At 36.8% G+C, this 70,728-nt stretch overlaps 6 protein-coding genes, 1 long non-coding RNA gene and 1 other non-coding gene across 13 annotated transcripts; 4 read left to right on the top strand and 4 right to left on the bottom strand.

Moving 5' to 3' along the window:
• The first annotated feature begins 16,076 nt into the window (after positions 1-16,076).
• On the top strand, positions 16,077-28,860 carry LOC122036521 (transcriptional corepressor LEUNIG-like). Its single transcript, XM_042595872.1, has 17 exons — positions 16,077-16,333; positions 18,668-18,787; positions 18,899-18,996; positions 19,526-19,597; positions 23,088-23,197; positions 23,275-23,561; positions 23,650-23,725; positions 23,812-23,953; positions 24,805-24,854; positions 25,160-25,492; positions 25,585-25,702; positions 25,776-25,882; positions 26,828-26,977; positions 27,529-27,687; positions 27,764-27,880; positions 27,954-28,148; positions 28,404-28,860. Exons 1-17 carry the CDS (start codon positions 16,077-16,079, stop codon positions 28,545-28,547), a joined length of 2,535 nt encoding a protein of 844 aa, XP_042451806.1. The 3' UTR covers positions 28,548-28,860.
• A 341-nt stretch (positions 28,861-29,201) lies between these two features.
• Positions 29,202-29,924, bottom strand: LOC122036511 (40S ribosomal protein S17-like). Its single transcript, XM_042595857.1, has one exon. The coding sequence runs from the start codon at positions 29,826-29,828 to the stop codon at positions 29,403-29,405; it is 426 nt and encodes a 141-aa protein (XP_042451791.1). The 5' UTR covers positions 29,829-29,924; the 3' UTR covers positions 29,202-29,402.
• An 83-nt stretch (positions 29,925-30,007) lies between these two features.
• Positions 30,008-33,414, top strand: LOC122036508 (protein TRANSPARENT TESTA GLABRA 1-like). Of its 2 annotated transcripts, XR_006127401.1 has the most exons (3): positions 30,008-31,183; positions 32,274-32,320; positions 33,153-33,414. XR_006127401.1 is itself a non-coding variant. In XM_042595855.1 (2 exons), exon 1 carries the CDS (start codon positions 30,023-30,025, stop codon positions 31,169-31,171), a length of 1,149 nt encoding a protein of 382 aa, XP_042451789.1. In that variant the 5' UTR covers positions 30,008-30,022; the 3' UTR covers positions 31,172-31,183; positions 33,153-33,414. The 2 variants fall into 2 exon arrangements, 1 of the variants encoding a protein (XP_042451789.1); XM_042595855.1 differs by lacking the exon at positions 32,274-32,320.
• Positions 33,415-33,559: 145 nt separating this feature from the next.
• LOC122036510 (uncharacterized protein SYNPCC7002_A1590-like) lies at positions 33,560-38,884 on the top strand. Its single transcript, XM_042595856.1, has 6 exons — positions 33,560-34,222; positions 34,325-34,515; positions 34,593-34,638; positions 36,217-36,299; positions 36,387-36,503; positions 38,415-38,884. The coding sequence occupies exons 1-6, from the start codon at positions 33,844-33,846 to the stop codon at positions 38,484-38,486; spliced, it is 888 nt and encodes a 295-aa protein (XP_042451790.1). The 5' UTR covers positions 33,560-33,843; the 3' UTR covers positions 38,487-38,884.
• Positions 38,885-39,906: 1,022 nt separating this feature from the next.
• On the bottom strand, positions 39,907-44,465 carry LOC122036505 (AT-rich interactive domain-containing protein 2-like). The gene is made up of 2 exons (XM_042595843.1): positions 43,699-44,465; positions 39,907-41,410 (listed from the first exon to the last, which is right to left on the bottom strand). The coding sequence occupies exons 1-2, from the start codon at positions 44,398-44,400 to the stop codon at positions 40,532-40,534; spliced, it is 1,581 nt and encodes a 526-aa protein (XP_042451777.1). The 5' UTR covers positions 44,401-44,465; the 3' UTR covers positions 39,907-40,531.
• Positions 44,466-45,846: 1,381 nt separating this feature from the next.
• On the bottom strand, positions 45,847-50,719 carry LOC122036485 (ras-related protein RABF1-like). 3 transcript variants are annotated; one of them, XM_042595814.1, is made up of 8 exons: positions 50,566-50,719; positions 49,393-49,469; positions 47,638-47,721; positions 47,085-47,179; positions 46,838-46,943; positions 46,653-46,742; positions 46,481-46,567; positions 45,847-46,128 (listed from the first exon to the last, which is right to left on the bottom strand). In XM_042595814.1, exons 1-8 carry the CDS (start codon positions 50,588-50,590, stop codon positions 46,096-46,098), a joined length of 597 nt encoding a protein of 198 aa, XP_042451748.1. In that variant the 5' UTR covers positions 50,591-50,719; the 3' UTR covers positions 45,847-46,095. The 3 variants fall into 3 exon arrangements, with proteins under 3 accessions (XP_042451748.1, XP_042451749.1, XP_042451750.1); XM_042595815.1 differs by having other exon boundaries at positions 50,332-50,681; XM_042595816.1 differs by lacking the exon at positions 50,566-50,719 and adding an exon at positions 49,721-50,248.
• Positions 50,720-50,857: 138 nt separating this feature from the next.
• Positions 50,858-53,886, top strand: LOC122036486. Of its 3 annotated transcripts, none has more exons than XR_006127398.1 (5): positions 50,858-51,043; positions 51,718-51,821; positions 51,885-53,108; positions 53,182-53,441; positions 53,528-53,886. It is a non-coding gene; the product is annotated as an uncharacterized LOC122036486 (long non-coding RNA). The 3 variants fall into 3 exon arrangements; XR_006127397.1 differs by having other exon boundaries at positions 51,872-53,108; XR_006127396.1 differs by having other exon boundaries at positions 51,718-53,108.
• Positions 53,887-54,195: 309 nt separating this feature from the next.
• Positions 54,196-54,276, bottom strand: TRNAL-AAG. The gene has a single exon. It is a non-coding gene; the product is annotated as a tRNA-Leu (tRNA).
• Between the last annotated feature and the right edge of the window lie 16,452 nt (positions 54,277-70,728).

Raw genomic sequence — 70,728 nt, 5'->3', positions numbered from 1 at the left:
GTAGAATCTTCTTCTTGCTCCGATCTTGAACAAGAGGAACTCTCCTCCTCTTCTTCCTTGGATGTTGAGTAGCCCTCAACTCCCAATTTGCTCCCTCCATGATGTGAGCTACTTGGCTCACTAGGCTCCTCTTCATGGCTTGAAGTGGAGCTCTCCTCATGGTACTTGGCCAAGTTATCCCATAATTCCTTGGCATTGTTGTAACCTATCTTACACAAGATGTTAGTAGGCAATGAAAATTCAATTATTCTCGTTACCTCTTCGTTGATTTCGGATTTGTGAATTTGTTCTCTTGTCCACTCCTCCTTCTCAAGTGGTTTTCCTTCCTTATCCACCGGAGGAGTAAAACCTTCTTGTACACAAAACCAATTCATTATGTTAGTCATAAGAAAGTACTTCATCCTTACCTTCCAATACGCGAAGTCGCCGCATTCGTAGAAGGGTGGAATGGTGACATCTTCTCCATAGAGATCCATTCTCTAGCTTTGCTCCCACGGGTGTTGATCCGATGAAGAGCGGCCTCGCTCTGATACCACTTGTTAGGATCCTTCGTACGGCTAGAGAGGGGGGGTGTGAATAGCCGACCCCAATCTTTCTCGTTTCTTCCTACGATTAGGTTAGCGCAGCGGAAAATAAAACAAAGAAACGAAAGCGGAAAGATCAAACCTCAAACTCGTCGATGTAACGAGGTTCGGAGATGAAACTCCTACTCCTCGGCGTGTCCGTAAGGTGGATGAAGCCTATCAATCCGTCGGTGGATGAGTCCCCGGAAAATCGGCTAAATCAAACTCCTTCTGGGTGGAGAAACCTCGCCACAATGTCTTGCAACAGCAAGATAAACAGAAGTACAAGAATACAACAAGAAAACTAAGTACAATACAAGAATGTAATAACCCTAGCTTGCCTTCTTGTCGACTGGATGAAGCAACAGCTCCAAGCGCCTACAACAGCAGGTGACCCAGCCGAAAGCTCACGCGAAGCTTTGGACGAGCTCAACAAAGCTCAAGCACAGCAGCACTTAGCAATCGGAAGGAGGAAGAAGAAGAAGAAGGAGTAGGCTCGCAGCAGCAGCCCTCCTTTTATAACCTGCGAAGAAAGCGAAGAAAACACAGAAGAAATCTAGCCGTTGTGTCGCAACGGCTAGTGCCTGGATCGGTCTGTGGACCGATCAGGCTCCATGTGGATCGGTCCACAGACCGATCCATTCCCTAACCGTCGCTGTTCGCTCGATCGGTCCATGGACCGATCAGAAGCTCCGCACCTTCAGCATCGATCAGGAACCTCCGATCGGTCCGTAGACCGATCGACTTTCTTCTCCCGAACTTTCGCGCTCGATCGTTGTCTCGATCGGCCGCGCATCGATCAGAATTAATCTGATCGGTCACCGACCGATCAAGAATCGAACAGAGCTTGATCCGATCGGTCACCGACCGATCGTAGCAACAGATCACCGGATCGGTCCGGTGACCGATCCGAGCTTGGTTTTTGCCCAAACCAAGTCCCAAGACTTCAAACCAATATCCGGTCAACCTTGACCTATTGGTACTTCATCCCTAGCATCCGGTCACCCTCGACTGCTAGAACTCCTCGCCAAGTGTCCGGTCAATCCTTTGACCTACTTGGACTTTCCAACACCGTAAGTCCGATCATCCCCGATCCATCTGGATTTTCCTTGCCTCGGCTTCACTCACCAGACTTTCACCGCTTCACTCACCAGATTTACACCGCCTAACATCCCGCTAGGACTTTCTCACCGCTCGCTTCACTCACCGGACTTTCCATCCGCCTAACATCCCGCTAGGACTTTCCACCGCCTCGCTTCACTCACCAGACTTTCCAACCGCCTAACATCCCGCTTAGGACTTTCCCAGCCAAGTCTCCATACTTGACTTTTCCGCCAAGTCTCCATACTTGACTTTTCGCGTGCTCCCTGCTTGACTTTTCCGTGCCAAGTCTCCATACTTGGATTTTCCCAAGTCTCCATACTTGGACTTTTCCCGAATCAGGTCAACCCGGTCAACCTTGACCTACGGTTGCACCAATAATCTCCCAAACATCTATTCTTGTCCCACATCAAGAATAGAACTCTCTCACGAGTGTCAAACATCAACATGCAACACAACTAGGTCAACCTTGACCTAAGGTTGCACCGACAATCTTCCCAAGTCAAACATCAAAATACAACTCGAGTCACGTCAACTCGAGTCGGGTCAACCAGGTCAACCTTGACCTAAGGTTGCACCAACAGCTTTTGGTATAAACATTTATCTAGAAATAAGAATCACATTGGTCAAATGTTTACATTTATGATAAATGTAGTTGTTCAATTAATTTATATTGTAGATAACATGGTGTGTGGTGTCACACACAGAGGATCATGTTATCAGTACCTTATAAATTATAAACAGTAGCTCACGACCATAATGGAAAGGAACAAACCATTGGAAGGTCGTAGTGTAATTAGGTATTAGTTTATCTTAACTATATAATTACACTAGTACACTTAGAGTGTATTGAGTAGGACCATTAGAGGTCGTTTCTTTTATACTGACTTTATAAAGAAACAAAGACCTCAGTTATTATGGAAGTGTGTGCTCTTAATCCTAATATAATAACAAGCACATATATTTGATATTTATTTCTTTAATTTATCAATGGGTGAGATTTAGTTCGATAAATCAATAAGCCCGATAAGTTGGGAAATGATATCACTTATAGTGTGTGTTGTTGATTATAGAAGGAAACTGTGTCCTAGTGATCTAGGTTGAGAATGTCCCCAAGAGGAGCTCATAAGGATTGTCATGTTAAACCCTGCAGGTGGACTTAGTCCGACATGACGATGAAGTTGAGTGGTACTACTCTTGGAGCTAGATATTAATTAAGTGAGTTGTCAGTAACTTACTTAATTAGTGGACATTTGTTATCTTAAACACAGGGAGACTAACACACTCATGATAAGAAGGAGCCCAAAATGTAATTTGGGATTGGTGCGGTAGTTCAATAATAGTTTTCTAGTGGAATGAATTATTATTGATAAAATTAAGTTGTGTGTTCGGGGCGAGCACGGGATGCTTAATTTTATCGGGAGACCAAAACAAATTTCTCCTCTCGGTCCCTATCGTAGCCTCTTAATTATAGAGTACTATACCCACCTATACCCACCTTCTTACCCATCCTATAGGGGCCGGCCAAGCTAGCTTGGAGACCAAGCTAGGTTCGGCCATGGGTATGTTCATGGGTGAATTCATGTGACCGTCCCTATTAAAATAAAAAGGAATTTTAATTTTAAAATTTTTCTTATGTGGATAATATAATTTAAAAGAGAGTTTAAAAATTTAAATTCTTCCTTTTATAAGATTCTACAAAAGATTAAGAGAAGAATTAAAATCTCTTTCCTTATTTGTAGATTAAAAGGTTGATTTTAATTTTGATAAAAACTTTCCTTTTAATTATATTCATGATTTAAAAGAAAGTTTGAAAATTAAAAATTCTCTTTTATTAGTTTCTACAAAAGATTAAGAAAAGATTTAATATCTTTCCTTATTTGTAGATTGAAAGGAGATTTTAATTTTTAGAGATAACTTTCCTTTTTGGAAATTATCCACATGTTTAAAAGAAAGATTTTAATTTATAAAATTTCTTTTTATTAACCAATCATGAAGGGATTAAAATTATTGGAGAAATTTTTATAAATTTCTAGAAACAAATTAGGAAGTTTTAATTTTTGTTTTAATTAAAACTCTCCTTGTTTTGGGGAGAAGAGTGGCCGACCATTATAATTTGAAAAGAGAAAATTATTTTAATTAAATAAATTTTCCTTTTCAATGGCAAAAGAATTAAGAAAGTTTTTATTAAATTTTCCTTATTTGCCAAGACCAAGGATTATAAAAGAGGGGGTAGAGGAGGCTTCAAAGTGAACGACTCTATTCTATTTTTCCTCTCTTTTCTCTTTGGGTGTGGCCGGCCCTTTCTTTCCTCTCCTCTCCTTTGTGTGGCCGAAACCTTCTCATGGTGGAGATAGCTTTGGTGGCCGGATCTAAGAAGGAGAAGAAGGAGAGAAAAGAAGCCTCTTTTCTAGCATCCCTTGGAGCATGGTGGTGGTGGCCGGACCTCTTCATCCTAGGAGAAGTTTTGATGGCCGAAACTTGTAAGGAAGAAGAAGGTGCTTGGTGGTTCTCATCTCGGAAGATCGTTGCCCACACAACGTCCGAGGTTAGAAGAGGAATACGATAGAAGATCAAGAGGTCTTTCTAAAAGGTATAACTAGTAATTTTTGTTTCCGCATCATACTAGTTATTTTTGGAAATAATATTAAATACAAGAGGCATACGATTCTAGAGTTTCGAATTTGTTTTCGATATAGTGTTCTTTTATTTTTCTTTCCATTGTGATTTGATTGTTCTTTTCGGTTAACCTAAAGTTATTTTAGGAAATTAAATATTAGCTTTCCATAAAAGGTTTTGTCTAGTCGGTGGTGGTTGCTCCCATATCCAAGAAGGTCATGTGCCTCGCCACGTCAGTACTGGGAACCAATTATGGAAATTAATATTTAATGGAATTAATAACTTAAGGTGATTTGGGTCGAACGTGTTAAGTTCCGCAGGAGACCCAAGTCAAAACCTAAAAGAACGAATAGATTAAGTTTTGGATCAAACGTGTTAAGTTCCGCAGGCGATCCAAAATTTAATTTAAAAGAACACATGGTAGCTAGGAAAAGGTTCAAACCTTTGTACGGAATTTTTGTACAGTGGAACCTCTAGGTTTTCCGAGTAGCAACCAACAGAAGGAACAAATACGACAGGAACAGGAAATGGTAGTGAGTGAAAATGTAAAAGGATAAAAATGTAAAAGAACTACGTGGGCTTTGATTCCCCTAAAGGGATACGTAGGCAACTTAAATAAGTGCAAGCCCATTCTCCAATAAATTTTAATTTTAAATTTTTAATGTTTAATGTTTAATTTTTAATTTTTTTAACATAATAATCTTGAACTGTGACGAACCGTGAATCGAACCGTGAACCGGCGGTTCCTAACCGTGAACCGTAATCGTCTTGGGCTGTTAAGGTTAAGGGTCGACCTGCCTGGAACTGTCGAACCGGCGGTTTCGAACCGTCAAACCGTGGTCAGGTCTACCCGGGACTGGTTACGGGCGCCCGGACTAAGAAAGTCAACATAGTTGACTTTTTTTCGTCCGAGTTTTCCGCTCCGGTTCACTCACCTCGGTCCGGGTTTTCCGTTTTGGCTTCGCTTGCTTGGGTGATTTCGGTCATCCAAAATAGGACTTACCCGAACCCAACTTCCGACCTTCTCGACCAACCTTCCGCTCCGGCTTTTTGTTCCTCGAAAATGTCGCGCACCTCCTTCTTGTCCGCCCGTGTACTCTTTCGCAGCACCTTGTCCCTTAGACACAGCGAGCCCGTCGACTCTCTGTCATCCTTCTCTCTAGCCGCGTCTTTTGCTCAACTTCCTGTGCTCCTAAGTTCCTGCACACTTAGACACAAAGTTAAACCCAACAAGACCTAACCTAACTTGTTTGATCACATCTAAACTACCTTGGAGTTCCAATAATAACGATCAATTTTACTTTTATGTGATCAGATACTTCCTTGTACTTCCTTGATCCAATCAATGAAGTCTTCTACTTGTAATGTGCTAAAAAAATTAGGAAGATCAACTCGAAAACCAAAGTCCCCATATGGTTCCTCTCAACCATGGTGTTCCTAATACGTAGTTCGATGGTGATATGGATTTTTAAAAGTAGACTTAGACTTACAATCAGAGATCTCGCGATCTTCAAAATCTCGTGTTGACAAATGTTGGGTTAATTCTTCAACTTACTTCTGCAAATCCTCATTCATCATTACATTTTGGATGTTACGATCATGGTGCTAGGCTTCTTCATTTGGAACCTACCTATTACGACCACGATCACGTCCATGATGACCCTCCATTAGATCTTAATGAGCTCTGATACCAACCGACGCTGAGCAAAATATATATATTATTCTAGGACGTGAAGTTGTAGAGGGATTAATAAGAAATAAGAGAGAAGTAATACAAAAAAAGGAATAGACCAAATTAGACTTAAATCTATTATGAAATCAAGGCGCAAAGAAAAAGAAATGTAGCTGTAATGTGACTTTAAGTAAAACAAATTGATTCGATATTAAAATAACTTGTCCTAAACATAAGTTTATATAGCTCTCAAAACCCTCGAAATAATCTAAATGGAAAAAATAACCAACTAGACTTATTCCTTAAGATTTATAATAAATTAACTAACAAGATTTATTCTCTAAGTTTAGAATAAATTAACTAACAAGACTTAGTTCCCTAAAATTTAGGAAAAAATTAAATATAATTAAGAAAAAATAAACTAAACTTAATTAACAAATAACTAATTAAAAAAGTCCTAAAAGATACAAATATGAATACTTTGAATTCCTACTTACATCGGTAAACTTAACAAGTCTATTGCATGCTCTACGATAAATTGTGATGCAACTATATGTTTTGTGGATCAGTGCTTGGGCCAACAAGCTCAGTATTTTTAATGTTTCAAGCAGCCAATGAATTTAATTTGCTGTCATTTGTCTACAACCTAAGTGTTCTTCTATGCATCCCAAATATCTTCTAGTACATTGGATGACCTTGTTCCCTTCCTTCTCTACTTGTATAACAAGTCTTTGTATAATTTTACATAATAATTAGTTTATATTTCTTTAAATTGTGCCTCATGTCCTGACTCCCAAATATATTTTTCTATAATAATATTTAGAAAATTAGTATAAAAGGATATTATATTATACAATATCAATAATATTTAAATTACTTACAAAAAATTCTTAATAATAAAATTATTTAAGATCTTGGTCTGTAAGCCTCCATGTAGAATTAGAAGTGCATTGACGCTCTTTAAATTTTTTGCTTATATAAGTATCTACACTATGACTATCGGGAGTAAAACTCTATGAAAAAACTTTTATTTTTCAAAATAATAACTAAAAGATTAGATAAATTGATATTACTAATAACATCAATACTTACCAATCCCCAATGATTCTCAAAATAATCTGATTATCGTGTACTACTACAATATCTAACATGATTATATATGTAAAATAACATTATAGCACATACACATGCCAAATAGTAATCAAATTAGAACAAATAGTGTCTTACATGGTAGAGTTAGTGAGATTTATATTCAAAAAATAAGCATATCCTAAAATTTAATTATCATTACAATTTGAATCATTAACATTAATAGTTTGCAAGTCTTCATTGCTAAACCCAATTAGTACATCAAGCTCCTCACTGCTAGACATCTCTCTATCAATTGTTTCCTTATAAATGACATTTATATCTACAAGTAGTTGGGATATAGATTAAATTTGTGAATCAGCTGAATTCACTTCCTCATTTAGAAAAGCATCATGGTTTTATCGTTATGGAGTTTAACATTTCTATGGTTGAGCAATATTTTATTCGACAAACTGCTAACCATTCACTAGATCTTATTCTCTTCGTTAGATATTCAATATAGAAAACTTGTCCAGCTAATACCACAAAAATGAAGGAATCAAACTTGTTGAATCTTTTGTTTACAAAAGCTTTAACTAAATTATAGTTTGAATGTATTCTAGTACCTATTCTTGGAGTTAGATTATATCATAAATATTTGAATAACACATCCGTTTTTATGGGTAAAAAAGGATATTCAAGCTCAATAATTTCGTCAAGTCTACCATAGTAGTCAAATTCAGTATTAGTGTTATTAATAGATCCTTTTACGTAAACATCTGAATTATAGATCAGTGTGTGTGAACCACATTGTGTTACGCAAAATTTGAAGTCATATTAACATAGTAACCATAGTAGTCTCTTATATTATAAAGAGGTTCTAATATAAGATATATTATTCTTTTATCTTGCACATTTGATATTTTACGATCCTTCACCTAGAAAAGTAGTTATGATTTAAATTATAAATTATATAATACACTTGAAAAAAGTAATTTAATCTCTAACTTACATAGATTTCAAATCAAAATATAAATTTTGTCTCTAACTTTTTCTCTACCTCATTTGTATATATTGATGAATTCTGTAGTTGTAGTTGTAGTTCGTATAAGTTATCAAGGAAGGTAATTTTAAGATATTTGGTTTAACAAGCTAACATAATCGGAATATAGAAGTTAACTTATTTTATGTAGAGTTTAACCTCATCACAGTTCAGAAGTATGTATGTTCTTGCTACATGGTATTTTTTAGATTTAACCATCTACTAACATATTCACCCATTGGTTTACCATAAAACTTAAAAATAGAAAATATCTTTGGGTCTATTAGTTGAGTATCATTAGAATTTCAAGGATAATGTGATGCCTGATTTTCACATTATCAGTAAAATAATATGAGCAGAAATAAGATATCAAACATTATTCTTTAATCTCCTAAAATATCGTTTAAATGGATATATTCATCTGTACTGCACATAGGGATGATAATTTCCTCTAAATTTGATAAAGGATATGATATCTATCCCGAATAGAGGAAGGTATGGAATATCCAATATCCAACACACACACACACACACACACACACACACACATATATATATATAATATGTTTTTGTTGAATGATGATAATTGGATGGGAAAAAAATTATTAGTATAGAAGATACCCAAACCTTTAATAGGTATGGGTATAGGGATGGATATTTGACACCCGATGGGTATGAGGATGAAAGATATGGAATTTGACCTTAACTCGACCCATTGCCATTCCTAACTACACATGACCAACTAGTCATGTCTCATAAGGTAAATGAACTGATAGACACTCCATTGAATCAAAAAAATTAGATGAGAATATGCGCTCAAGTTTACATAGTATAAGAGGAATATCTATTTCTAGTTGAAGCATATATGTCGTCATAATAACCCTTAATGTGAAATATTTGAAAAGCATACTCAATTCTATAAGTGTTTGCTAAACATTATTAGGAAGTAAGTCATGGAAAACTAAGGAAATAAGTCTTTGCATGAACACATGACTTCATTTTAAATTTATTCATATCCACACATTAAGACATATTCGAGTTATACCTATTAGGGAATTTGATTTCTTTTAACTAGCTATATAAAGCTTCCTTATCTTTTTTTGTCCAATGTATAACCAGCCTTTGAAAATTTATTGACTATTTCATTCTGATGTAACTCAGTTCTACTAACTAATTCTTTAAATTTCTTATTGGTGCAATATCCCTCAGGTCAAGGTTGACTTGGTTGACCAAGCTTGAGTCTTGGTTTGGGTTTCGATGTTTGACAATTTAAGACTTCGATGATATGGACAAGCGCAGGTGTAGTTGTTCATTTGGGGAGATTGTTTGGTACAATTTCCCTCTGATCAGGGTCTGATCAGGTTGATTGAAGAAGAGTCAAGTAGGTCAAGGTTGACCAGATACTTGACTGGGAAGTCCTAACTGGGATGTTAGGCAGAAGGAAAATCCTGGTGAGTGAAGCCAGATGAAAGACCTAGTAAGTGAAGCTAGGTAGAAGGAAAATCCTGGTGAGTGAAGCCAGGTGAAAGACCTAGTGAGTGAAGCTAGGCAGAAGGAAAATCCTGGTGAGTGAAGCCAGGTGAAAGACCTAGTGAGTGAAGCTAGGCAGAAGGAAAATCCTGGTGAGTGAAACCAGGTGAAAGACCTAGTGAGTGAAGCTAGGCAGAAGGAAAATCCTAGTGAGTGAAGCTAGGTGAAAGTCCTGGTGAGTGAAGCCAGGCAGAGGAAAATCCTGGTGAGTGAAGCCAGGTGAAAATCCTAGTGAGTGAAGCTAGGTGAAAGACCTGGTGAGTGAAGCCAGGCAGAAGAGAAGTCCTAGTGAGTGAAGCTAGGCAGAAGGGAAGTCCTGGTGAGTGAAGCCAGGCACGGGGAAATCCAGATGGGTCAAGATTGACCAGACATCTGGTGAAAGTCCAAGTAGGTCAAAGGGATTGACCGGATACTTGGCACAAGGAAGAAAAGTTTAAGTAGGTCAAAGAGATTGACCGAATACTTGGCGAGAAGGGAAAAGTCCAAGTAGGTCAAGGGAGTGACCGGATACTTGGCATGATGAGGAAAAGTCCAAGTAGGTCAAGGGAGTGACCGGATACTTGGCACGATGAGGAAAAGTCTAAGTGGGTCAAAGGGATTGACCGGATACTTGGTAAGGGAGTCCTAGCAGGTCAAGGGTGACCGGATGCTAGGCATGATGAACCAACAAGTTATTGATTGATCGGATGTTGGTTTGGGGGCCTTGGGACTTGGTTTTGGGCAAAAACCAATGTCTGGATCGATCAGCCGATCGATTGGCTGATGCCCAATCGATCAGCCGATCGATTGGGAAGGTCCCCGCGACAAGCCTTGAGTGGGCAAGTCACAGAGCGCACAGAACGCCTCTGGATCGATCAGTGGATCGATCCAGAGACCCCAATTGATCAGTGGATCGATTGGAGTGGCACGTTTTTATACGATAAAGGCTGGATCGATCAGCCGATCGATCCAGACTATTCCAGAGAGCATAGAGGCGCTCTAGATCGATCAGCCGATCGATCCAAAGCCTCCCCGATCGATTGAGAGCAATCCAATCGATCGGGATCCAACCGTTGGCATCGTATTTAGCTGCAGGCGCTCGATTCCTTCGGGAGAGAACTTGCAGACTTCACGATACAGCTCCGATCTTCATAGGAGACTCCACATCTTCTCCACAGAGCTCTCCATGCCAGATCTTGAAGATTCTTGGAAGTTTTGTCCAAGTCAAGAGGCGAAGAAGAGAAGTTAGGGTTAGGGTTTTTACTGCACTTCTTGTAAGCTTTTGCTTGTTCTTTACTGCCCTTGTCTTTCTTCTTGTATTGAGAGTCTTGTAGGGCTTCTCCGCCTTTGGTAGTTACCGTAAAGGAGTGTTTATTAGTGGAGGTGTGTGTGAGTGTGTGAATCCTTGGACTAGTCACCTCCTTTGGAGGTGGATACCAAGTAAATCTACTTGTTAGCGTTGTGTGTGTTGTTTCTTGTATATTTCCGCTGCACATCTTTGAAGAAACAAGCAACGCCGACCACGAGCATGAGACAAGCTATTCACCCCCCTCTAGCTACATTTCAGTCCCAACATTTCTCACATGATTTTGCTGTATTTTTAGTTTTTCCAAGAAAATTTTTGATAGTATTGAAGATATTATTAAAAAAAAAATTTCCTCAACATGCATCACATCTAAATTATGTCGAATGTTAGATACTTCCAATATGAAAACTCCTAAAATATGCTTCTTTTTTTCAACCACACTTGCACACTCTAACAATGTATTTATTTAAAATCCATAGTTGTCTATTTCCTCAAGTATTTCCTCTCCTGACTTAATTACGAGTGGAAGTTTTTAGACCACTTTATTCTTTATGAACTCTTTCTTATTTCACCTAAAAGAGTGTTTTTTTGGTAAAAATTTATGATGATTATTAAACTAAGATATCTTTCCACCGCAAGAAAATGAAAAATATATCAAAATTTATCATGCAACGTGGACATGCTAATTTATAAGCTGTGCTCCATCTTGACAATATTGAATATGTTTAAAATTACAAATCTTCTATAATAAAGTCACATGCAAGGTAAAATTAGTTTTACTTACAATATCATAAATACCTGACCTTACATTCCATAATTCATTCAGCTCAATAATCAGATGTTGCAAAAAATATTTATCTTTTCTTTCAGATTCTTTGGACATAGAATAAGTACAATAAAGAACATTACATGTATTCATCTTTCATGCACATCTATGACGGTAAGTTATATGGTGTTAATATGTTTGGCAAAATGAATATCATTGTCCAAATTGACCAAATGACTGAAATCCATTTGCTGAAAGTCTCAATATTATATTACATAGTTCCATTGGAAAGGAAGAAAATATTATATTAAGATATTTCTATACAGGGGAATCAGAAGAACGACACATTATATTTCTTTTGTGTACATGCTCATGATGCCACCTCATGTGGCTTGCTGTTGTGGCAGATGCATACAAATGTTGAAGTCTAGTAATTAATGGAAAGTAATACATAACTTTCTATGTTAAATTCTTCTTCTTCTTCCCTGATATGTGACTACGCTACTTATAACGAGGGTGATTACATACTCTCCATTCAATAAATTCTTCATTCCAAAAGATCATGTAATTATTTATACAAAATCAATTTTTTCCACAAGTAAATCTAAAAATTTTACTAATTTCTTTATACGGTAGAAGATATCAGTCATTATGTTATCAGTAGCGAGCAACTCTAACATCAATTGACAAATATTATTGTAACATCATTATGAGAAATGATATTCTACCTTAATGTTCAATAGTCATGCAATAGTTGATAGTTGAAAATGACCTATTTGTGGCCCTAGGTGGAAAATTTTTTTTTAGACCTTTGACATTGTTTAAAAAACAATTTCCTCATTCTTTTTCATTTGGACTTGGGGTCAAAACAATGGTTTAAATTTTTTAACAAATTAAAATATTAATTTTTAAAAATAAAATTTAATTTTCTCACTTTTTGAGATGTAAAATTATTAATTAAAATTTTATATTCAAGTTTTAATAACCTAATTCAGGGAAGTATAAGTTTTATGATATTAAACAGTATATTATTATTAGATATAATAATACACCTAAGGAGATAATAATTATATAATTCACTTAGTTGAAAATAAGTGTATTCAAAATTGTTTAGAAATGAAGAAAGACAGAAGTATGTCTAATTATTTAAATGAAAGAAAGATAGAACAACCCTTACAAAAAAGAACAAATTTGAGGAAATAAGAACAATGAAATAAAACGACAATAGGAAAAAAAATCATACTCCGTGTTCAATTCATCATCATTCGTGAAGTATAAAAAAAAATAAATAAATAAAAAATATAGGTACAAAATTACAAAACTCAATACAATCCTTAGAAAATAAAGATCACAACGAGACAAAATTAGTCATTATCATTTATCAAGAACTAAATGAGAGCCTTTTTAGGCACAAAGCAAAAGAAAAATAAACCATATTTTTCATCACGTAAAGCAGAGCAATTGTAAATGATAGAATGAAGACAAAGGGGAAATTGAACAATTTATGACTATAAATACATCTAAATAAAGGCTAAAATTAATATCTATTAAGGAAGCGAAGTGATAGAGGTATCTAACTAGTCATTGCTCAAAAATAATAAATTTCTCCATTTCGATCCGAACAATACGGACAAATGCATCAACATTTGAATTTAATCAAGCAAGGAGCATAGTAGCACCAACCAAATCAATGTGATAGCGTTATGTGCGATTTCTCTTTCCCAATCTCAACGAGAGAGAGAAACACAGAGAGGGGGAGTTGGAAAAGGGGAACTAAAAAAAACTAACATTTTTTTATTTTGTATTATATGAATAAGATATTTCTAATTCATATTCTTATTAATTAAAGGAGAAAGCTTCACCAATGAAAGAGAAACGCAATGAGGGAAGACTAGGATTGAGAGATATTAAAGAGAAATATGTTAGATCTTATAAAAAAACATACATAATTAAAAATAAATTTAAAATGTAAAAAAAAAAAGTCCCTTTATGAGATTGTGTAAATCTTTTATCACACGATTCTCTTAAAAAAATATATAAAAATATATTTAATATATTAAAAATAATGGGCTCCAATAAAAATTGGGGCCCTAAGAATAGACCATAATGTATTATGCCTAAAGTCGGCCCTGATATCATAAATCATTGATTGCATTGCATTATCATTAGATGATGCTTCTCTTGAGCAATATGACAAGATGACAAAATAACAAAAGGTCCAATTGCCTCAAAAAAATAAGACTCTCCCTTAAAGAATTAGTTGTAGTAATTTGAAACAAACCATTTATACCTAGATGTACTTTCACGATATCCTTATTGCGGAAACTTGTATTTCTATATTTACAATGATTACACATATAACGCAACTAATCACCATTTATACAATTTGGATGGCGCTTAATAAAGTTCACAAACTCTTCAACTTTATCAAAATATTCCTTAGTGCTAAATTTATTTTCTAACCTATTGTACATTCAAACTTTATTCATATACATTGTAATCTAATGATAAATAAATTTGTAACATTATTAAAGTGTAAACATAAGTATACATATAGTTTAAACATAAGCTTAATTAAAATATTAAAACCTAATACTATCAATAAATAAACATTCATCATATACCTAAAGCCTGTGCACAAAGAAGTTTTTCTCCAAAAAGTGTAAGAACACGCCAAATAAGAAGTCTGTACAAAAAATATTATAAAGTCAACAATTAAATATATAGAGGAGTACACAAACAATATTTTTGATAATATTTACCATAAAAAAATAGATGTATGTATACAATGCATCATGCATGCACTCGACTGCTTGATCAGGGTTAGATGACTAGCTCCCATGGTTGCACGATTGCTCGGCTATGACTGAGGTCGTGGTTAAATTCATGACCTATGATCCTGTTCGAAAGTCGATGAGATGAAAAACTGGGGATGTGGAGGTCCCATTGACCGCCCGTAGACTCCGCTCCGCCCTGCAAAACAGATGACGTCAGTGCTGAACCAGGGAAGGGGTCCTTGACGTTGGCTCTTTGACGCTCATGTCAGTCACCGACGATGATGTAGAAGGCGGAGCAACAAGAATGAACATTGTAGCGTAAATAGTGTATATCACATACCTCCACTAATGCTTGAAGCAAGGCCGGAGCTGAGCTTGTAGCCGACCAAGGTTGAGAGGCCGAGGCCGAGTCTGAAGGCCACTCGGCCACGACTGCATGGGCACCTTTCCAGGGCTAAGGTCATAGTTGGACTCGCGACCTAGATGTGAGGCCGGGACTGAGCTTGTAGCCGACCAAGGCTAAGAGGTCGAGGCTTAGGGTGCAGCCGATCAACCTTGTGAGCACAGTGTGAGGTTATGACAGCCTCATGAGCACAACATGACCTAGGTGAGACCTTGAGGTCGCGACCAAAGATGGTAGGGGAGATGAGAGGGGGGAGGTTACCTAAGTGTCGGAGAGTTGATTGCATGTGTGTCGGAGAGGAGGACGCCGAAGATTGATTAGGAGAGAGCGTAAGATAAGAAAAAAAATCCGAGAAACCCTAATATGATTTAGAATTAGTGAGGATATATATTTTCATCATTAATTTAACAATAGATATTTAATTTGACCGTTAAAATAATGACAGATTTAGTGATGGATATTTAATCTGTCACTATTTTTAACGATGCAATTAAATTTCATCGCTAAAATAATGATAGAAATAAATAAATAAATATATATATATATATATATATATATATATATATATTGTTATTTTAGTAAAATGTGGAACCGTCACATCAGCGGTCCCCCTAGAGCCGGTCCCACAGATATGGAGGGAGGTAAATGCAGGTACACAGCTGAAAGCGCATAGCCGGGACACTAACCCCAGGCAATGACACCCCGAGGATCGAACCCTGGACCTTTCGGCCACGAAACCATGGGCCCCCAGCTGTGCTACGCCCTGGGGACATATGTTGTTATTTTAGTGACCGGATTAAGGGGGGTGTATTCAATGTTGGACTTTTAATTACTTTGAATGACTTTTGTGAATTTTAAAAGTCTAGGTGTATTCAATCTAGACTTTTATAAACTTTATAGAAATCTAGTGGTATCCAAATTAGATTTTTATAGAATTTTAAAAAGTCACGTGGTATTCAAGCTTGACTTTTTAAAACTCTATGAAAATCTTTTGGTATCCAAAGTTTTAATATATTTTCATGGATTCTTTTAGAAATTCTTGAATATAAATTTTAACCAATAAGAGCTCTCCAAAACACTTGGTACAATTTTAAAAATAAAATAAAAAATCTTCTCCTCATCCTTGAGATTTCTATAGACTTCAAATCACTTTATTTTTTACAAATAAGTCTTTTTTTCTTCCCTATCCTCGATTTTGATTATTTCTTTGATCTTAAAGGTCCTCTGAAATACTGTTTTCCGACGTTATAATGGCAAAAGAATGGATTGGAATGACTGGAACGGAACAAATGCCGTTTGCAACCTTTTCTCCGGCGACGGGTTGCAAGCGAAAATTTTTTCTCCAGTTGCTCGTGATGGGAAACAATGAGTCTCATTTGGTGAAGTCTGCGGTGCGCCGGAAAGGAGGAAAACAAATAGAAAAATTGTTTGAGGTGGTCGATGATGCTTCCGTCGACTATTTGCAAGCAGGCCAAAGTCGAAGTCGATTTGGACAGCGGCGTTGTGCGTAGAGGGAAGAGAAACTTGAGACAGTATGTTTTAATATAAAATATATATTAATAAATCAAATTAATTCTCAACTTAATTAATAGATAATTTAATAAAGTCTAATAAAATTCGACCTAAAAATATTCTATAAAATTTATTAAATTTTAAAAATTCCTAAATACATTTTATATATTTATATTTATTTATTTTAATAATATTATTACTAATCAAATTAATAATAATATTATTAATTTTATTAATAATCAAATTTATCAATTTAACATTTTATTAAAAGAAAGACCAAATTAAATGGTTAACCAACATTTCAGGTTAATTGGATCAAAATTATAAATAAAAATATTGAAAATTATCATAATATATTGGATTTAAAATTTTATTAGTAAAGTTTTTTTAAGTGAGACGTTATCGTCTCTTTGTTTTTAGCCAAAACAAGATAAAAGTATAAAATGTTGAAAAGAATTTTTATGGACAAGTTTGCTATTTATTATTTTATTAAAAAAATAAATTTAATTAGGTATTTTAGGTTTTGTTTGAAAATAGATATTGTACGAGACCATGACCGTCTACGCTTTTTCAAGATTGAATACACCTCTTAAATCATAAGTTTCTATGAAATTTATAAATATTTGTAAAAATCTTAAAAAAAAAGTTTATAGAATTCCATAAAATTCTTTTCACATATTCTATAAAAATCAATAAAAATTTATCAACCCTATCTATAACATCTATCATTAACAAAAAAATCAATGAAAATCATTCAATTTTTTAGATTGAATATTTATCATTAAATTAGTTATAGTTCTATAATATATATCTGTCATTATTTTAACGATTGATATAATATTAAATTTTTTATTCCATTCCTAAGTAACGATGAAATTTAAATTTTATTGTTAAATTAATGACGAAATATATATTCAGATGGTTCTGACATTGAGATGGGATATTTTAGAAGTTGAGTTGGTGAGAGGTATTCTATAAATTAAGTATGTCCTTTCATAAAAACTAAAATATGATGTGCTCTTTGAGAAATTCAAAAAAACTGGGCGGGCCTTTAATAAAATATCCTATTTTATAAATTCGGAAGAATTGTTAATATGAAGGGAAGTTATAATCATCATGTAGCTTCTTGAATTCAATGTTTTTAAATGCAACTTTAATAATAAAATTATGTTGCCAACATTTAAAAAAACACAGGGAATAAACCCACCGAGCAATCTTATGAAAATAGGAAGGTAAAAGGAGCATGGAATGTGACATTGAGTATTTTTTTATAGTTTACATTCAAACCAAGTAAAAAATAATTAGATTAATTATTTCAAAATAAAAATAAAAATAAGAAGAAAAAAAACTCCTATGGTAACAAAGCTGTAAAATTTTTGGAACTAATTAATTTTCAAACTATAAATAGTTAAATATTAATGAAAAAAATTCCTACTTATTCTTAAAATGACAATTCTATTAGTCGCTCGGGATGTAATTGTTAAGTAAGCTACGTTACAACACAATCCATATGTCAAGTGAGTATATGTCAAGTGAGTAAGAGTGTGAGTGTATTCCGTGCGATAACACTCTTCGAGTATCCTAACGTTGTTGTTTAGATACGACAAGCACCGCACGTGTTAGCCGTAACATAATTGAATAAGCTACGTACGACAAAACACAATTACGATCGTAAACTTATGTCTTAGCATATTCGATCGACCAAGAACAAAGTACTAGTTCGGGTTGGATCTACATTGAAACTAGACCTTGGAAGTTTTGATAAACTTACAATTAACTCTTTCCAAATTGTTGTAATAAACTTATAGCACGTTATTATTTTACACGTGTTTTTTTAAATAAAAAGCTTTTTTTACAGCTATTTTTTAATGTTAATTTTGGCAGCTTCCAGTCCGGGCCAGTTATCCTAAGCAGGCACCAGACAGAACATTCCCTTCCGTTGCCATTTGTAATAGATCAGGGCCGTAGATCGCCGTGTGAACGCGAGAGATTGACCAAAGTCAAAGACCCGGAGCACAAGTTGAACTGCTTCAGATGAGGAGGCACGACTCCGGGTCAAATTTCCCGAGGCACAAAAACCAGCGCCCACAGCGAGGGGTTTTATACCTCCCACCCTTCGTTCTACTCGCCACTATAAATACACTCCCTCACTCTTCTTCGTATCGGCGAATCCTTTCTTCTCCGGCGATCTCGATCTCTCCTTCCTTAGGGGGCGCCGGAATCGTGATCTCGGAGGCACAGAGTACGAGGGGGTTTGAGGTTTGATTCAACCCATTCGGTATGCTATTTTCATTCCCGACTCTGATTTGTTTCCCATCTCGAATCGCAGCAGTGGATGCGGTTGCGAGTTTCTGGACGTAGGGGAAACCGTGACTGAGTTTGTGGTGTTGATTTTTTTCTCGTGTTGCGGCGCCATTATGTGGAAGGGGAACTGGGAAGCGGATAAGGCGTGAGTTGGGGGAGTTTATTATCGAGTTCACTTTGTTTTTTTTTTTTGTGAGATTTTATGCTCCGTTGCTTATTCGTAAGTTTCTGTTTTGGTGATGTTTTTTCTTGTCAGGCTTGATACTTATATCTATGATTACCTAGTGAGACGCAACTTACTGACCACGGCCGAAATTTTCAAGGAAGAAGGAAATGTTGTGACGGAAGCTTTGGGTGAGTAAATTCTATTTTCTCTTTTCCACTTTCTTAGACAGTTCTTTAGCATCGAGTACATCTAAGCTTTATCAAGTTTTGTTCTGTGAATATGTACTAGCAGTTTTAGTTCATGGTGTTCGTTTGTATTTGGCAACTAGCTCTATTATGTCATTCATGGAAAACACTGTGGATTCTCATAAAAATGAGAGTTAGCAATAGCTTTTGTTTTGAAAGGGCAATGCTTTATACATGGAGCTAGTGTTTTTCTCCCATTTGCTAGTATTCGTGATCAATGATTAGTCAGCTAGGTGCGGCTTTGACAAAAGTTTCTATAAAATTTAGAGGAATAATAGTTGTTTATCAAAACTGAGTAGGTTTAGAGAGTTATTCTACCAATTGGTACATTGGGTGTGTCACTCGATTCTGCGCTGAAATGCCCAAATTTGGGTTGTATTACTACCTATTATACTCATAGTACATTTCGTTTTCTCTTGACCATGCTCAGTTACTGCCTTCATACACTTCTCCTTTTGGCTTTCTTATACAGGTATTCAGAATAGCATAGAAGAAGAAACAAACAGGAGAGAAACTAAGGAGGAGAAAAAAGAACAAAACCTAGGTGATTTTCTTATTCTAGATTCACCATTCCTTGCCCAACTATATACTTATATCCATTGAATATGCACCCCACAAATAGATAATCTCCTATTTAATCCCTCCTAGTTTACTATAATGATTGAGAAAAGCAAGTAAAAAAAATATGTATATTTAAGGTAGATATGGTTAAGTTTGACAAAAGGAATTTTGTTTTACATCATATGTTCTTAAGAGACACCATTATCTATATGTTGAACTCTTTACATATGCCCAATTTTAAACTATCCATGTGAGACTAATACCATATTAACATAAAACTCTTAAAAACTCTCTTAAGCTGGAGCACAAGTACTATCTATATCCATCTTGTTAGATGAACTAGTAAAATTCTCATAAGTAAAACATTGACTAGACTCAACAATAAAACAAAATATAGTACTCACATTCAAGTGAGACGAAGCATGTAGACAATTCTTCTTGACCACAAATTATACACAATCAATGATGCCTTTGACTTGATGTTAGCACATTGACAAAGAGATGATATAGAGAGAAAGGATAAAATTAAACAAAAAATGAAGCGAGATCTCGAGAATTTATCTCTTGAGTGGGCTTCTCTATGAGGGCAACTTATACAAGAACACATAATAGACCAATAAAAAAGGAAAGAACTTGAGGGTCTCAGAGGGAAGATAAATAGCACAACTAAGACCTTTTGTTTGACTTGTGAAATAAAAGGAAATATTTTCTCATTTGAGAAGGATAATACAACTCAACCTTTTTTGGATATAATTAATTAAGAACAGTATAGGAGAGTGTTGATGGAAATGGAGCAAAACAACACATGCTAAATAACTTACGAAAGAGATATGCCTAGGGAATTCCCTCACAACACTACTTACAAGTGCTAGAGCTAGGGCAGTATTGGAGGACTTCATAGATCAAGAGGTGAGAAGACGACACGGCAGACTTGGCTAAAGGTAGATGACAAAGATGTAGAGATCCAAAAATAACCTATGTTCAAAAAGTAGAAATGACTTAGCGATAGCATGCAACTTCCCTCGACTCCTCTAATTGAAATATGGGCTCTAGGGAAAATATAAGGGAAGGGTCTCCATATGAGCAATGATAAAAGGTTGACGAAGAGTTTAACATTGTATTTCTCGAACGAAAAAATTACAAGATTGTGCATCATGAAGTCACCATGGAACTATGGAAGGAGTGTGAGAAGTGGAGGATTTCATGAAAGATGGAATTAGAGCTAAGAAAAGGTGGTTGCATGAAGGAAAATGTGGAGGATTGCATGCTGGTGAGAGCTAGAAGTGAAGGAGAAAAAGGATCAAAAGATGAGGGGAGCCACTAGCGACGCAACCTCTCCCTTAGATACTTTTTTTAAGAAAACCTCAATACTAAGAGGTTAACTTTAACACAAATAATGATTTCTGTAGAAATGAAGGACCATATGTTTACAAGAGACAAACTTACCTATATATAAACTTTAGATATAACCTACTTCTAAAATATCCATGTGGGACTAAACCCCACTACGTAATCCTTAGTTACCTAATATCTTAGCATATACTTTTTTATTTTCTTTGTGATTGTTATTAGAACAAAGTGACATTCTATCTTAATAGACTTGTTTTGTGAAAGACAAGATTAGTAATGATATAAATAATCACTTTGTTGCAAACTAAATACATGTAAATCGACTGAGGACACCTTTGTTCATTCATTAGAAATTTAACTACATCAACCAACTAGGAACAACATGAAACATAGCAGGATATTTTTCTCAATCTTATTGTAATTTGATTCTTGCTCCTCCAGGAAATTAAATTGCTTTCAACAATGACCCAACGCCTAGTTATACACCTTCTATCTATCAAACAATACCAAAACTGCTGTTCCTAAACTATACTGACTGCTTTCATTGAGTTTCTCTAATATGTTGAAAGAACCTTCATGTTTTCCTGCTGTTTATTTAGGATTTTCTATCAACTAACTCCATCAACAGAAGATCCTGTTAATTTTAGTAATTGTAAGTTATATCAATTTCCTTACCAACTTAGAAGCAATACTTATCTTCAAATTTAGTTCTTTAATCTCTAGAAAGTTTGAGATTCGGGATCCATGAGGGTTGTGTTGTCCGCAGAATTAGATCCGGCATGGTAGTTTCAATAACCATATTAAGTGGACTCCCACGTAGAAAAGTTCATTCAACCATTGATTCCTTTAACACTGCCTCGAAACCAATAAATTAACAAATTTGACAAAGATCTTTGTCTTGAAAGTGGTTATAGAGATTGACTTTAACGTTGCAATAAAACTGTAAATATCTTCTGGAAACTTATCAAACCTGAGTTTTCACAAGATTCTTGACCTCAAAGATTCCAAACGTGATATTAATGACATTGCATACAGACAATAATAATAGCAAGGAAATACTTGCTCAATTTAGTTTATAATTGTCACCAATAAACTTATGTTTACTTTTGATTTGTAGATGTATGCTAAACTTTCATTTCCTTATATATTGATCCAGACAAATATTTGAGAATCTTAACTTTTATTGTTTAACTTTTTAAACAATTAGCATTTAATGTTTTGTGCCCTGAGAATATGCACATTAACTATGTAGTCAATTTTGGGATAAGTCAAGAATCCCCTACCCTAATTGATTTCATGTTCAATTCCTTTCCTCTTGTATTATGTTGAGAACTTTGTATTATACTTGTATCATCCATATTAGACTATGGATAAGCCATTTCAAGCTATGTATCTTCCTTACCATTAGAGATAGAAACGAGTAGGATGCTTGCGAATAATGCATGTACTTGTGCAAGATATCTAATATTCCATACTGGTTCCATACCCCTCATGGTTATTTATTGCTCTAGCAGAACCCATGCACATAATGTTAAGATGGGTACCTTACTCAACTAAATGTGTCAGGTACCCATGGGTACTATCAAAACATGAGACTAATAATAACATAAATGAAAGATTAGGGATTTTAAGTATGTATATCAGTATTGTGTATATTATAAAATCAATCAAATATTTCAGGTATATACCTGCTACCTGTAGCTTTAAACATAAACTTGCCCCACACCCATCAAAGTATTTATTGATTCAGCTAAATCCATCCTAAGCACATTTAATTGGTAGCCAATTGTGAAGTCATGAGTACCTTTTGGTGCAAAAACATCAAGTATGCTTGAGCCTGCCATCTACCTATCTTGACAAATTATTGGATGTGTCTCTCCCTTATACCTTGAATGGTACAATATTTAAGTCCATGCTGAGATCCATTTCAAAGAACTGAAGCAAATCTTTCCAACAATTTTCAATCTTCATCATGGTGGATGTGGTTTCTCAGCACCAAATTTTATGCTTACCTATCAGTGAACCCCATACAGACTGAATTTTTTTTATCTAGCTTTCAATCATGTATACATAATATGCTTGGCACCCGTATACCATATTATGGAATTTGGATTGGCATGCAGAAAATAATCTTCCAGACAATATCCTATCAGACTGGTGGTCTATATTTTCTGATGTTTTCATCGCTAGAACAAATGAAGATCATTCTCCAGTTGATTCATCACTAAAGGGGGTAATTTCCTTTGATTTGGAATGATTTAAGATTTTATCAGAAATGATGGTTAGAAAAACCTTCTGTTCTACTCATAGATACACGGGACAAAAGCAAAAGATCATCAAGAGCAGTTACAGATGCAGCACTTACAGATCATACCACAAGAACAGACCCAACTGCAGCAACAAGGAGGCATTCATCCTGCTTTGATTGAGATGATAAATGCTACCAATACCAATGAGATTCCAAAAACTAGTTTATTGGATTCCAAAACATATGAAGAGGGGGTGGATCAGCCACAGTTAATGGCAGATACGATATCCACACAGTTTCTTGACGCTAACAGAGACACACTTTTACAATCTGCAGCCATCCATCCAGGGTAATAGCTAGTTTTTCCCCTGAATCTGGAGTTTTTCTAGGATGCTTTAAAGAGGTCATAATAAGTTGTTTCAAATCTAATTGGGCAGGCAGCTTATCCAATACAATCACATTAATGGATCTTCTGATATGCAGCATATTCAAGGACAAAATCAATACACACCTGTATTATTTTAACACCATCTAATTCTTGTTTATGTTACCTTTTATCTGTATTCTTGCACGCTCATGTTAACTGTTATTATCCACAGTTGCATCACAGTAAGGGTGAGGCAAGTTCATCCCAAAGACCTTTGAATGTGGATCCCTCTACACCTCAAAGATCTCTGAATGTGGATCCTTCATTGTTTGGCCGTGGAATTCTGGGGGCAAAATCTCGAACAAATGGAGCTGGTAAGCAAATTATCTGGTGAATTTTGTGCCTTGGAACATGTTCATCATCATCAACCTAAGCTGTGTTTGTCTCAACTATTTGATATCAGTTACATAAATCATATTTCTCTATTGAGGTCTATGTGAAGCTAGCACACTAGTAATATTTAAATAAATTATTTTTTCCCCTTACATTTACCTATGTTTGATTTGGCCTTCCTCTACCGCATACATCTTCCTTTTACATAAATTCCACAGTTTCTTGGTTATTGAATCTATTAATTGTCCTTTGAACATGCTACTAAATACCCCCACGGGCTAACACTTATGGTTCATGTAAGGGTGTTGCTGCCAATAGGCCTGGTCGATTCCCAGCGGGTGCGGAATGCCCCGTTGGTTGTCTCAACTTCTCCTTGCAATAGTTGGGTTGGGTTGGGGGGCATCGTGGAGGGGCCGTTGAGGTGATGGTTTCACCTTTTGCTGCCTATATAGCTTAGGGAAGATTTGGTTCTAAACTCATATTAATTAATCAAGCACAACTTCATATATTGCAATGTTGTTCTCCACAAGATTATGGCCAATTCTTTCTAGACAGAGTACCATCTTGATCTTGAAATCACCTTGAAAATTTTTGGTAATTCTACTAGGATGTTTAACTGTCTATCACAGTAAAGTTCATTGCTCAAAGCACCATTTTTAAAGGCACCTGAATTTTAAGTTCCTTAACAAATTGATTGGATGGTTACCATATTTAGTTTGTCTACTTGTGTTCTGTAACCTTACGTGTCTTTAGCAATAATGTATTTATATATAATGTTAATCATGATGATCTGGTAGAAATTTGATGTTTTGTGCATATTTATATCTTTCAGTAATGAACCAAGGTGTCAGTAGTCTTCCACTTAGAGGGCGGCCACCAAAGGTATTGTTATATTCTTTTGAAATTGTTCTCTTTTATTTTGTCAACTCTGTGTACCAAATTTACCATATAGTCACACGGCCAGGGTTGACACCACTCTGATTGTTTCGATCTACTTACTTTTTTATGAATTTACATTTCCTGAAATATGTCTCTTGATTCTCTAATCAACCACACTTCATAAATGGAATATGTGAATCTAAATCCATGTTTATATCTATTTTCATAAATTGGGTCACTTCTCTTTTTTGTTGTATGTTTATTTCACATTCCAATTGATCGATACATGATTTTTATCCACCTGTCAGAGTGGTAGGCCGAGAAAATCAACCTCTTCTGGAGCTGGATACAACAGTCGTACCGGAACTACTGCAACTCTTTCTGTTACCCCTCCTCTATCAACCCCTATTATCGCAACTGCTTCTGGAGCTTCCATGGCTAATAACTTACAAAACTCAAATGCTACTTTCAAAAGTTCGACGGAAACACTTTCTATTACCCCACCTCCATCAACTCCTAGTCATATATCTGGTTCTGGAGTTTCCATGGATAGTAACTTACAAAACTCAAATGCTATTTCCAAAAGTTTGATGATGCATGGAACAGATAGAACATATGGACTTGCCTATTTCAACCAAATGGTATGTCCACGAAATCTGATTTCAGTTTTGTTATGAAAACTGGAAGATAGTGTATCATCTTATTAAAATATAATTTACTCTTCTGATTGAAGGATGATTGTGAGACTTTTGAAGACATTATTGAATCTTTTTTCTCCAATAGTGAAGATGGAAGGGAGATTTTTGCTACTACCAATATGACTACTGCACATGATACGAAATCTCTGAATGGTATCTGTGTTCTGCATTGGTTTTCAACTAGTTTATCAAATAATTTCATTAACATGTTCTATATCTGTCTTAGGAGTCACTCTCACTGAATCTGGTCATGCACATACCAGTCAAAGCATAGTTTCTTGTCACTTCTCTTCAGATGGAATGTGGCTTGCTAGTGTCGGACACGATAAAAAGGTAGTATATCTTGTATACACGATGATTGTTTCATTTTCTTGAAGCTCATCATCATGGAGTCTACCATCATGTAATTACCCTGAAAGGTAGTTATAGCTTCGGTCAGTTTTTATTAGCACACTTATGCTGGAAGTATACCATCCTAACTTACTGCAGCACACTACACCATGCATGATGGTATACCAGCATGTAGGGTTTTTCTGCTTGGTTCAAGTTAGTGACCTTGGGTGGTGGAAAGAAGAGAAAAAAACCCGATATTTGTCAATATAGTTGCTACAGAATGCCACAAAAAAATGTATAGTTGCTAATTATTTGCCAGTTCATTCAATCGCCAAGAAGCAATCACACGTAGGCTTGAAGTCATCACGGAATAGGAATAGTTATTCTGGAGTTTAACTACCATTGGTCGGTGCAATTCAAAATATAGAAAGTCTAGTTGGTCAAGAACTTGTAATACAAATTAAGGACTTCTTTGTAGAGTTGTTTATTTGTCGTTTTTTGAAAACATTCCAATGAGCTAGTTTTTGCAACTAGATTTAGACATCAAGCAACTTCTCCTGTCTGTAAGATTGTGACAACTTTACTACACATTTCCTGATGATTTTGTCATGCACAATAGTAAGACTACAAAGCTAGAGCACTAAGCACTATTGAACTTTGTGAGATGGAGAGACTATGTACCAGAAGCAAGCACGACGATTTGGACAAAGATTAAGCTTTCCAATGGCTAGTACATGCTGCCACAAAATTTCATTTTCAACAAAACTATCCAATGAGTTCTTCATGTATGGCTAAACTTTCTTTTCAGAGTGTGCTGGTTTACTTATTGGATGCTGTATCCTGCATTAGTATCTATGTCACTTGTAGCAAACTTAATTACCATAGTTTTTTTTTTGTTACTTTTAGTTAAGTTTCAGGTGCTTATAGTCTTATTTTATCTGATAGGTTATCATCTGGAACATGGAGACATTGCAAACTATTAGCAGTTCTGATGAACACTCCAAATTTGCGACGGGTGTCTGTTTTAGCCCCAACTCAACTCTTCTGGCATCATCATCATTTGATAAAACTCTGCGACTATGGAATGCCTCTGAAGTATGGTGTTATTCTTCTTACAACTTACTTTTATATTTTGTAAATTAGGTCTTTTGGTGTTTAGATATAATATTAGTGTTCGTGTGCAGTTAGATTAGAAGTCATGGTCTGTAGTGCTGTATCAGAAAAACAGTATCGGAGCATCATTAGTTTTATTTTGGTTATCTGTCATATGATAACACATCTATATCTTCTAGGAACATTACGGAGGTAAAGTGAATCAATCAAGTCATTTTTTTTAACCAAATGGTATCCTTTGTTCCTTTGCGATCTTGCATTCTCTAGCAAGAAGCTTTTGCCTATAGATGAGTTATACTCCCCCACACACCGAGCTCACATTTTCTCACCTGCGGTTTCCTTATCAAGGTTCATAGCACAATTTGGAGTCATGTTTACTAACAATCTGAGACAATATTAGTTTGTTTCTTTTCAGTGCTGACTATTTTTTTCCTCTTTTACATTTGTAGTCATGTTTACTAACAATCTGAGACAATGTTATGTTGTTTCTTTTCAGTGCTGACTATTTTTTTTTTCCTCTTTTACATTTGTAGTCTTCTGTCAACTGTTTACATACTTTCTCCGGGCACAATGCACCGGTAACATCACTCGACTTTCACCCCCAAAAGTCTGATCTTCTCTGCTCCTGCGGCAACAATCGTGATATTAGGTACTGGAGTGCCAGCCACTTTTTATGCACGAGGAGTTTCATGGTTAGTCGGATTGCATCTCAATCTACTTACTCTTATTCCCCATGGCTGAGTTCAATTTTCTTTGTCGCTGAGCCAGGGTGCTACCGTCGGAGTCAAGTTCCAGCCTAGAAGTGGCCTGTTCCTGGCTGCAGCAGCAGACAATGGCATTACCATTTTCGATGCTGAGACGACTATAAGACTTCACATTTTACAGGTCAGTTTGAGCAGATAAGACATTTTTTCATAACTTTTCTCGTATAGGTTCCTAATCTTTTCTTGAATTGTAGGGTCATAATAAGATAGAGTCGATATGTTGGGCTGCAAATGGCGATACTCTTGCATCTGTAAGTAAGGACATGGTTAAAGTGTGGTGCTTGCGAACAGGGAGCTGCATCCATGAACACAAATCCAAGGGTGAAAGGTTCAGTTCATGCGTCTTCCATCCACAATCACCACAAATTTTGGTTCTGGGAGGCAATAAAGTAAGTACGCACCCCCTTAGTTATTATTAGAGCAAAAGGTAATATCATTTATCCTAAGTGGTCTAGTATTATCGGTCCTATGACAAAATACCTCCATTAGTTATTATGATCTATGTGTGCTTGCTCCAAGAGTTTAAAATTAGAAGAATGATTGCTCAAAAAAACTAATCCCTTTAAAGTTTCCAAATAAGTAAATTTTCTCAAAGCTAGAACTCTAAAGAATGATTGCTGCTTAATCTCTTGCAATTCATGCAGACACTGAAGCTCTGGGATGTGACTGAGAACAAGAGTTTCACTGTCCCTGCACATGAAGACCTTGTTTCCTCCTTAGCACAGTCGGAGTCAACAGGCCTGATCGCATCTTCTAGCTATGACAAATCTATCAAAGTATGGAGATAGTCACGGGCACTCAAACGCATGAAGAAGCCATAGTAAATGAGTCACAACTTTACTTAAAGAGCATAAGGCACTCTCTAACCCTCTCCATTGGATTCACATTCCTGAATAAGAGGAGAGGCAGGGAATGAGAGCAATGCCAGGTTATTTCTGTTCTTATTCCGGTCAATGATTTATCTTCCCAGTTTTACACTGTCAATTCAAGATTTGGCAGTCCAAATAAATCTGTCAAAAATTTGAAACATTCTCATTGTATTTTTTTGGATAAAAATAAAAAAGGCACCCCTCTTTCATTTATTATCCATGCCATCACGAGACTTTTACTCTCTGAAATTATCTTTATTTTGACGTTGTTCTAGCACCTACGAGATTCTTAGATGTTACACAATTATAACAGTTATAATCCTGAAACTAATTATGTAGCAGTTAGTAGCAACAATGAAAACGTAACCAGTTATAGCAAATAAAATGTACAATTCAAGTTTATTGATTTTAATAATAAATGAAAGAGGAGCCCCTTCGCCATTTTGATTTTTGCCACTTTCTAAAGCTACGATTTGAGTTTGAGGTTGTAACGTTGCTACTTCATGTTGATCAGTTAGATGAAGGAAATCGAACGAGCATGCGTCCAAATTTTGCTAATTTATCGATTCAATCTTACGTACGCATGCATAGATAAATTACTTTGATAATTGAAAATTGAAACATCAAGCAGACTGAAACAGTGATCGGAACTGAAGAGTGGAACTGCAATCGATCAAATTCGAGCAGCAAGACCAGAAATTCGAAGCAGATAAAGTAGAATTTGTTTCTGCGAGCATGTAGATGCAGAGAAAAGGAGCAGGATGCAATGCAACCTCATAGTCTGCGGCCATAGCCACCGCCAGGGCGAGACGGGAAGGTAGGCGGCGCGGAGGCCTCGGCCTGCTTCTCGACGCCGGGGAGGTCGGGCATGCCGAGCGACGCGAGCATGTCGAGGGTCTCCTTGTCGACCTCGATGCGGTCGACCTTGATGGCGGACTCGTCGGGCACGAAATCCATGCGGCGCTCGCGCTCCTCCTCCTGGAGCTTCAGGGAGATGCCGCGGACGGGGCCACGCTGGATCCGGCGCATGAGGTGGGTGCTGAACCCGGCGATCTTGTTGCGGAGCCGCTTCGAGGGGATGATGGCGACCTCCTCCAGGATCTTCTTGTTGGTGTGGAAGTCGAGGGTCATCCTCGAGTAATAGCGCTCGATGACTTGTCGGGAGGACTTCTTCACCGTCTTAGTCCGGACGCGACCCATCTCGGCGGCAATGCGTTTTTCTTCTCCGGTGAAATTAGGGTTCTCGGTGGTGGCGGCGCCGTTTCGATTCCTACTGGGTTCATAAATAGGATCGGCACGGGAGGCGGCGTTAGGGGTTTTAACGGCGTTGGGTCCTTGCTCTGTTTTTTCTTTATTTTTCTTTTTACCCCTTATATTTTATAATAATTGTCAAAATGCCCTTGACGTCTTCTCAAAAACTGCCTTCTGCCTTCTGCCTTCTGCCTTTGACCGTTTGGTGCCAAATCAGGGAGGAAGAGGAAGAGGAAGAGGAAGAGGCGGCCGCGACGGCGATGGAAACCTCGACACAAGAATCGCCTGTCAGCGCCAACGTCTTCACGTTCGACTCCCCCCACCCCGTCTACGCCATGGCGTTCTCGCCTTCCTCCGCCTCCCCCCGGCTCGCCCTCGGGTCCTTCGTCGAGGACTATTCCAACCGCGTCGAGGTGGTCGGCTTCGACGAGGACACTCTCGCCTTCCGGCCCGATCCTGCCCTCTCCTTCGACCATCCCTACCCTCCCACCAAGCTCATGTTCCACCCCCTCTCCCTCCCCCTACTCGCCTCGGTTTGCGACTCCCTCCGCCTATGGGGCCTCGGACCCGACTCCACCGAACTCCGATCTGTCCTCGACAATGGCAAGTCCAGTGGTTACTGCGCCCCCCTTACCTCCTTCGACTGGAACGACGTCGAGCCCCGCCGCGTCGGCACCTCCTCCATCGACACCACTTGCACCATCTGGGACGTCGATCGCGGCGCCATCGAGACGCAGCTTATCGCCCACGACAAGGAGGTATACGACATCGCCTGGGGCGAGGCCGGCGTCTTCGCTTCCGTGTCGGCTGACGGATCCGTCCGCATGTTCGACCTCCGCGACAAGGAGCACTCCACGATCGTCTACGAGAGCCCTCGCCCTGACACCCCTCTTCTCCGCCTCGCGTGGAACAAGGTCGACCGCTGCTACATGGCCGTCACCACCATGGACAGCAACCGCGTCGTCGTGCTCGACATCCGCTCCCCGGCAGCCCCCGTTGCCGAGTTGCAGAGGCACCGCGCCAGCGTCAACGCCGTCGCGTGGGCCCCGCACGCCGCGCGGCATATTTGCTCAGCGGCGGACGATGGCGAAGCCCTAATTTGGGAATTGCCGGCTCCCATTACCGTGTCTGGTTCCTCGGCAGCCGCGACGACCGCAGTGGCGTCGGAAGGGATAGATCCTGTCCTAGTCTACTCGGCAGGTGCTGAAATCAACCAACTGCAATGGTCTTCTGCACATCCTGATTGGATCGGTATCGCCTTCTCCAACAAGGTGCAGCTGCTTAGGGTTTGAAATCCTAAAAAGGCAAGCTTACCTACGCATCCTTATATCTTGATTTAAATTGGTTGCATGAAGATCTCCTTTTTCTAGTTCATGAGTAGTTAGCGAAAAGAAGATTTGGTTTGTGGATGAGGTCAAATTCTTCAACAATTACTATTACTTGATCACTTTGCAGTTTTCTCTTTAGCAAAGTGTCTTATGAGGTTAACCATGGAGTGCTACTCGTACTTTGCTTTTGGTTGGAATTGCCTAAGATGCCATTTCCTTTTTGGTCTCTGTCACTTCTAACCATGAGATTTCTCCAGCAGTTCCAGTTGTTGAGATCTAAGTTTCAATATAAATAGCCTAGTTCATAATTCCCCTAAGATTACTGAGTATCCCACCATGACAGTTAGAAGGATGAATTCCTCATAAACTCAATGCATTTTGAGTAGCTTTCAGAATCTTCTTTTGTTGTCTACTTGTAGGTGGGGGTCGGATTCTAGTGAATAAGAGCTCATAAGTAAGAGGCAAATAAGTGCCATTCCCAGGAATTTTTGTTTGTTGAACTTGGATATTCTTGACCTTTTGTTCACAGAGATGCAGCGGGAAGGGAATTGGCAACTGGTTTTAGATGTGGCTGCTAACATGATGCTTGTAGGAAAATATGCAATTTTGCCATAGTAAATTAGGAGGAAAAGGTACTTTGATGGTGTTGGATTCTAGAAAGGATTCCCAAGCAGTAGCTAACAGCAACTGATGATTAACTTTTGATAAATTTTATCGCATTTGATCTCTGGTTCATGTAGCCCTCTTTCTCCTGTTTGTTGCTGTCTTTAGTTTTCTGTATTACGTATCAATTAATTGCAATTGGCTTTTGGATATTCTCTTTAAATTCTAATGTGCTCAGGATAGTTAATAAATCACATTAGTCCTCAAGTATAATTGTGATACCGGAACTAAATAACAATGAAATTATGCAATAGAGTTGACAATACTCTTATATTCGGTTAAAGTCTTGGATAAGCTGGATGGTAGCTTGAGCTCTACTGCATTGCAGCAAGGGATGATTGAGATTCATGATAATTTTGGTCATGTTTAACCTATATTTAAGATTACTGTTATTTTTTTTCAGATATTCCAGAACTCTGTAGATGTTGAAGTCTAGGATGCCTTACACAAGTAAGTTTTCAATACTTAAATCCATACTTGATTCTCACTTATCAAGTTTATATATTGTCCAAATCCAAGATTCTCCACATTTAACAGACACAACATTATGCAAGGCAACGTATCTTGTGTAAGAGAAGATCTAATTCATATCTTTGAAGCTTAACCACAATTTAGCCACCTTTGTCAGCTGAAAAACACTTATGCAAGGCTTGACCTTTTTTAACTTACCTCTACTGAAAGACATAATTCTGATTTACTTGGACATGGGACAATTATTTTGTCGATTAGAAGTTTGGTTCTAATACAAATAGATGAATAGGCGGCTTTCACATTTTTTTAACCGCTAAAGATTTTGGTTGGCTCGGCGTGCATTAAGCAAGATTTATGATATCTGAGCAGCCATCCTATGCAATGCATCCATCAAATCATTAAATTTTTAGAAAAGATGTTGAAAACTTCATGCGAAATAGTCAAGCTTTCCAGATACATGCAAGAAAATAAGACTATTTGCACTTTTCTATGGTTAATGGACCCAATTCAATGCATGATATCTCTACCACATTAAGATAGCCTAGTTTACCCCAGAACATTTAATTCTTCTCTCTGCAAAATATCGTTGTTGCCTAACTGCTATGAATTACTCTTTTGGACACAACTTTATGCTGCCATGGTTTGTTATTAGTACACGTTTTAAGTATCACAAATTTGCTCTTTATCTAGTTGTTCTTCAGAGGTCATTTTAGTTTTCCATTTTGTGCTTCATCATGAGAGACAAATAACATGCGATATTAAGGTTTTTGCATTAAATCTGACCGACTGTTATCTATTCCTTCCTTCTCAGATATGTGGAGATGACTTAGAGATTTCAGGTAGCAGCCAGCAATCAATTTCTGTACCATTAATGCCATGAACAGAGGTCTGCTATACTCTCTTGAATCTAATGATCTAAGATAGTAGTCTTGTGAACCACACTAGTCGAATCTCATTTGAACTAGATAGATAATATTATGCACTCTTTTACTCTAGATTATCGTTTGTTTGTCAATTTGTAACTTATTCCGCCTGTGTATGGGAAATGCAAACTCTGTTCGATTGGCTGGTCATATAACCGATTAAAGTTCTTGATGTGAATCAGATCTTGCTCCTCAGCTATTAATAATTGTTGGAGGATCAAGAAGTCATGCGGTAAGTGTTATGTAGTTGCCTACAAGGTTTAAGAGAAACTAAATCGGGGACTCGAGGTTATGGAGATATTAATGTGGCCCTAATATCATAGAAATTAGAAAGGCAATAGCATAGAAAGAGGATAATAAAATATCATTGAAAAAAAAAATATTTTCTAATTTTTTTGTTATAATTGTTCAAATTTTGTCATCATTAATTCTAAAAGTTAATATTTTTCTAATTTTGATGAATTTTTTTTCATATATTAAAAGAAGAAGTTATAATAGCGTTCTATTCTATTTTTATTTTAAAAATACTTGTATTTCGATGTTGCTGTAGTAAAATGTTAAAATAAAACTTAATTAAAAATGGAGAATCAATATGAATATAATCGCCTTCGTCAACGACGCGGTGCGATTACCGCGGCAATCCCTAATCCGCTGCCTACTGTCGAGTGTCGGCGTCTTATCCAACCCGGGCTGTTCGAACCTGCGACGCGCGCATCGCCACCACCACAAACCATCGCCTTCTCTCAAGCAGCACTCCGAAGGCCGCATCGACCATCCATGGCGCTCCATTACGCGTCCGCTCCGCCGCGACTTGGCTCCGCCACCGTCGCCGCGCCAGCTCACCGCGTCCGCAGCACCGCCTCCGTCCTCGCCTCCGCATCGGCCTCCATCCCCAAAGCCCGCTTCGTCGCCAAGCGCATCGAGTCCGCCACCGTTCAGCAACTCCAGCGCCCTCTGGGTACGTGTAAAATGTCTTTTTTGTTTTCTTTTATGCAAACTCTCGGAGAAAGAGATGAGAGACACCCCTTTTCTCGCTTTGGTTCGGGATTACTGGTGACAGCGGAGTACATGAGCCTGCCGGCGAGCCAGTATTCCGTGCTGGATGCGGAGCGGATTGAGCGCATAGACGATAAAACCTTTCGCTGCTACGTCTACCGCTTGAAATTCTTCTCGTTTGAGGTCTGTCCCGTTCTCGTCGTGCGCGTCGATGAGGAGCCCAACGGATGCTGCATTCGACTGTTGTCCTGCAAGGTATTCGACGATTCTCTCTCGTTTCCTTCTATTTTTTTTCTTCGATCTTGATCGAGCTTTTGAATCTGTTCCGGTAGCTGGAGGGTTCGCCGTTGGTGGAAGCGCAGAACGAGAAATTTTCAGGTACGGACCCATATGTTCCTATGACATTTTATATTTTTAATCTTTTAGTGTTACTAATAAATTTAAGAATTTAGTGGGACAATGCTTGATCTTGCAAGATTATAACATTGCTTTTGGACTAGCTATTTGTTGGATGAGAAATCATCCTTGTCCTTTGTTCTACAATTGTAGCTCATGATTTTTCTCCCCGTGCCACCCTGTTTTTCACATCCATCATTATATTTGCATTACAGTTGCAAGGCAGATAATGCTGTTAACATATCTGAGGTGGTAAATAGCAAATTGAGAGTTACACTACTGAGTATAGAAAATCTTAGAAAAATGAGTGACACTATTGATTATATGTAATCCTTATTCTACACAAAAGGTTAAAGTAAGTGAAATTAAAAACAGAAATGCATGATAATTATGCACTCATAATCTTAGAAAATTAGCTAAATAATTGTCAGTGTCATTTTTAGTGATATATATGTAAGTTCTAATAGATGCATGTTTATATATGCTTGAACGAGCAAGGATCCTTTGGTCCGCTAAAGCGGACCAGGTCCTGGTCCATTGTAGTGATTAGAGGGATTCAATGGTCCCCATCTGTTAAACAGATGGGGACCATTGAATCTCTCCAATCACTGCCCTTGGATCAGGGGTGGACCAGGACAGACGAGACCAGAGGATCTCGTCTGTGCTTGAACATTGAGGATATTATGGATCATGAGAGTACATAGTTGCCTGATCTTTCTACCAGTCAAGATGTATGTTTGATGAATTATCTTGGGTTTAAAATAAATAACCATCTAGGTGTTAATCAAGATTCTGGATGAAATTTTTTGCTGTGCCCATTTGAAGGGAGATATTTTAGCTTCAATCAATTGATGTGGGTTATATAAATAATGTTGGTGGAGTTCTAAAATTTAGCAATATGCAGTACTCATCATCAACTTTGTATGAATTAGAGTTATAACTTATAAGTGTTCAGAAAGTGTGTCTTTTCAAATGAGAAGCTGACTTTATGTTTGCTTCAGAGAAAATAGAACTGAAGAATTTTAATGAATTAGCATTGAAATGATTTGCTGTTCAATTAACTATTACCTGGATCGCATTTGTTAATGGGAAGAATGAATTAAAAGGAAAAGGTAGAAATTTAAAAAGGAAGCTAAATAAGTTTAGTTGATAACATTTATCATAGTTTTAATGCCAAGGCTTGGAAAGTTAATAGGTTACCACTTGCTCAAAGGTTAATGTACCCTACTCTTTTTTGGAAACTTGTGGATGCCGAATGTTATAATTTAAATGGTAGGTAATTCAAGCATATAGATCATATATCGCACTTGCGATGTTGAGTGCAATTACAGTGGACAGATAATTTGCAACCTGTGTATATGGTAACTGGTCAAAACACCCAAGTTAGGATTTTTTTTTTTCCACCTGAAGTATCTCATCGACGAGTTAATATAAGATTTAACTCAATTATGTCTTGGCTTCTGAATATTTTCTTGGCAAAGTATGGAAGCATGCTTCTGAATTGAATTATTAAATGGCCTTTCAGGAGACCTTTGACTTTGATTTGGTGTGGGAATGCAGCTTCCATGGTGAATAGAATATCCTGCAGTGATGGTTTACACAACTCAACTTTTCAGAAGCTCACCACAGATACAGATATTGAGGTCAATTGCCTCACCCTAATATGTTGTCATACAAGATTGCATATTTCCTAATATTTCTGAAGCATGTGATGTCTCTATGACATTCAGGTGACTATTGACATCCCTTTTGCTTTTCGAATGTTACCTGTAGAAGTCTTTGAATCAACTGGCAGACAGGTGCTTGAACAGCTATTAAGAGCAATGCTTCCACGATTTTTAGCACAGGCAAGTTGAAGTTCTATGAATGCTTCCATAGTTCCATTTGCAAATATGTCAAATTTTTTTCTGACCTTTTGGCAGCTTTGTTGAAATTCTACCTTCTTAAAAGTTAGTGAGCCTATTATTCTTGAGAAAACAAATCTTGCTATGTTTAAATCAGATATTTTGGCAACAATGAAGGATCAATGCAAATAAATAAATAAAAATATAATATTTCATATAATTAAAACCCCCTCAATCAACATAGAGCTTTATCTGAATCTGCAAAACAAGAACATAGTATATTGAATTTAACCATCCACTATCAAAGATAAATCACAACCTATCATAATAATTATCAGATGCATATTAGTAGAAGTAGGTCACAAATGACAAACGCAACAAGAACCCAGAATCACTTAATCTGAGTTATTGAAAAACTGCTTTCAGTATTACTCCATATTGATGAACTATAATGTGTCAGAATCATTCAAGATGAATTGCTGTCAACATGTGTGATAAACCACAACTTACTTGCAAATGCGATGACAAATCCTTTTCGCAATTCAAAATGGAGTGGTTTGGTAGCGCTTACATAACAGACTTCTTAGAAGGTGACTGCTAGCATTGTGGATAAAGTTAAGATTCCAGCAGTGCAGTCGTAAATAGGGAGTTGACTACACATTGGAGGGGAAAATATATTCATTTAGGATGAACGAATGTATATTTAAACCAGTTGAGTGAGCTAAAGTTTGATTCTATCCAACCAAATTATCTTAGTAAAGTCTATTCCTCAGATTGCTATTTGTCATGAATCTAGCCACTTCCAATATGAGCTCATTTAGTGCAACTAAGCAAGGCTGTAGATTAGTACAATCCAATTGCCTGATCACAAATTCAATTACATTGTTCTTTACTCTCCCATGTTTCCAAAGGGCAACCATAATTCATGCAACTAATACTTAAATTTATAATAAACTGTCACTTAGGAGTTGACCATTACTTCCCCCATCATAAATTATTTTTTATGGAAAGAAAATCAATAGACAAAAATTCAAACTGATTGAGTGTTGATGGGGATCAAGCCCATGTTGGACTCATGGACATCAGCAGTGTATGTCGGAGGAGGTTGGGAGATCTGTAAATTTAGGAAAGACATTCACACACACTCCTTCCTGATTTCTCTTCCCAACTAAACAAGATTGAGGACTCTCTCTCTCTCTTTTCTATTTTTGTTCCTTTTTTGGCTTTGCCCTCATAAATAGGCCCGCCCTTAATGATTTCTATCCTGTATAAACAACTTCGTAGAGATATGCTACATCTTTCCCGCGTTTGGTCGCTTTTTTGTAGCTCCAAGAACATGTATGTTTCTTATGGTTGTTTTTTTGTAACTCCCAATAGTTATCTGTCTAAATTGAAAGTTCGAAATCTGGAGTTTTATAGTTCGCCTTCTCATCAGGAGATGTTGGTTCTTACTTTTCTGAGGTTCACATTGTACATTTTTTGGTAATAGCAGTGCTGAATTTTATCATCTGAGATAAAACAAATAAAAAATAGTTGGAGCTTCAAAACGTCAGATACTATATAGTCTTTAGTATCCTTCAAATACCAGTTAAGAATCTGAAGCTCAATCATTTTCTTGAAATATAAGATTATAGGTAAAAAAAAAGGACAGCTCAGTGCACGAAGCTCCCGTCATGCGGGGTCCCGGGGAAGGATCCATCAGCCTTACCTTGCTTTTTGCAAGAGGCTGTTTCCAGGATTCGAACCCATGACCTTTTGATCATATGACAACAACTTTACCGTTGCGTCAAGGCTCCCCTTCAAATATAAGATTATAGGTGACATGACAAATTACTGTAAAGGCTGGTTAAAACCTAAACTCATGCACGAATTCATGCAGTTGCTAATATCTGTTGGTTTATGTTGAAAATTCAGCTTATTAAAGACTACCAGGCATGGGCATCAGGCGATACATCGAGGCAGCCACTTGGGACAGGCCAAATCTGAAGCCATCAATAGAACTATCCACTCGTCCTTCCTATGTCATTCAAAGAGTTCCGGCACGAATCTAATTTGCTTTTTTATTTGCCTATGGTGATTAGAACTTTCAGAAATATTGGCAAAAACACGTAGTTATGTGGTTGTGACTAATACCTACCAACGTCTTGGAACGGTAGGGGGCGACAAAAACAGCTAAAACAGTTTGGTGTTCCGAATTGTCGTTGATCAAGATCCTAGTAATTGAGTTTTCTTGCCCAGAAAAAAGCAAGCGTTTGCACTAAATGGCGTGTAGAATGAACTTAGCAATGAGTTTGAACCTGTAAGAATTAGTTTTATTGCAATCAGAACTTTTGTTTTCTGTTTAAATTGAAGATCTATAGCTGATTTCAGTTTGCTTGCGTTGATTTCAGTTTGAACAAACATGGTGGCTAATGTCGTGCTATAAGAATCTTTCTGAGTTCCAATGAATTCGAAATCTGTAATAGGTAGAATTCAAGGTAACAAAAAACGAAGTGTTTTTAAGATCATAACTGTGAAATCTAGACAGCTTGGTTTGCCTTTCAAACTCTACAAGTGAGAGTTTGATTATGAAACTGATTCAATTTTTATAGTGTTCAAACTTGTTTATAAGGTCATCTAGAAATAGTTGTTCAAGATTATTGAACTTGATAATATAAGTTTATTTATTTAATTGATTTACTATGTTAATAAAAGTTTATTGATAAACTTGTTCGTTTAATTGATACTAAATTTACTCATAATATTTGATTCATTTACGATTCTACCTAGTTATCATGATCCATTATACTAAACTCAAATGGAGTCCAATTTTAACCACAGTATAAGTTACTAAACACACGTCCTTAATAATAATATCTTGTATGTATCACCTAATTAGAATTTTCCTAGTTGAGCAACATGAGCACTTAGTGCAACCTCCATGGACTACACTTTTCCTAGTCGAGCAAACTCTTAATCTAGATCTCTCTAGATTAAAACATACCATCGAGGCTATACTTTTCCTAGTCTCGAAGTTCGCCAAGTAATCTTATCGCACCGAGAAATCGTCTCACATTGGTAGAGACTTTCTAGCAAATAATACAAGATAAATTGATTGCTTCTAAATTCCCTCTCAAGTTACTACGAAATGAGTACAAGAGAGAAATATACTTCTACTTGCACCGCGTCAAGACCTTGGCTTTTGCTTCCCAAGCTTCTTGATAATTTTTTGACACTTTGTAAAGATAAAGAATGCTTAGAGATATTTTTTGGGTTTATTTTGGCGTTAAGATCACCTTAGCCAATTCAGGCCGTCTTATCAAAACATGTAGATCGACCTAACATATATTATGTTAGTTGCCTATATGGCATGTCGTAAGCCAACCTAGTGACCTTCATCCCAAGGCAAAACACATGAGGGCCTACTTAAGTTCACTTAAACACTATGGCAAAACTCGCTAGACAATAATCTCTACTTGCGCGCGAAATTTCATCTTCGTATTTATCTATCTCAAATAAATTCAAAACATTACTACTTACCGCCAAGAGTCTTCAAGTCCAACTCCAAGACTGATGACAATCCTCGAGGTCGAAGAAGCTCCACGACTTCACACTTTATTAAGTCCTCGTCCAAGCTTTATCTCGTCACCCTTCAAAACCACATGAGTAATCCTTCAAACTAAAGAACAAACACTTCATTTAAAGCACCTTATAAAACCATGTTAAACAGAGGAAAGAAGAATCCAAAGCCAACATCCATATTGATGTTAAACAGCCCAACTCTATTGTCAAAACTCTTTAGCTCTTATCTCATGTATGTGCAGCTGTAAGCACCAAAATTTGAGGCTTAATGAAAGTGATTCCACAAGCATTTCTAGGTCAAAATTGAGGGGGGAAAACACAGAGCAGCAAACTAAAATTTTCTTTCAAAAATGTTAAACGAGTTGATGTCAGGTATGTTGCTCTGCAACTGATGCAGCACCAAGCTCTTCTGGTGCAAACAACAACAATCTGTTGATGCTTCTGCTTCAAGGACCACTGGTGTTGTGCATCTAGTCATCTAAATCAATACATTGATTATTCTGATCACAGACGACGGGAATGAAGTCCTTAACTGTAACTCTGTCTTGACCGAGAAAATTACTTGAGCAAAACTCACTTTCGTCATCGTCACTATCGATGTTATTGTGTGTTACACGGTTCTGGTACCTTCTGCGCTCAAGAACAAACACGTTGAAATAATAGCTTAGTAAGCTTTTCCTCTTTCTATGAGGAAAACACAAGTAGAGCTGGCTCCAGAGGCTTTTGGCAATAGATGACCGATGGCAATAAATAACAGACTTGAACTTCAATCGTTCGCCTTCTGTCCATGACAGTGTGATTTCCTCACCCATACTTGTGAATCCCCAAGAATGGAAAGCCCGACCCAGTTCTACTTTCAGTTGAAGTCTCTTTTCGGCAATGTGAAATCTAGTGCACTCCACTGAACCTGGAAAATTGCACTCACAATTATCTTGTCTACCTCTTCCAATAGCAGCATCGTTAAATGATGGTCTATTTTCTTGACCTTCAGGAGGCCAGATTCGTTCACCCAACCATTTCAGTTCTTCAGCAGGATTGCTAGGCACAAAAGGCTGGCCATTCCAATCTGGTAATTCTGCTTGAGAGGATGTGCTGACAGGTATCTCTGCCCGATCCCCAGAAAACCAGTCAACTACATTATCAAAGTGTGGACTTTGGATTCGATGTTGAACATCATTGGTCGTCTCAACGGTAGCCACCGGATCCTCGCCTTTTTCTTCATCAGAAAGCCATATTAATTTATGACAAGAATTAGATTCCTTGCCGAGAGGCTGAGGCTGCACATTTAAGATTCTTGCTGCATGTGAAATAACACGAATATCATTCCCACAAATGGCCAGGTTTCCTTCCTGCGAGTGGTTATATGGTGTTTTTCAGACCGGCACAAAGTGTAATGTGAAGGAACAAATCAAAAGTTCAAGATGCAAAAAAAAAAAAATCCAGTTTTATGACATCACTACCGTGCATATGTTGAGTTTGAATCTACAATTGATAGTGATAAAATAGGGCAGTGAACTTGTATCATCGAGCAACTTTTAAACCAAACATACCAAAGAATGACAAATATCATTACTTAAATCAAACAAACGGTGATGAACATCAATCCTCACCAGTTGTAGAATTACTTAGAATTCAAAAGCATTTAGATTCATAGAAAATACAATTCCTACCGGATCATAAAGAGAATTCACTGCCTAATCAATTAAAAACAATTTAATAAATTTTCTAATAAGCTTAAAGTACATACAAAAAGAGTTTGAAAGGGGGGTCAAGGAGTATTCAGTATTACGTGTTGTATCAGCTCCACATATCAACTAATTTACATAAACCTTTGAGCCTATTTCCGTATTAGCAAAGCAAACTACACACATAGATAAGGTGTCTCATTTCATCTTGCAAACATATCGGGGTTGGCTTTTTGGGTTCCTCCTTTGCTAATAATAAAAAATAATAATAATAAAAACTAGTAAAACAAAAGCTAAGGTGTGGTCTCCTCGCTAGGGATGACAATATGAATTAGTCCCATTACTTAACATAGGATTCAATCTAGAATATTCGAGTATGACAACCATGCTTGTTCCAACTAATAAGGAAAATCTGAATGAAATAAAAAGACATCTCTGATTTCTTCAGACCTATAGCTAGCATCCAGCAGTCAAGTATCAAAGGGTACATTACATGTTTTTTATACAAGTTTTGCATCAAAACTGCAACTTCAAAATTTCTCATGTTTAATTTTCCCAGAGGTTTTCCTTTGCCAAAATTTCATGGTTTGCAATTGTACTCATTCCAATGTTCACCAACTTCTAAGGTTCATATCAACTCAACATTTAAATGCTCGACTAACTCTTGATAAATGTTTGCATTTTGTGTGATCTTTTACTTCTCAATGTTTGATTTATGCAATTTGCAAAATTAGTAAAGCAATATTTGTAGGGTTGATTCACTTCTACAAATCACGTTTATTTAAACACTGGAATTTTGTCCCCTAGCAATAGGTTAACATTTTCAATGACTATATCTCCTCTTCATAATATCTATGGTCCAGCTTTATATTCACATAAGTTCCTAGTGCCATCATCTATTACTTCTGTATGATACAACAAATAAGATATAACTTTTAACCATTGTAAGTGAGATCCCAATGGATTATACTGTACTTGCCCCAAGTGGTATAATCACTGTCTTTGGAAGAACAAGTTATTTATCCATGGAGAATCCCATATTTAGACAATTCAGCTGTAACATTCTGTTAGGTACACACAATGATATAAACTGGCTACATAATAATTTAAACCATGGTTTCTGATTCATATTTCTTTCATTGGAGCACATTTATTCTGGATAAAGAGAAAAACAAATTCTGCTATACTCCAAAAGATCATTCAACTGAGAACTCATCTCTTGAATCAAAAAATATTGATGCTGTTTTTCAAAATTTGTAGAATGAATGTTAACTCATGCAATTTCAACATTATTAATACCACAAATCACGATAAAATTCTAACGTTTAATTGTTTACAAAATAGGTAAATATTTATAGGCATGGACATGCAGAAAGTAAAGTCCTACACAAAGCAATAAAATAAAGTTGCCAGATTTTAAAAGCATAGATTTGGCCACCCACAACCTAAACCTAGTGATGATTGACAAAACCAGAACGAAGTAGTAAATGTTATGAAACCTGAATATGATGTGATGTTATTCTCATGAATGTTGCACATATTCTCGATACAATCTTGAATCTATTATATATACAAGTCAACAAGTACATTTTCTTAGGTACAAGATTCTAGTTCATGAGCTTGGTATTCTTTCTTGCATTCATGTTCTCCATGTTCTCTATCATTGACAATTTCCACCTTGTAAGGGTATCAACTAGCCTAGTCAATAAGATGGATCCGAAACTTATCTTTATGTGAATGTTGAGGTCTGTCACAGTTATCTTTAAAAAAGAAAGAAGATAATTTCCACCATTTCATGTTAGCTCTTGATCAACTACATGTTGTGTCATTGTAGCCATTAAAATAGCTCGATGCCTATCATATAGCAGAAGATTCTTAAGCTTGTCAATCTATACAGAGGCTTAGAAATTGAATGCCATTAAGAAATATAGGCAAACATGGTGCACCAATACCTGATTTTCTTCAGGGCTTGTTTGATCAACTACTTTTTGTAGTAATGCTTGTCTAGCCAGAAGCACACGAGCATAGTTCTCCTCAGCTGCAAGATCCTCAACTTTGCAATAGAAATTAGGATTTCTTGCCACATATCGTGCCCAAATAAGCATCCCCTCCAGAGCTTCTTGCTTCTTCCTCTGACAGATGATTCCTCCACCAACTGAGCTTGTTTCCAACGTTACAACACCACCATTATCATTATCATTGAGCTTCTTGAAATGTCCTATGAGTACTTTGGCACCAAAATGATTCTTCCCCGATAATCTCTGAACCCACCGTTCGAGCGCATCCAAGTACTTAACGAACACCAATTTCACCGCCGAACCGCAGCTCGAATCCACCCCAATCGCCTGCGCAACCGACGCCCAACCGCAGTCCGCCGAGACCCGATCGTAGCCGCCCATGCCTCGCACTAAGCAGTAGAGGCTCCACAAATCGACGAGCCGCCCGGCGCCAACCATGACCGGAAGCGTGCGGATCTCTCCTCTCCGATTGACCTCCTTCCAGAAAACCGACAGGATCCGGTCGAAGCGCGCGCTCGGCGACTCGCAGCCAACCTCCGGCTTGGAAGCCTCGAGGCCGGAGCAGAAGCCGAGGCTTTGAAGCTCGCGAAGGACCTCCGCGACGTCCAGATGGGAGCCCGTGCCCGGGAAAGCCATACGTCCATCGAATAGAGCAGATTTGAGGGAGCAGAACGCAAAAGGTAATTGAGAGAGAGAGAGAGAGAAAGGAATTGAAAATGTAGAGATTTGAACTCTGTTTAATGATCCGACACGATGCCATACGGTTTGACCCGCATTAGATCGATCTATTTCTTTTTATTATTTAATACATAATTTGGCCGAAAATCCTTAAAATTCAATTTCAGTTATATGAATTGATGGCATCGAGAGTTAAATTTTCAAAGTTACTTTCCACCCAGGTTCCTTGATTGTCTACTGATGGATACTTGACATCTTCTGAATGAAGAAGTTTGTAGTCGATGTTGGATATGGTTCTCTAGTTGTACCATGAGAATACATGTCATTTGATGAATGGAGAGATATCTAACGATTGCAAGATTTGATCTCCTAACTATCCATCAAGCGAGTAGCTAATGGACTATGTGGACATTCCCTTTCGTAAGGTTATATAAAGAGTGAAAGGAGTTAAGTGAAAGGGATGATTGTTTCTTCTTGTGAGTCTCTGTGGAGACGACTCTTCTCCACTAAACCCTAATTCCATAATATTTTTAATTTTTTTCTTCATTTTCTTTCTTTTATCGCTATTTTTTTGAATCTGGAATTGACTTGGACGTCGAAGTGGCCATGCCGATAGGGTTAGCCAACTCTAATGCTTTTTTGCTTGTCAAGCCTTGGATCTTGGACTTAGGGGAGGCGGTCACATCATCATTAGAAGTTTGTGAAGAGAATGAGCCTCTGCGAGCGAAAAACAACACCATCATAAATCTATCCAATGATTATATTTCTAACTGAATGAGTTATATTATATGACTTGACTAAACTACTCATGTCAAACGAGACTAGTTATCGAATATCATCGGTTGCTTTTAGACTAGTTATCGAGTATCATCAGTTGCTTTCGAATTCGTATAAACAAGCATAAAAGGATCAACAATCTCTCATTTGTTCTTCACGGATGATTTGCAATCATGAAGGAAATCCGACTGAATTCTCGGGAGAGGTTCTTCGGTGTTTCGGAGCAAAAAATCAATATGATGGAGAGGTCGAGGATCTTCTCACTAGATGTGCATACAAACACAAATTGACAGTACCTCATACGCTAACTATTAGACCATCAAAGCAAAAAATCAATATGATGGAGAGGTCGAGGATCTTTTCACTAGATGTGCATACAAATACAAATTGACAGCACTTCATACACTAGCTACTAGAGAAGACCTAGAGTCTTGGGAGTCTTAAATATGAATACAAACACAAGAACACACAAGGAGGGTAGCATCGGCCAGCCGAGAGCTACTCATGCCGAGTGAGTTATGCCGCCAAATGAGTTTGAAAATACTGTCATTTGCAGGAAGAGCAAAACAACATGCAGTAAGTAGAAAAAACTGTGAGATGGTCACATAATGGACAGATCCATGGCTCACTTGGGAAGATTTCCCAAATGTAAACATAAACAACAATTATCGTCTAAATTATCTACATAATTTTTTTCTACATTAAGCGAAAATCACGAGAGAAAAAAATGATCTTATTTTTCAATCTTTCCATTTCATTGTCCCACATAAAAAAAAATCATACAATGATTTCTCATATAGAAAGCCAAATCTTGTGTTTGAGGAAGCCTCTTAACAAATCAAGACGAATCAATATCGACACTGGCAAATCTCACAGTTAAGATGTCCGAGGAAGCCTCTTAGCAATCTCCTGAAATAATAGCATTTCGTTCAGATAAACATAAACACATAAATGCATTTTGTAGAAGTTCTACTCGGTTCATAACTCGTTAATTCTTATGTTCAGTTAAAAGATCAAACTCAGAATAGAATTCTTCGTTCTAAGGAGTATCTATCCCTAATCTATTCCATTCTACAAAGAATAGCTATTCCTATTATCCTAGGCTATAAGCTTAGCAAATAAAGTCATCCTTTTATCGTATGTAGCTCTCTGTTAGTTGTTCGGTATGCAATATACTTCCTTAAACAAGAGAATGTGATGGTGGCATCGAAATGTCGAAACTGTGTTCAGAACATATAGTGGTCACTGCATGATTGTGTACCTGAAAAAGTTCATTGATATTATTTGATGTCTTTGCCGATGTCTCGATGAAGAACATGCCATTCCCCTCTGCATACTCCATGGCATCCTTCAAAGGAATGAATTGTAAGGCCAAACATATGCTGCCTAAAGCTAAGAGATCAGGGGAGTGTCGATTAGAAATCAATGCTTGCCTCGGATGATAGAGCTCTATTTTCTTCCAAATCAGCCTTGTTTCCTACCAATGCCATGACAATACCAGGACTTGCGTGCTTCTGAAGTTCCTGTCGGGCATAAAACGACTTAAACTTGATGGCACCATACTAGAAGTGACAAAATCTTCCATCTAGGAAGTTCAGTCAGGAACATGGAACAATACCTTGACCCAATATTTTGCCTTTCTGAATGTTTCTTCACTCGTTATATCATATACCACAACAGCTACAGCAGCTCCCCGGTAGTAAAGAGGGGCCAACGAGGCATACCTAGAAACGAAAACATCAAAAACAAGACATTCTTCCTAGAGTAGCTGCATATTCTTCAGGATCCACAAAAGTGTTTGATCAATATGGAGCTCGACAGAACAAGAAAAAATGAATCTTAACTTCGACAATTAGATCATGCACCTTTCTTGGCCAGCCGTATCCCATATTTCAAACTTCACCATTGTAGAATCTTGTAGGGCTAGTGTTTGTGATAAGAAGGATGCACCAACAGTTACCTATATAAATACCAAATCAGAATATTCAACCATCTGAAGTAACTACTCATCCTCGTGCTGTAGGAAAGGAAAGGAAAGCAAAGTAAGCTGGGGCTATAACACAATTAACTAAAAATATTGGTGGAGCAGCAAGTACAATGAACAACCTATTTCACCATAAGTTGAGATAATCTAAGGTTCAATTGCAGTTTTGTTCTACCACCAAAATCAACAGGTGACAAAACGGCCATTATGACCTTTTGAAGACTTTCCTTGGATACATGTTAATCATCCTAATTACCGTTCCTTCACTGTACTATTCAGCAACGAGTGCTATTTAATCATTCAACCATTTTATCTGTGAAACAAATGACTGAACTTTTCAAGTAATACTACTAATGGTTTCAAGTGGCAGGTTCTTAGTTTAAAAGAACAAGGCCAAAGAATGCACTTTGGCAATAATTGTTAGATTGTCTAACCTTTGAGTTAGAGTCAAATTGGCCACGAACAAACCGGAGGACTATGCAGCTTTTACCCACACCAGAATCACCTAACAGTACCAACTGCAAAGATAAAAATATCATATTATCATTAGCATCAAGTCAATCAGCTGGTACAATGATGCAGTGAATTGATTCATTAAACAAATATTATATTTCAGGGGGGAAAACACAATAGTCAACGTTTTTCACTTAGCAACTGTTGAACGGTAACAACAACTGGAAAGAATTAACTTTAAACTAGAAAGGTTAATATGTAGTCATCCTTTTACAACTTAAACTAATTATCTTTCATATAACCTTAGAGCTTCAAATACATTAATTAATTCTGATACAAACAAGAAAAATATTCTGAGGCATGACGAGGTGCTCTATCTTGTCTTTCAGTCAAGGAAGCATATCCTTCTCATCACATATGTGGATATGTCCAGGAAGTATGTGGTGACCACAGTTAACTTATCTTTATCGATTCTTCCAGACTTGGGAAATCTATGTATTTGCTTGGCATAAAGGTGACTCATTCAGAAGAACATCATTCAGCACAGGTATGTATTGGATATGCTCAAGGAGATTGACATGATAAGGACTAAACCAGTAGACACTCTCATGGATCCTAGTGCCAGGTTAGTCATAGGATAGGGGGGCCTATACTCGACCTAGTAAAGTACAAAAAGCTAGTGGAAAAATTGAAATATCTGAGTCATCAAATATAATATCGCATTCACAGTTAGTGTGATCAGAGTTGGCTTGTGGCCCTAAGAATCCTAGGGTATCTAAAAAATGCTCAAGGGAAACATATTTTGTTCTGTGATCGAGGTCATCTTCAAATCATTAGTTACTTTGATGCATATTACAGACTTTTTGACAAATCCATTATATACATTGGGTTACTATATCCTTTTAGGAGTAATATTATTTACAAAAATGTAAAAAGGAAATAGTGGTTGTGAGGTCAAGTGCAGAGGTAGAGTGTAGGGCTATACCTTAGTAATGTGCAAGCTGATTTAGGTTAAATATTTGATGACCAAATTAGGATACAGTCCTGTAGAAACTATGAAGCTTTACTGTGACAATAAAGCAACAATTCATAATCTCAAATTCATATTTCACAACATGACAAAACATATAGAGATTAATTGATTGTCACTTCATTAACTTCATTAGGGAAAAGATACAAACTAATGAGATTGTTACTTTGTTTGTTAGTTATAATGATCCATTGCTAAATTGTTAACCAAATCGTTTACAGGGCCTATAGTTGAATATATGTATGTCAAGCTGGATTTTTATAATATATTTGAACTAGCTTGAGGGAGAATGTTGGAATCCATTTGTAATTATGTAACTTCAAGAGGTGTATTGGTAATATCTATATAAGCCGTCGGAGGGATACCTAAGGGAGTTGAACAATAATTTTCTCTATCAGCTAGCAACCTATGCTAAATCACTGCATGCATATAAAGATAACTAATGCTCCACAAGAGTTAAACCCATGTGCTCAGGCAAACCAAAAAGTGAAACACAGGGCAATCGAGAGAGCAAGGGAAAACAAGAAGAGAATATTTCTAACCAACGAAACAAAAAGCTATAAAAGAATTGAGCCTAACCTAACAAAAGGATATTTTATATTGACCAATGATAATGTTTTTGAAGCAGCCAAGCCAGATTTTTGCAACAATATGAAGATCCTAACTGCAGTTCATGCTGTAAATAAGAAAGGCAGACAGAACATACCTTCACGCGCAAGTTTTTTGGGTCAGTAGCCATCGAGTTTTCGACATTCAAACTACCCAGACTTTTGGTGTTTCGGCCTAATCATTTCCAGATAAACTTAATTAGATTATGTTATTTCCACATCATAGCAAGAACCATTTGATTTTCCATTTACAGTGCTTGAATATGACAATAAAACTGCAAATAGTAAATAGATGCAGGGTGCTAAAGGCGTTAGAAAGGCATAGTATTACTAACAGATTAGTGCAGGTCAAATGCAACAAACTAAGAGATGTTTAAAGTTTGTTCATATTCCTACCAAAGAACACCATTAATCCTAGAAACTTACATGAGGCACAGAAACCTTTCCCTTGAGAACCTGAATGGACTATTCATGCTCAAATCGCCAGCTAAATGGATTCAGTGCCTATTGATTCTCCATTTTCTCCTTTCCAAATACCACTTATGCTCTTGGTAACTCTTTTCCCTTCCCATTCAGTTAACATTCATCACAGAAAAAGGTTTTCTCCATCCATAAGACTCGATTTCTTCCTCAACCTTCCATAAAATATCTTGTACAAGGAAAACATCATTTATCCATCATAACCTATTCTCAACTTTCCTGCTATAAAAAGCTCGATCAACCACATGACTTCACGCGTTAGATAGGTCTAGTTTGATAAAGAACCTAAAACATTTATGAAACTAAAACCGCCATACAGTAGAACAACAAGAACCTGCAACAAGATCTTCTCAAATCATCATAAAATGGATTCAAATAATCACCACCAAATTTGCATTTTGAAAACATCTAAAAAAAAAGATCACTTTTCCCCCCACAATAATAACAGACACACAACGCGATCAACTTCTATATCGCATTATGCAGTTCCTATCACTCTTGCAAGACAAAGAGGGCAAATTTTCAATATTGCAGCAAAAACCGATCGAACGACTAACCACGCTTGAACATCATCACAGCCTCGCTGCAGAATCAAAACACCCCAATTCGAAAAGCGCGATCCGTATTTAGGTATTCACATGGCAATTAATTCAAGCTCACTCCGACTTCTCGGTGACAGAAAAGCCTACCGCATTAATAAGCGAAGGAACAGAGAAAAGAGGAAAGGGCGAAAATCGTAGAGGGATAGATCAAACCCCCGAAGAGAAGAGAAAGGGAGGGGATGAAGGGACCTGGAAGAGAGGAGGAGCAACCCATCTGTGGGAGAAGGCGAGGCCGGGGCGTCCGAGTTCGATGGGGAAGGAGAGCGAAACCCACAGGAGAATGCGGGGCGAACGAGTTGGCTCGGCCGGGTCGAGGGCGAGTTCAACGAGTCGGTTAAGGGAGGAGAGTGGAGAAATCGGACACTTGTCGCTTGCCTATAAAGGCGCGTGACCACACGTGGCATTAGTTATATTTGTTTAATCATCTCAATATTAATATTCGTAAAATATTTTAAAATTTAATATAAAATTATTTAATACTAATTTCTAAAAAAACATCACCGACGATCACCGACGATCGACTCGATTTCTGTAGTCCACTGGCACAAGAAGGGTAAGAGATTCGCGAGAGCTGGGAGCGATGGAGAACCAGAGGAGCCAAGAAACGGAAGGAGGAGCGAACGAAAATCACACGAACAGCCTCCGCCGCCTCATCATCGCCGCCAACGTACGTTTAACTGCCACGCCCCTCTTCTGCCCATATCCCTAACCTCTTTCGCCCCCTTTTTTTCTTGCTTTCTTATATCGTTTCGAACTGCTGCTTTATTGCGATAATATTGTGGGCGTAGTTCGATTGCAAGCAATTTCCTGATATATGTTTTCATCTTCTCTTTGAGTCGAGGACTACAATCTAAGTCAATAGGGAGTCGAGGGGTGATACAAATCTCAGCTTGAGATCGATAGATTAAAAATTTACTAGGGGAACCTTCAAAATGTAATGTTTGTTCAATCTATCATCTTATGTACCCTTTTGGTGTTTAGTTCTGTAGTTATGCATCATAGTTGAAAACTTTTGGAACTATATATCTATCTTTTCAATTTAGAGGTCATGGGACTCATAATATCATGAATCTTCCAAATTTGGTTAAAACATGTGTCATCTTCTTTAGGGTGGAACTAGGTTCTACCAGCAACATGTCTTCACAAATTTTTGATTGTGTTTAGGCATAGTCAAAATTGTCTCGAGAGCAATTTCGATGCCATTTGTCTTTTAGGTGTGTGTTCAAAAAGATCAACTAGAATACAAAAGAGATAGCAATTAGAGATTGTGGTAAGAGTACTCAACTTGGTTGCCATTGAACACTGATTTTGAGACCGTCTTTCTTTCCTATTTTCTTTCAGGACGAAGTGGAGGACAAGAAGAGACAAAAGCAGAAGGACCTCATTGAGTTCATAGGGTTTGTGAAGTACCAAAAGTCGATGCAGATTTATAGTGATGTGTTGAGGTAAGAACATATTGTGAACCTTTTGGAAAGTTTTTTTTTTTTCAATCCAGCATTTTGTGGCAGGTTCAATCCAGATGCTGTGTTTACTTGGAGGAGAGAGATAAAATAGGGAAAGATCGAAAGTAATTGATTGAGAGGGGAAAATGAATACTTATCTTTCTTTTATCCATTTTGTTTGCTTGGATGAATACTTGTTTCTTCTCTACTTTCTATCACTCTTACACTTAAGAAACACAATCTTAGTGAAAACATTATTGATGATCTTGAAGATGCTTAATCTTCTTCCTCCTTTTCTGTCTCACAATAGTTCCCACACTTGACCATTAAGCAATTCTATAAGTATTATTACTGACCCACTTTCAATATCAATGAAAGTAGGCAAATAAATTTGTAAAGAGATGAGATAGTATATACATAATTACATAATGAAGATTAGTGTAACAAATGGATCAATAAGCTGTATAAACACCGATTGCATCAAGGTATTGACCACAACGGGCAAAGAAGCCTACAATCTTTCCACCTTGTGCATGAAGAGTGAAAGGAGTTCCATCTTCCTTACCATAAGGGCCATAAGTTGCCTTGTTACTCACAAAAGTAAGAGACTTAACAACCAAATAACGTCTCATATATCCGTAGTGGCCTCTTATGCTTGTAAAGTATTCATCCTCCTCCAAATTGAGCTGCTCACATAATTCTCATGAATTTATTATTTAAAGTTAGTTGAGATAAACTCAGTCATGTAGGGGTGTTAAGTTAGCAATTACCTCATATGATTGTCCACCATCTCCTCCCCACCAATCAGTCCACCCTTGGAAGCCCTCGGTTTTGTATAATATTCTGATACCGTCAATGACTTCCCCATGCCGAACTGCCACCTTCAGGATGGAGGTTTTGCTATCTGGAACCATATCCTTGACTCCTCCGCCGGTGCCGCCACAAGGTCCTATGCTGCAAACCTACACATCATGGAATGGTTGAAAATAACATGGCTAAATAGTTAAAAATATTATGAGCCGAAAAGATAAGTAGTGCTACCACGGACTGCTTCTTGGCATTCAAAGCTTCATCTTTAGGGTTGCGGATGAGGGAAGTACTCCAGTCGTAGAAAACCTTCCAACAGTTGAAGAACTTGGGACAATATGCCATTGGAAATTAGACAAGGTGAAACTTAACCATACAAAACCAGTTTAAAGGATTCGGAAAGCAAGATACTTTTCCTTCTCTTCTTTCTTCATGGTTTCCAACAGAGGAAGCAAGAGAAGACTTCAGGGAGGAGTGGAAATGGTACCTATTGTGATTTTGTTCTTTCTTGATGCACAATTTTTTCACATATAATATGTGTTAATTTGTTTTGCAGGTAAAGCTACCACAGTCCTTGAATCTAAAGCAAATATAATTAGCATAAATTGCAAGTGCTCAAAAGTTGAGATCCTGATGTTGCAGTCAACTATATACATTGAAGAACATACTTCTGACATCCCAAAGTCAAGGTAAAAACGAGTATTGAAAAGGAAAACAAGTTCTAACAAGTTTGCCTGATCGAGTTTGCAACAACATTAGCTTCGCTCATATTCAACCTCCTCGAGTTGGCATGTTCTTCCACCATCCGTCTAAGCGGTAAGGTTTTGACTAGAAAGTTGGCTGAAACACATTCTTTTTCTTGTCTCTGTTTTCAATGATTGGATTCACTGGCTATTTTGCAGTGGGCAATGCTTTCATCCTAGATTTTGAAACTCCCTACGATCACTTACAGTAGTTATCAGCGCAGTGTCTGTGAATGGTTTACTTGGAAGGACGGAAATAAAACTAGAGAAAGTTTTCCGTGACGATGGTGGTCCTATGCAGCCCCTTTGCGTTGCCTTATCGACGATGGTGGTCCTATGCGGCCGTCTGTTTTTTTTTCTCTCTTCCTTTTCTTGAGATTTTTTCATTCTTTTCTCTTCTCTTTCTTTCTCCTGGAATTTTTTTTGTCACATTGAATTTATTTCTTTCCTCTGGATCCACACCTCAAAGGAAACAGAGTAAGGACTTCGATGCAATGAATAAAATTGTTGAAATTCGATTAGCGTTAGACTTCCTTGTGCTCAAAATTGTTGTGGATAATGTTTTTTTTATAATATGTTTATGGTTTGATAATATTGAATAGACTAATAAATAAATAAACAAATAAATACAAATTTGAAGATTAGATTTAGTAAACAAAAAATTCCGATAAGAAAATTATGTCATTGAATTTAATTAGTTTATAAAAGAGAAGACGGCGTCAACGGATCAGTTTCCATACCCGAGCCGGTGAAAGTCGGGTCTGATATAGTAATATTTATGTGCAATCGGATTTTTTGGTAAACGATTATAAAAAGTAAATTAATTTTGTTGAGAGTGGGATTTGAACCCACGCCCTTTCGGACCAGAACCTTAATCTGGCGCCTTAGACCAACTCGGCCATCTCAACTGGATGAAATAAGTTTCGGTATAAATTTATTTATGAATAATTTTAACTTAAAAATTTTGAATTAGTCAAAATTAGTGTGGAATGATAGCATTATTTATCTAATTTTTGAAAAAGTGATACTTTGTTTTAATGATATAGTAAATTAAGAGCGATCTTTTTATTTTCTATTTGATAAAAATTTAATTTTTAAAAATAATTCTTTTATTACTTTTAAACTCATAGCTTAACATGCATCTACAGTTTGCATTGACAAGAATAATTTTCTATAAAAGTTAAATCAATACGAAAATTATTTCTATGCTATAAATGAAAAATAAATTTAATATTGTGTGAACACAATTTTGTTCATTATTGTCCTCACCTATTGGGCCAATATGGAAAGCCCGTCAAATTCCATTAGCAAAATTTGGGCCTAGCACACTTGACTGCCTCTGTGTTAAAACCAAATTTCCAGAAATAAGCTCAACAAATACTGAAAAGACTTACATATCCCATCTCTTCTATTATTATGATTCATTCCTGCATTGTTCAACTTCGCTTCACCTCGCTGTTCGGAGCACCGATCGCTAGCATCGCCCCGTCGTTCTCGTCGCCGAATTTCTCGCCTTCGACGCAGAGGTAATCATCGCTATCGTTTCCTATTTCCATTTTCTCTTTTCATCCGTTAATCTCACTCTACCGATGTTTTTTTTCCCTTTCTTATCGCGATTCAATTCCGCCACCTAGGGTTCGAGCTTTTTCAGAGGGAGAGAAAAGAATGTTTTTTTGGAGGACCCTGCTCGATTTTCATCGGGTTTTTCTAGCTAGCTCGATCGTGTTACCTCTGTTAATCGCAAGATTTGGCAATGTGATTCTCATCAGCTTTTCCAGATTTTCTAGGAACAATGCTGTGCAATGGATCGAGTTTTCCATATATCTTTTGTTTTTTTTGTTAACTTTTTCATATTCGATAGCATTTTGTCATGGATTCCGTAAGAGGATAAAGTGGGATTCATATGCTGCTGGCTGCTGAGCAAGAGGCTGATTTCTTTGGATCCAAGAGGCCGTCCAAGGACTTCGACCATTTACACAGCAGACAACCGAGTACCTCTGCATCCAAAGGTAAAGAGCCCATGGGGGCCCTCAACCTCGTCCTCCTGAGCCCTGGACTTAAGATGTATAATATGTGGAGGCCAATCAGGTGGAGTGTTTTAAGCCCCTCAGATGGGCTCTATCTAGATTTTGCATATATCATCGTTCTACGACCCACGATATAATAAATTATCTATCATTACAATCGGGCAAACTGTCTGGTCACCCACCTAGGATATTGTCGGCATTCGTCATCCCTTGATCGTTGACCTTACCAGCGGCCGAACAACCCACCCAGGAGAGATTATTGAGACACTGATCGACGTTAGAGGACACCCCTGCTTCAGGGAAACCAGGCCTAGATCATTGCCCGAGTCGAGCAGGAGCAACCCCCTACACGACAAGAAAAAAATAGGAATAATGTCGCTCGAGGTGATATTGGCATGATCATTGGAGGGCCGACTGACGGAGACTCCAACTGGACAAGGAAGTCGCACGCTCATATGTTGGAGATCCATGTGGTTGACTACAGCTAGGAGAAAGCGCAAGGGCTTGCGGTTAGCTTCGGGCCCAAGGATCTAGAGGGGGTGGAAGTGCCCCATGATAACGCTTTAATAATTAAGGCTGTAATAACTAATTATAACATTGATCATACTTTTGTTGATACAGACAATTCGATCAACATAATCTTCAAACAAGTGTTCGAGCAATTGTAAATATAACTAAGCGAACTTCAACCCATGGTGATGCCCTTGTACGGCTTCACGCGCAACGAGATTCAACCGTTCAATCAAATGAAATTGGCCATATCCTCAGGGGAGGAGCCCCTAATGAGGACGCATTGATTGACTTTTATAGTCGTAGACACACCCTCAGCCTACAGCGTCATTTTGAGTTGATCGACCCTAAATGAATTCCGGGCAGTCGTCTCAATCTTCTATCAGAAAATAAAGTTCCCTATGGATGGACAGGTAGGGGAGGTCAAGGGGAATCAACTGGTAGCGCATAAGTGCTACGTGGAGGTCATCAAACGGAGGCTAACACCGATCGAAAGATCCAAAGAATGGAGGTTAACACCATCCAGGAGGTGCCACCCACGCTGGTGTATGAAGTAAAGGAGATGATCCAAATCCGACCAGGCTGGCCGGAAGCCACTACCCAAATAGCTACCGACCTATCCACGGAACTTAAAGCAAAACTTGTTGTATGATTGACACGCAACAATGATGTTTTTACTTGGGAGTCCAAGGAAATCACAAGCGTCTCACCCATGATCATAGAGCATGTACTCCATGTCTTCTCAAATGCTCGCCCAGTTAAGTAGAGGAAGAGAGATTTTGGAGCTGACCAGAACAAAATCATCCGAGCAGAGGTGGACAAGCTTTTGGAGGCCGGTTATATTCAGGAGGTGTAGTTCCTGAGTTAGTTAGTAAACATTGTCCTATGTCTAAGCCATGGAACAAATTATTGGTGCAAGTTGCACTAATAATTTGATTTTGATGTATGACAAATATGTTAAACTTAGATGTGTTATTTGTCTAACCTTTCTACCAAGTGTGCAGGAGTTGACTGGTTTGAAGGACCTGACACCAGGCTGAAATCCAGCTAGGTTCGCGGGATCTGATATCTGGTGGGAAGTCCGGTTGGATCCGTGGGACCTGATAATCGGATGAAGTCCAGTTGGGCCTGTGGACCTGACAACTGGCAGGAAGATCTGGTGGGTTAAAGACAAGTCAAGTGATTGTAGTTGGTAAACGACGGTAGGCAATTGGAGGAGAGATCCAGTGAGGGCGTGTTCCCCGTTGAGGGAACTGTAGACATCGATCCAACTTAGGTCCATTTGAAAAATCTAAGTTGAGATCTTGGTCTCGAGGAGATAGGATTTAATTACTACTCCTATCTACTAAGTTGTACTAACTTTGTTTTGCAGGATGAACTTATTTTTGTTGCCCAGGACTAACCTTTTTATTTTGTAGGAAAAGGAGCTGAAAAAGGGTCTGGTAGCCCGGAGCTGGTCCGGGCGCTCGGACCAGTCTCGCCCGGGCGGGTGCCTGGGGCGCCCTGGCGATCCTGGCGTCCGGAGTTGGTCCAGGTGCACGGATCGTAAATTTATCTACAAGCTAATGTGTAGTGTGTCGATTGGCCAAGCCACGTGGTCTAGGCGCCCAGAGGTGTTCCAGGCGCCCGGAGGTGTTCCAAGTGCCTGGAATGAGCCTATTTAAAGGCTTTTGACCAGGAGCTTGAAAACAACAATTACTACAAGTTTCTCTCTTGCGTGCTGCTCTGAAAAGGATCTGACAACACCGAAAGGCTACTTCGAATTTCGTGGAACAAGAGACTGCATTTTGTTTCTGTTTGTCGGTAACTTTTATTTCTAGTTCTTGTACTCAATTATTGTAACACTTTTTGCGAACTGATAGTGATTGCCCAACGAAAGCACTTGATTAGTGTGGACCTTGGAGTAGGAGTCGTCAAAGGTTTCGAACCAAATAAAACTTAGTTTGTTAGCATTATTTTTTATTTTTCCGCTGTGTACTTATTTTTAATTCGCTCGCTTTCAATTTTTGACGAATGCTATTCACCCCCACTCTAGTATCTTTCCGGTCCTACAAGTGGTATTAGAGCAAGTACTGCTCTAAATTGGTGCAGTCACCAATCAGGCAAGGGGGTGATTTTTTTCTCGCTTTTAGTACTTATCTTTCATTTTTTGAGCTTTCTCGATAAAATCCAAACTGGTATAATTACTTCTTTAGATAAATTTTTTGTTGCAAACTACTCTGATTTGGTGCAACACTAATCGAGCCTTAATACTCTTATTTTTCTCCCACACTACTAATCCAAGACATAGTTTTGGGACAAAATGAGGGATACAGTACCGTATATCCTCCCCTCTTTAATGATGACAATTTCCCATATTAAAAGAAACGGATAGAGGTGTACCTGAACACCGACTTCGACCAATGGTTCAGAGTCACCAAAGGATACAAGGCTCCAGTCGACTATAGCACCGGAATTCCAATGAACCCGAAAAATTAGAATTCGGAGATGAAGAAAAAGACCCAAATTGACTTCAAAGTCCTCAACACAATCCAGTGCGGGCTAACGAAGGAAAAACTGAACTGCATCGGTCCACACAAAAACGTAAAGGAGCTATGAGACAAACTTATGAAATTACACGAGGGAACCAACGACGCAAAGGTAACAAAAAGGAACCTATTTTTAAATAATTTATTTAACATAAAAATATAGGAAGGAGAATCTACTAGTCAATTATACGCAAGGATAAAGGACACCCTCAACGAGCTCCATACAATCGGTCATCAGATGGAGAACCGAGATTTGATAAGGTATGCTCTAAACACGTTTTCCCGAAATGCAATGTGGGCATCCATCGTGGATGCTTATAAAATTTTGAGAAATTTATCTAAATTAAAATTAGATGAATTATTTTGTGAACTTGAACTTCATGAATAGACTAACTCAAAGCAGGTCGAGAAAGGTATTGTACTCTTTGCAGGTTTCTTAAAAGAAACCAAACACAAGAACAAACCAGAACCAGAATCTGAATTTGGTTCAGAAGACGAAGAACAACTTGTGAACATGGTTAGAAAAATGTTCATAAGAAGAAAAAATAATTTCTCAAAGAAGGACCTACAAAAGGTGATCAAATCAAATGACACGAAGGTAAATATCACATGCTACAGGTGTAACAACAAAGGACACTATAAACACGAGTGCCTGAAGATGAAAGATGGCAAACCCAAAATAACCAGAAGGAAGAAGGCACTCAAGGCGACGTGGGACGAATCATCTTCAAAAGAATCGGATGTCGAAGATCAGAAACATCACAATTACCTCGCACTGAAAGCAACCGGACCAGAATAAGAAAGCGAGTAGGAGCAAGATGATGAATCTGAAGACGAATCAAGCCACGAGTCTGCACTTATTTTTGAAGGTCCAAACGAGGTATCTTTTATCTTAACCTCTAAATTTTTTAGAATAATTGCATGTTTGAATAAAAAAAATTAATTAAGCATGAAAAATAAACTGAATCACTTCTTGAGGAAAATCAACACCTTAAGGAACAAATTAAAAATAGAAATCCAAATTAAGATATAAAACTTGAGGAGAAAAATACAAATTTAAAAAGCGAAATCAATAAACTTAAAGGATTATTAGAAAATTTCACCATTAGATCGAAAAATTTAGATTTAATTCTTAAAACTCAAAAAGTTATATACAATAAGTCCAGGCTCGAATACAAGTCTAGCTCAACAAACAAAACTTTTACATCACTTATAAGCCAAAACAAAAATCTAATTAAAGCTTGAGTTTCGAAAGCGTGCTTAACTACGCAAGTAGGACTCAATCAATTCTATGCACCTAAAAAGGAAATTCATTATCTAAAATTAAATCCAACTAAATCTACTCATTCAAAATTAAGCCAAAATAAATCTTCACAGCTAAATTCTAAATTCTAAATTAAAGAATGAAATAAAGTCAAATAAATCAAATCATAAAATGAAGTCAAACAATTCAAATTCAAATAAATTTAAATTAAATAATTACAAGGCTAATTTAAATTACCATCAAGTTTAATATAACTAAAAAAATAATCAATATAAACCTAAAACCTAAACCTAAAAGTTTAATAATTTAAGGGGAGACTCCAAATTAGTTGACACATCCAAAATAATAGTTTACCCAGTTGGGTAATTAGGATTATGTTAAAAAGGGACAAAAGTTTAATTTGAAAAATAACACTGGAGAAGTTTTAGATGATAGTAGGTTAGGGAAGCTCTGTCTATGCATGTCTAGGAAGATATGACTTCGACCTAGTGCATTTGGCTTAATGGAACTAACTAAAGATACCCCTTACCAATCCTAGCTGGTTAGACCAAAGTTTTGTTATTAAGTTCAGTGGATATGACTATTTGGAAAACCTCAAAGGCATGATTACTCTAATAATGTCCAGGTGACTCACCACAACTTAGAAGTTTATCCAAAGAATGTCTATTTGTTCAACCCAAAGTTACACTTGAATCTAATGCAAGTTAAACCAAACTCTAAAAATTTAACTTAACTTATCTCACAAAACCATAAGATCCCCTTGTCTTAAAATTTAGACCAGGTAAGATGAATAAGGATAAAATTTAAATTAAAACAAATTAAATTTAAAATTCACACTTGAGCTAAAAGCTTGTTTCTTCTAATTCTTAAGAATTTAAATGGATATTGGATAGTGGTTCCTCCCGATACATGATCGATGATCAAACAATGTTCACAAAGTTGACCTTCAAAAGACTAGGAATAGTTAACTTTGGAAACAACGACAAACTGAAAGTAATTGGAATATGTAATATTGAATTAGAATATAATTTTATTATTAATAAAGTACTCCTAGTTGAAAATTTCAAATTTAACCTACTAAGTGTTAGTTAATTGTGTGACTTTGAATTTAAGATTAAGTTTATATCCATTGAATGCTTAATTAAACATATCAAAGACCCTACAATAAAATTGAAAAGATTTAGGAATAATAATATTTATATAATTAACTTAGCCAGCTCTTCACTAAAGTGCCACTTGACACAAAAAGAGGAAATCTGGCTGTGACATAGGAGAATGTCCCACACTAACTTTAGAAATCTCACTAAACTAAATGACTTAGTTAGAGGACTACCAAAACTACCTAACTTAGAATCAACAATTTGTAATGTCTGTCAACAAGGAAAACAAATCAAATCAACCCACAAACCAACTAATCAGATTCAAACAAATTCAATACTCAAATTGTTATACCTAGATTTATTTAACTCACATGGGATAAAATCTATTAATGGAAATTTATATTGTTTAGTAATAATTGATGATTACTCAAGATTCACTTGGGTAAAATTTTTAAAAAATAAAGATAAAATATTTGAAATATTTAGTAATTTTTATAAATAAATTAAAAATGAAAAGGGCAGCCCGGTGCACGAAGCTCTCGCTATGCGGGGTTCCGGAGAAGGATCTATTGTACTTAGCCTTACCCTACTTTTTACAAGAGACTGTTTCCAGGATTTGAACTCGTGACCTTTTGGTCACAAAGTAACAACTTTACCATTGCGCCAAGGCTCCCCTTCAAACTAAAAATGAAAAAACTCAAAAATCAAAAGAATTAGGAGTGATAATGGCGGAGAATTTAAAAATCATAGGTTTATTAAATTTTACTTAGAAAATGGGTACCATCAAGAATTCTCATGTCCAAATACCCCTCAACAAAATGGAATAGTAGAATGAAAAAATAGAACTCTCCAAGAAGTCGCTTAAACAATGCTTAATGAATAACAATTACTAAAATATCTCTGGGCAGAAGCTGTTAGTACAACCTGCTATGTACAAAATAGAACAACAATAAATAAAAAATACAATAAAACTCCATTTGAAATTTACTATAATAAATTACCTAATATAAAATACTTTAAGGTATTTGGGTGTTTTGTTTATATATTAAACACAAGAGAATATTTGAAAAAATTTACTTCAAAAGTAGAAAATGGAATCTTTATAGGGTACTCCTTAAATAGTAGAGGATATAGAGTTTACAATAAAACCACTCTAAGAATTGAGGAAACAATCAATGTAAAATTTGATGAAATTGCTAACTTCAAAGAACTTAACTTAACTCAACCTCAATACCAACCAATTGATTTCGTTAGAGCGAGCACTAATTTAGGGGGAGCAAGTGAAAATCCAATAGACGAATATGAAGTTGAACAAAATCAACCACAATAACAAACACAGCCTAGAACAATAAGAGTCAACTCAGACCACCCAATTGAACAAATAATAGGTGACCCAGACCTAAGAGTTCAGACTAGATCATCATTCAGAAACCTAAGTCAAATATCCTTAATCTCTAAAATTGAACCTAAAACTATAGAAGAATCCCTACTTAACCCAAACTGGATTATAGCCATGCAGGAAGAACTGACCTAATTTGAGAGAAATAAAATCTGGGACTTAGTACCACTACCTGATAATAAAAAAGTAATAGAAACAAAATGTGTATTCAGAAATAAACTAAGTGAAAATGGAGAAATTATTAGAAACAAGGCTAGACTAGTAGCTAAAGGGTTTAGTCAAGTAGAGAGACTTGACTATGATGAAACATATGCTCCAGTAGCCAGACTTGAATCTATTAGAATGTTATTGAGCTATATAGCCCATAAGGGATTTAAGCTTTATCAAATGGATGTTAAATCCACCTTCTTAAATGAGCTAATAAAAGAAGAGGTTTATGTAGGTCAACCACCGGAGTTTGAAAGTATAGATCATCCTGACCATGTCTTTAAACTTAAGAAAGTCTTGTATGATCTTAAACAAGCACCTAGGGTCTGGTATGAACGATTGACCTCCTACCTAATCTCCAAAGGGTTCAACTAAGGTTAAATTGATATAACTCTATTTGTAAAGTCAGTCAAACAAGATATCTTTATAGCCCAAGTGTATGTAGACGACATAATCTTTGGTTCAACCGACTCAGAATTTTTACAAGAATTTATAATCTTAATGGAACAAGAATTTGAAATGAGTCTAGTAGGTAAACTAACTTACTTTTTAGGATTACATATTAAATAAACTAATGAAGGAAATTATGTCTACCAGCAAAAATACATCAAAGAATTACTTAAACAATTTAGAATGAAAAATACTAAAAAAATAAAAACACCAATGACAACTAACACAACCTTAGATAGTGACCCAAATGAAAAAGCCGTAGACCTAAAATACTATAGGAGTGTCATAGACAGTTTTTTATACTTGATTGCAAGTCGACCTGATATCTTGTTTGCAATTAGTATGTGTGTTAGATATCAAACCTGTGCTAAGGAATCCCACTTAACTAATGTAAAAAGAATTTTTAGATATTTAAAAGGAACACCAAATGTAGAAATTTGGTATCTTAGAACACCTAATTTTAAACTAATATGCTACTCAAACTCTGATTATGCCGGCTATAAACTAGATCATAAAAGTACAAGCGGTGATTGTCAATTACTTGGATCATCACTTGTCAGCTAGTTTAGTAGGAAACAATACTGTGTTGCTTTATCTACTACTGAAGCCGAATACATAGCTATGGGTGAGTGTGTAGCACAACTGTTATGGATGATGCACACATTAAAAAACTTTAACTTAGAATATAAAAATGTAAAAATCCATATTGATAATATCAGTTTAATCAACTTAACCAAAAATCCAGTGCATCATTCAAGAACCAAACATATTGAAATAAAATATCACTTTATTCATCGCCAAAGGAGACATTGAACTCAACTATGTTGAGTCCAAGTCAAATTTGGCTAACATTTTCACCAAACCACTACTAGAATATGAATTTAGTAATTTACGAAGATGACTGGGAATGTGCACGATAGACTAAGACTTTTAATATCAAACAAATTTTCAAATGATTTGTAAATTCTAGGAAAATTATTTACTTATATTTTCTAAAAATTTCCATTTCTCTAGTGTTGCAAAATTGTTTTAGCCTTAGTCAAAATCAAATCCACAGAAAGTATGATCCTATAGATCTAGGAAATGAGCATATCACAAATACATTAGGTCTACCTTAATTGTGTATTCAAAAACATAGAATGACATGAGATGCATAGGCCTCTTGCCTGGACTTCAGATGCTGATATTTGTGTATTAACATAAGTCTGGGCGTAAAATACCAAAATACAGTTATCAAGCTAAGCAATCCTGCTTAGTGAACAACAAATTGGATCAAATCTTACTTAAGTTGGCTAATCAAGTGAATATTGCTATCCTCTGTATAGTTAGTTAGTAACTAACGGTTAGATATGTACTAAAGATATTGTTAATTGAATATTCTTTTTCAAACTATGTTATCAGATTAAGAGGGAGAATTTATTTAGATAATTTAAAAATGATTTTATTTTTTTTTCTTTCCACTTTAAAAATCTTTCTTACTTTGAAAATTTTTCTTTGTTTTTTTAAAAAAACTTTATAAATTAGTCTTAAAAAGTTATTTTTTTAAAAGTACTTTGAATTTTTCTTTGAAATTACTTTGCACATATTTAATTTGCTTAAAATTTTTTTTAGAAATTTTTATAAAAGTTTTAGAAACAAATGACTCAGAACATCTTTTGAAAAATTGCCTTGAAAAATATTTTAAAATACTTACATCATCTGAAAAGTTTGTATTCAAAACCATATTTCGAAATCTATTTTGAAAATTACTTCAAAAACTTCTTTAGAAATTTCATTGAAAATGTTTTACAAAAACACTTTAGAAATTATTTTAAAAAATAGCTCTAAATATTTTGAAAAATTATTACTTTTGAAATATTTGAAAACTTGCAAGAAAAGTTCTGCAAAAACACTTGCAAAATTTTTCTTGAAAATATTTACTCCTCTCTCAAATGAACCTAGGTTTTTCCCTTATCAAGTTTTTATTTAAAAACATCACTTGCAATTTTTTTAAGTAGTTGGTTTTCAAAATCTTTTTTTTTCAAAATTCTTTGAAATACTTGACATAATTATTTGAAACTTGCTTGAAGAACTAAGATTGCGAAATCTTTTTTTGCTAAAACCTTTACTTAATTATTTATGCTTTATGCATTTATTTTTTGATGTATGCCAAAGGGGGAGGATAGTGGGTTAGGTTAGAAAAATTAAGGATTAAGTTAACTTAGGTTAGGAAACTAATTAAGTTAAGAATTTTAAAAAAATAGTAGTAATAAAAGCTTAGTTAAAAATACTCATCTATCATTGGTCCTTAACTATCTAACTTTTGATTACTAACTGACTACCAGAAGATAATAATGTTTACTTGATTAGTCAAGTTAAATATTAACGTCCAGTTAAAATTTACTGAAGAGGACTACTTAACTTGACTAACCTTTAAACATTTTAAACGCCCAATTAGAAAAATCAACTCACTTTAAACATTTCATGCTTAATACTTGCTTTATTGCTTTATTATATATATTTTTTCTAACTTTAACCTAAGTTGTCATTACATCAAAAAGGGGAAGATTGTTGGTGTATGTTGCACTAATAATCTGATTTTGATGTATGAAAAATAGGTTAAAGTTAGATGTATTATTTGTCTAACCTTTTTACCAAGTGTGTAGGAGTTGACTAGTTTGAAGGACCTGATGCCAGGCTGAAATCCAGCTAGGTCTGCGGGACATGATAACTGGTACGAAGTCCAGATAGGTTCGCAGGACCTGATATCTGGCGGGAAGTTCGATTGGGTCTGCGAGACTTGACAATTAGACGAAGTCTAGTTGGGTCTACGAACCTGACAACTGGCGGGAAGACCTGGTGGGTCAAAGGCAAGTCAAGTGACTACAATTGGTAAGTGAAGATAAGCAACTAGAGGAGAGATCCAGTGAGGGCACATTCCCCATTGAGGGAACTGTAGGTGTCGATCCAACTTAGGTGCATTTGAAAAACTTAAGTTGAGATCTTGACTAGATCCTAGTATCGAGGAGACAGGATCTAATTACTACTCCTATATGGTGAGTTGTACTAACTTTATTTTGTAGGATGAACCTATTTTTGTTACCCAGGATTAACCCTTTTTTTGTAGGAAAAGAAGGAGTTGAAAAAAGGATGAGCCTATGCTGCTTATGTCTCCTCTTTAACGACTTCTCCTTAGAAGAACCGTCAGACATAAGGAGAGGCCCGATCAACATGGCTTCTTGTGCGACCGTTTTACTAGGACTAATCGCATGGCTACCAAATGCCTCGCCAGAAGGATCGGCCTATTGCTGGGCCCGCTCGGTCAAAAACATCTGCTCCTTTTGGCGTAGCGTGTCCACCTATAGTTGGATACACTCAAAGGCCACGTCCTCGTAGAAAGCTTCTACTGCATGAAATGAGGGAGACCTTAGTGATAACATAATGCCCCAACTTGTAATCCTTACCAAAAGAGCAGCGGAGTTTCACTTGGATAGGACTTAGCCCGACTAGATATAATAGTCCTTCTTGCAACAACTTGGGAGTCTTGAATTGCACTCTGCCTATTTTCTTCAAGAAGTAAACAAAGACAAGGTCAAGTTTGAAGTTCCCTAGATTAAGAAGCGAGGGGGGGGGGATCAGATCTATTAGTACGAGAAGCATTCGACGATCAAACTTGTATTTTGATTATGTCAAAGGGTTCAAAGTTAAGTTATCTTATTATCTAACAAGGTTTATTGAGTTTGCAGGAAAGTCCTAAGTTGTCTTAGGCAAAAGTCCTAGTTGCGATTAGGTAGGTGGAAAATCCTAGGGGGTGGTAACCCTAGGTGATGGAAACCCTAAGGAGCGGTAACATTAGGTCCTAAAGGGTGGTAACCCTAGGTGGTGGAAACCCTAAGGGGCTGTATCCTTAGGTCCTAGGGGTGGTAACCCTAGGTGGTGAAAACCTAAGGGGCGGTAACCTTAGGTTCTAGGGGGTGGTAACCCTAGGCTGTGGAAAACCCTAGGGGGTGGTAACCTTAGGTCCTAGGGGGCGGTAACCCTAGGCTGAGGAAAACCCTAGGGGTGGTAATCCTAGGTCCTAGGGGTGGTAACCCTAGGTCCAGGGGTGATAATCCTAGGCAGAAAGTCCAGTTGGTTTGGAGGATCAATCTGGCAAACAGGTAAACTCTCCTCAGTGAAGTAGGTGAGGACGCGTTCCCCGATGAAGGAACAGTAGGTGTCTGTTCGACCTAGGGTTTCCGGAGGTGAAATCCGAAGTCAGAACCGGACAGTCCGGAAACTATCAAAATAAGTTTTTATTTATCTTATTTTGTTGTACTAACTTTATTTTGCAGGGTATACCTTGTTTGTAGACTAACATGCCTAGCAGGACGGAAATTGTACAAGAAAAGTCTCGGATGAACAGTCCCGAGGCACCCTCTATGGAGCTTGGAGGCACCTCGGATGACATGGTCGACAACCCTGTAGCAAGGCGCGAGGGCGCCCTCCATGGAGCTTGGAGGCGCCTTGGACGTTGCTTGGAGGGCGCCCTTCATGGAGCTTGGAGGTGCCCTCAGGTAGATAAGCAGCGGGCGTTGCGGAGTTTATCAACGCGGCTGACTCGTCAGGTTGGAGGCACCCTCTATGCGGTTGGAGGCACCCTCAACAGGCTATTTAAAGCCTGGTTCGAGCAGCAACTTAGACAATCAAGAAAAACGCAACCCTTCTTCCGTGTGCTACTCAAAGAACAATTCGACAAACCTGTAACTCGACTCTGACGACCAGAAGCCTCAAGTTTACTAATCTTAGTCATTGGTATATTTTACTGCACTTTAATTAACTGTACTTAAAGTTGTAATATTTTGAATTGATAGTGATTGCCCAAAGTAAACACTCAACGAGTGTGGGCCTTGGAGTAGGAGTCGCCACAGGCTCCGAGCCAAGTAAAACTCTTGGTGTTCCTGTATTATTTTATTTTTCCGCTGTGTATTTTACTCTAATGGACGAATTAGACACGAGCGCTATTCACCTCCCTTTAGCGCTTTCGATCCTACAAGATCGCCATGCGATAGGCCAGGAAGTATGCTCGGGCATCTCAATGAAGAAAAAATAGTCCTTCCACTTTTTGTTGGAAGAAGGTAGGTCTTTAAAAACACTGCTTTCCGATGAGATTGAAACAAAAAAACTATGGGTTGATACAGATTGATTAATACGACTATATCGATATGTAGAAGAGTCGTAACGGATGGATTGATGCGTTATGATATAAAAGGATAAGAAGGTGAAAGATATATATATATATATATATATACATAGAACAATGATATCCTACGCGACACGCACAGTGCGTGACTGTGCGCGTCGCGGAGGATATCAACAGCTTTGTTTTTTTTTTTTAATTTTTTGATTTTTTAAATATTTTAAATTAAAAAAATCAATTAAAAAATAGTAACATTTCTTTATATAAATTTTTAATACATTAATATATCCCCTCAACATATTACAATACTCAATAAATACTTAAATTAATTTTTTTTTAAAAACCAAACACTATAACCTAATTGGGAAGCCTGAACCCTAGAGGTAAAATCTAAAAAAAAAATAACTTTGATACTATAACCCAAAGCCTGAACCCTAGAGGTAAAATCTAAAAAAAATAGCTTTGATACTATAACCCAAAGCCTGAACCCTAGAGGTAAAATCTAAAAAAAAAATAGCTTTGATACTATAACCCAAAGTCTGAACCCTAAATAGCTTTGATACTATAACTCAAAACCTAAACCCTAGAGGTAAAATCTAAAAAAAATAGCTTTGATACTATAACCCAAAACCTGAACCCTAAAAATAAAATTTTTTAAAAATAATTTAATTATTTATTTTAATAAAAAAAAAAACTAAAACCTGATATCCTGCGCGCGCGCACAGTCTTGCACTGTGCAAGCGCACAGTATATCAGAATCGTGTATATATATATATATATATATATATATATATATATATATATATATATATATATTAGCGAGCTTAAACTAAGCTTGCTTAATTTTTAAATGAGTTTTTTCGAGCCGAGCTCGAGATTAAGAATTAATGCTCAAATCGAACTCAAGCCAAGCTCGAGCTTAGGGATAATGAATTGAGCCAGAGCTTGAGTCTCTTATTATTCGACTTAACTCGGTTCCATTACACTCCTATACCTCAAGTTATATATATCTGAATAATCGATATAGATAGATTGATATGTCTTTGATTTGATAAGAATAAAAAGTTTGTTTTCCATGTGCATAGAAAAAAACGTAACTTAATTTTAATATTTATCAGATTAATTTAGAGTTGGTTATTAAAGGTCCAGTAAATTAATAAAAAACTCAGGAAAAAAAAGTCATTAAGAAAAATTTTCCTTCTCTCAGCCTAATCTATTTCTGCAGCAAATCTTGTCCCATTAATTGAAATTAATAGTAAATATTTTAAGTAATAAATTTGAAAAATGCTGATCCTTGTAACCAATGATCTTTCTAAATAAGGAAAGGAAATCACTATATCTACAAATTAAGTCAATAAAGTTATTAACACATTGCATTTTTGGCAAAAATGTAAAAAATGCTAAGAAAATATTTCAATACCATGCATAATTTTATGATGATTTCAAACTCAAAAAAAAAAAAAAAAAGAGAGTATAAATAGGCCTTATATCTATCTATTAATTCAAACATATCCAAGTCAAGAGATGACTACCATGCGCTCCATGGTCACTCTCCTTGTCCTCCTCAACATTTTCACACTAATTCAATGTAAGCATACATCCTATTTGATGAACTAATATATTTTTTTAAGCTTATTTTCTTTTTGTTCGTAATTGAAATGCTAAACTTAGCTATCAACTATTTCTATCAAGAACATTCAATTTTTTACTTGAGTTTTGATCTAAATAGTTAAAACTAATTAATAGCTTATGACTAATGTTAATTTTGTAGCTCGGAATCTGCTGGATGTGCCGGGCAGGAACTATAGCAAGCTAGAACTCATTTTCTGTGAGATTGAAGATTGTGATGGCTATAATTGCTACTGTTGCAGGACTCTACCTGATTCCCCGTGCTTCCCTACTGAGGAAAATTGCCTGGCAGTCTGTCCACAATGTGATCCTAAATGTTGATGATCATTATCAAATTTATCTTGTGATAGTTCCAATATGTATAGATGAATCGATGATCAATCAATATAAAATAAAAAGGACGATCACATATCTTGTGGTCTTATCAGAAATATATATGAGAGAGTAACGATGGCATTCGACTATTTTTGCTCGAGATAAACAAAGTGAAGGGTATCACTTTACCATATGAAATGAAAAAGATTTTCATAAATTATGAACAATGTTACTTGCAGTAGCAATGTAGCGGAGCCATGTTCATGGCTACCCGGGCTATAGCTCAAGTAGAAAGTGACATGAGGAAGAAAATTACAGAGGAAGAAAGAAAAAAATAAGGAAAATGGACGGCTAGCCGGGGTGACTACCTCAACATCAAACTCACTTGATAATTATTGAAATATGTGTTTTTAAAAATAAATTTGGAAAATTATTTTGAACTTTAACTCACTTGATAATTTTTCTGAACACTCAAAATTATCTATAAAAATTCAAATTTTTTAAAATTTAATATCCAAAAAATTTAATTACTAACAATTCAATTTTCCAAAAAAAAATGCATAAAAAAATTTTCACAGTCAAAAAATTTTAAATTTTTTTGTGCTAATAGATAATATATTTTTATCATAAAAAAATTTAAAACAAATAAAAATGAACAAAAAGTATATGAAAAATAATTTTATCAATAATGTTAATAATTAAATAAATTTATTTCTAACATGCAAAATAAAGACAATTTAATAGTCTAGAACCTATTTTGAAACCCAAAATAG

Source organism: Zingiber officinale, unplaced genomic scaffold, assembly GCF_018446385.1.
Source record: "Zingiber officinale cultivar Zhangliang unplaced genomic scaffold, Zo_v1.1 ctg167, whole genome shotgun sequence".
Classification (NCBI taxonomy): domain Eukaryota; kingdom Viridiplantae; phylum Streptophyta; class Magnoliopsida; order Zingiberales; family Zingiberaceae; genus Zingiber; species Zingiber officinale.
This window is presented reverse-complemented; position numbering and strand designations above follow the sequence as displayed.

What these genes read in the sequence shown, in the direction of transcription:
- LOC122036521 (XM_042595872.1), top strand. Translation starts at nt 16,077, where the DNA reads ATGGCAAAAGAATGGATTGGAATGACTGGAACGGAACAAATGCCGTTT. An exon ending in TTGCCTATTTCAACCAAATG is followed by an intron (nt 25,493 to 25,584) that starts GTATGTCCACGA and finishes TTCTGATTGAAG; the next exon opens with GATGATTGTGAGACTTTTGA. An exon ending in TAAGACTTCACATTTTACAG is followed by an intron (nt 27,881 to 27,953) that starts GTCAGTTTGAGC and finishes CTTGAATTGTAG; the next exon opens with GGTCATAATAAGATAGAGTC.
- LOC122036511 (XM_042595857.1), bottom strand. Translation starts at nt 29,828, where the DNA reads ATGGGTCGCGTCCGGACTAAGACGGTGAAGAAGTCCTCCCGACAAGTC.
- LOC122036508 (XM_042595855.1), top strand. Translation starts at nt 30,023, where the DNA reads ATGCCCTTGACGTCTTCTCAAAAACTGCCTTCTGCCTTCTGCCTTCTG.
- LOC122036510 (XM_042595856.1), top strand. Translation starts at nt 33,844, where the DNA reads ATGGAGAATCAATATGAATATAATCGCCTTCGTCAACGACGCGGTGCG. An exon ending in GCAGAACGAGAAATTTTCAG is followed by an intron (nt 34,639 to 36,216) that starts GTACGGACCCAT and finishes GTGGGAATGCAG; the next exon opens with CTTCCATGGTGAATAGAATA. An exon ending in CCACAGATACAGATATTGAG is followed by an intron (nt 36,300 to 36,386) that starts GTCAATTGCCTC and finishes TATGACATTCAG; the next exon opens with GTGACTATTGACATCCCTTT.
- LOC122036505 (XM_042595843.1), bottom strand. Translation starts at nt 44,400, where the DNA reads ATGGCTTTCCCGGGCACGGGCTCCCATCTGGACGTCGCGGAGGTCCTT. An exon ending in CAAGCCCTGAAGAAAATCAG is followed by an intron (nt 41,411 to 43,698) that starts GTATTGGTGCAC and finishes AACCACTCGCAG; the next exon opens with GAAGGAAACCTGGCCATTTG.
- LOC122036485 (XM_042595814.1), bottom strand. Translation starts at nt 50,590, where the DNA reads ATGGGTTGCTCCTCCTCTCTTCCAG. An exon ending in AATTTGACTCTAACTCAAAG is followed by an intron (nt 47,180 to 47,637) that starts GTTAGACAATCT and finishes GTATTTATATAG; the next exon opens with GTAACTGTTGGTGCATCCTT. An exon ending in ATAGAGCTCTATCATCCGAG is followed by an intron (nt 46,568 to 46,652) that starts GCAAGCATTGAT and finishes ATTCCTTTGAAG; the next exon opens with GATGCCATGGAGTATGCAGA.